Source organism: Salvia hispanica, chromosome 3, assembly GCF_023119035.1.
Source record: "Salvia hispanica cultivar TCC Black 2014 chromosome 3, UniMelb_Shisp_WGS_1.0, whole genome shotgun sequence".
In the NCBI taxonomy this organism is placed as follows: Eukaryota; Viridiplantae; Streptophyta; class Magnoliopsida; order Lamiales; family Lamiaceae; genus Salvia; species Salvia hispanica.
In genome coordinates this window covers 1,823,093-1,893,244 of record NC_062967.1, presented here as the reverse complement: position 1 = coordinate 1,893,244, position 70,152 = coordinate 1,823,093, and the positions used below count along the sequence as shown (strand labels likewise).

At 34.6% G+C, this 70,152-nt stretch overlaps 9 protein-coding genes and 1 pseudogene across 12 annotated transcripts; 4 read left to right on the top strand and 6 right to left on the bottom strand.

Annotated features, from left to right (window-relative positions):
* The first annotated feature begins 4,330 nt into the window (after positions 1–4,330).
* LOC125211851 (pathogen-associated molecular patterns-induced protein A70) lies at positions 4,331–5,621 on the top strand. The gene has a single exon (XM_048111793.1). It carries the CDS (start codon positions 4,445–4,447, stop codon positions 5,282–5,284), a length of 840 nt encoding a protein of 279 aa, XP_047967750.1. The 5' UTR covers positions 4,331–4,444; the 3' UTR covers positions 5,285–5,621.
* A 475-nt stretch (positions 5,622–6,096) lies between these two features.
* On the bottom strand, positions 6,097–10,457 carry LOC125211850 (ATP-dependent zinc metalloprotease FTSH 4, mitochondrial). Of its 2 annotated transcripts, none has more exons than XM_048111791.1 (7): positions 10,182–10,457; positions 9,563–9,647; positions 8,761–9,033; positions 8,359–8,595; positions 8,137–8,264; positions 7,323–7,799; positions 6,097–7,041 (listed from the first exon to the last, which is right to left on the bottom strand). In XM_048111791.1, exons 1-7 carry the CDS (start codon positions 10,206–10,208, stop codon positions 6,130–6,132), a joined length of 2,139 nt encoding a protein of 712 aa, XP_047967748.1. In that variant the 5' UTR covers positions 10,209–10,457; the 3' UTR covers positions 6,097–6,129. The 2 variants fall into 2 exon arrangements, with proteins under 2 accessions (XP_047967748.1, XP_047967749.1); XM_048111792.1 differs by having other exon boundaries at positions 8,137–8,261; positions 10,182–10,456.
* Positions 10,458–14,632: 4,175 nt separating this feature from the next.
* On the bottom strand, positions 14,633–17,560 carry LOC125215227 (protein indeterminate-domain 7-like). The gene is made up of 4 exons (XM_048116587.1): positions 17,384–17,560; positions 16,773–17,249; positions 16,281–16,680; positions 14,633–15,473 (listed from the first exon to the last, which is right to left on the bottom strand). The coding sequence occupies exons 2-4, from the start codon at positions 16,948–16,950 to the stop codon at positions 14,768–14,770; spliced, it is 1,284 nt and encodes a 427-aa protein (XP_047972544.1). The 5' UTR covers positions 16,951–17,249; positions 17,384–17,560; the 3' UTR covers positions 14,633–14,767.
* Positions 17,561–26,428: 8,868 nt separating this feature from the next.
* LOC125215839 (glutaredoxin-C6-like) lies at positions 26,429–27,084 on the bottom strand. The gene has a single exon (XM_048117406.1). The coding sequence runs from the start codon at positions 27,036–27,038 to the stop codon at positions 26,637–26,639; it is 402 nt and encodes a 133-aa protein (XP_047973363.1). The 5' UTR covers positions 27,039–27,084; the 3' UTR covers positions 26,429–26,636.
* Positions 27,085–42,952: 15,868 nt separating this feature from the next.
* Positions 42,953–44,670, top strand: LOC125213875 (heat shock factor protein HSF30-like). The gene is made up of 2 exons (XM_048114647.1): positions 42,953–43,297; positions 43,780–44,670. The coding sequence occupies exons 1-2, from the start codon at positions 43,034–43,036 to the stop codon at positions 44,476–44,478; spliced, it is 963 nt and encodes a 320-aa protein (XP_047970604.1). The 5' UTR covers positions 42,953–43,033; the 3' UTR covers positions 44,479–44,670.
* On the top strand, positions 44,566–48,186 carry LOC125213874 (cytochrome P450 711A1-like). 3 transcript variants are annotated; one of them, XM_048114646.1, is made up of 8 exons: positions 44,566–44,627; positions 44,785–44,863; positions 45,045–45,095; positions 45,744–45,954; positions 46,528–46,680; positions 46,765–47,521; positions 47,614–47,709; positions 47,793–48,186. In XM_048114646.1, exons 4-8 carry the CDS (start codon positions 45,746–45,748, stop codon positions 48,123–48,125), a joined length of 1,548 nt encoding a protein of 515 aa, XP_047970603.1. In that variant the 5' UTR covers positions 44,566–44,627; positions 44,785–44,863; positions 45,045–45,095; positions 45,744–45,745; the 3' UTR covers positions 48,126–48,186. The 3 variants fall into 3 exon arrangements, with proteins under 3 accessions (XP_047970603.1, XP_047970602.1, XP_047970601.1); XM_048114645.1 differs by lacking the exons at positions 44,566–44,627; positions 44,785–44,863 and having other exon boundaries at positions 44,956–45,095; XM_048114644.1 differs by lacking the exons at positions 44,566–44,627; positions 44,785–44,863; positions 45,045–45,095 and having other exon boundaries at positions 45,726–45,954.
* A 3,575-nt stretch (positions 48,187–51,761) lies between these two features.
* LOC125211352 (cytochrome P450 711A1-like) lies at positions 51,762–54,291 on the top strand. The gene is made up of 5 exons (XM_048111092.1): positions 51,762–52,065; positions 52,590–52,742; positions 52,827–53,580; positions 53,678–53,773; positions 53,849–54,291. The coding sequence occupies exons 1-5, from the start codon at positions 51,836–51,838 to the stop codon at positions 54,179–54,181; spliced, it is 1,566 nt and encodes a 521-aa protein (XP_047967049.1). The 5' UTR covers positions 51,762–51,835; the 3' UTR covers positions 54,182–54,291.
* On the bottom strand, positions 54,243–56,270 carry LOC125211353 (protein IQ-DOMAIN 6-like). The gene is made up of 5 exons (XM_048111093.1): positions 56,050–56,270; positions 55,645–55,869; positions 55,271–55,498; positions 55,051–55,164; positions 54,243–54,974 (listed from the first exon to the last, which is right to left on the bottom strand). The coding sequence occupies exons 1-5, from the start codon at positions 56,113–56,115 to the stop codon at positions 54,393–54,395; spliced, it is 1,215 nt and encodes a 404-aa protein (XP_047967050.1). The 5' UTR covers positions 56,116–56,270; the 3' UTR covers positions 54,243–54,392.
* Positions 56,271–61,834: 5,564 nt separating this feature from the next.
* LOC125212272 (probable magnesium transporter NIPA9) lies at positions 61,835–64,912 on the bottom strand. The gene is made up of 9 exons (XM_048112386.1): positions 64,591–64,912; positions 63,686–63,784; positions 63,468–63,597; positions 63,300–63,388; positions 62,861–62,917; positions 62,716–62,774; positions 62,502–62,622; positions 62,269–62,417; positions 61,835–62,196 (listed from the first exon to the last, which is right to left on the bottom strand). Exons 1-9 carry the CDS (start codon positions 64,699–64,701, stop codon positions 61,977–61,979), a joined length of 1,035 nt encoding a protein of 344 aa, XP_047968343.1. The 5' UTR covers positions 64,702–64,912; the 3' UTR covers positions 61,835–61,976.
* Positions 64,913–68,036: 3,124 nt separating this feature from the next.
* Positions 68,037–69,926, bottom strand: LOC125216540 (annotated as a pseudogene).
* Between the last annotated feature and the right edge of the window lie 226 nt (positions 69,927–70,152).

Sequence of the window (70,152 nt, the reverse complement as noted above, 5' to 3'; positions counted from 1 at the left end):
GGTCACCCTCAACATAAATTACAGGGCCTAGAATAATTCATACTTTTATAAACGATAATGAGATCCTGAATGATAATCCGAATAAATATACCGTATGATGGAGTAATACAGAGTACTAAATATCATTTTAAAATCTAATACGAATATGATTTATAAAATTTGTTTTGAATCATAGTAGTAAATATTTAATTAAACCTTAAATTTGACTTTATATTTAAAATACCATTTCTCCATTATTTTAACCTCGTTTGTAACAAACAAAACAACAAAGGGACAACAAAAACAATAAAAAAACCAGCCAAAAAGTCAAGTTAAATGTACGCTGCAGTAAAATTCGATAACTTTAATTTCTTGAAAAGAGTATGCATAGTTATCGTTATTTACCAAAAATTTGGACTATTATTGCTTTGTCCAGTATATAGATAATACTTCAAAATTGTTTCCTATGTCAAAATGTTGTCAATTTGCGGGGAAAGCAAACGGCTATTGTACAATGATTAAAAACAATAAAAATAATTACGAGTATATATAAAATTCAGTAGAAAAATACTGAAATAATAATTTCTCTCTTAAATCAATAAAAGCCAATGAGGGTGTTTTCTAACAAAAACAACTCAAATCAAATAAATTTCAGTTCCATTAATACATCTAGTAATTATCATTATTTCATTATTATTTGCGTGGCTTATTGCTTTTTCACAGCGCTCATAATACTTTCAAATTATTCCTTTATGTCAAAATATTGTTAACCCTTAAATAAAGGGTAAAGTAAACGGCAGGTGTATTATTGTACACTGAGTAAAAACAAAAAAAATATATTTATCGATATTTAAAAATTTAGTAGAAATATAAAGAAATCATAATCTCTCACTTATACTCCGTCCCAAAAATATAGACAATTTTTTTCATTTTGGTTCATCTTATGAAAATAGTCAATTTAGTTTTTCTATTTTGGTCCGTATAGAGAAATAGTAAATCTTTAATTTACTAAGTTTTTCTATTTAATAAGGTGAGCAAATTCTTAATTAACAATACTCCAATCATTTTTCTTATATATATCTCCTATTTTACAGTTGGATTATCATTTTTCTTCTATATGTCTCCTACTTTACAATTTGATTAAAACATGTGTCGTCCAAAAATATACTTATATTTTTATGGAGTAGGGCAATATCAAACTGAAGTGAAGAAGAAGCAGGATAGTGGAATAAAGTCTTTTGTATCGAAATTGGGAGGGGAAGAAGATAGCGATACTCTATCCATAGCAACGATCACATTGTTGATGATAGCGAGGAATCATTAGACTCTGGATTTGGGTATCAAAAGGAGATTACACCATTACCATCAAACTCATCAAGCAAGATAAGAGGTCACCTAAATAACTCAAATTGAATAAAATTTAATATATTTACTTAATTTTAGTATTTCATAATGCTTACACAATCAATGAAATGCGACCGAAGTTTACATGATAGTTAGTAAATAAGTGTACACAATAGTTAGTACATAATGAACGTAAAGTCTCAATTACAAGCGACTACTATAATACCCATAAAAAAAAAAAAAAAAAAAAGAGCAACCAACAATATGATGCTTTTCAGACTTCGGAAATTTCTTACGCTTTTTCAGACTTCGGAAATTTCTTCTGCCTCCAGGATGGACGGACGGACAAGGTAGGTTAGTCATTTCTATTTCACCCGCCTGGGCAGAATGGAGGGTGAATATTAGTCATTTCTAATTCACCCGCCTCAGGAGTGCGCGGACATAATGAAAGATCACTCGGCCAAGACTGTAACATGAGCATAGACAGAATTTTATTTTCCGATTAGAAAATTTGTGAATTATAAATTTTCAAGCCTTTTGGGCAACTATTACTTTGCTCTTCTTGACCGTTGTTACTTTGTTGTTTTTTAAAGTTGTTGAATCTCTTTTGTAGGTTGTTGAATTCTTTTGTAGGTTTTGATTGCCATTTCCGTTTGGGCCTCGAAAAAAACAACATTGCAAATGTTGCGTCAAGACTTAGCAATGTAAGTTATTCAATAAACTTATAAATCGACATATTTATGCACGATTGATAGCAAAAATAAATTCTATTAAAATAATAGTTCACTTGGATAGAATGGACTATTTAGCGAAAAATTCATTTATTTTATTTCTTATTAATTAAAACTTCACACATATTTATAATATGGGGTGATGATATAAAAGGACAGATAAATGAATCAAAACAGATTAAATCATATCAAATCCAAATCTAAACAATATATTCTAGATTTATACAGAATTATATGAGAAAATAATCTAGCAACATATTTTAGATTTGTGTAGAATTATAATATGGTATTTTACATTTTCACATAGTTATATGCACAAGAAAACACGTATATTCAATATTTCACAATATGGTTATTCTTTTTATTTTATCTTATTGTAGTGGAATTTGTAAAATATTGGTGATAGAAAAGAAGTCACTTTGATCGGTCATTACGAAACAAAAAATATTCTTTTTTTGATTACCAAACAAAATAAAGATAGGAGATACCTTGCCTTATAAAAAAGAAGTGACATTGATTTCAAGTAAAAAGTTCCACAACAGAATCATTTTGTCCAACTTTATGTTAGTGATATTTATTCTCTTCATCTATTTTTAATTATCAATACTACGCCCTGCAATAAAATAAAAGAACACTTCAATTGACTATTGAAAAAGGAAAAAAACAATATTATGGCTATTTAACAACATTTGGTATTTTTCTTCTAAAGAGAAGGTCTCATTTTGAAATGTTTATATCATTGTGCTCGCACTCTAGTAGGAGTACTAGTGGAAGCTCTACTTCTAAATTTCAAGTTTGAAATTTTAAACAATTAGGATTTGATTAAGTGAATTAAATTATATTGCACAATAATATACATTAAAATTCGATAATTTAATGATCATATAATTTAATTCACACGATAATTAAATCTGAAATATCATATGCATATTTCCATCATCGGATCTAGTCTTTCACAAAGATTCTCACTTTCAATACTTCACTGAAAATACATTCGATTATTGTCTACTTTTTGCCACAAATCAAATAATACGAATAAGATCACTCAAATAAATGTAAAACATTAATAAAAATAAACTACTACTGTACCCCACGCATTTATTTTTAATCCTCTCATTTTTCTTTTTCTATAGAAATCAACATATTTAATATTAATATCTTATTTTAACCTTTTTTTTACTTTATCTTTTTTCCATTATATATTTTTTTATTTTCTTATATTTCTACTTTAATCATTATTCACTCACATAATTCAGTAAATAATACCCCACTTTATTAATTACTCTCTCCGTCCCAACTTAATTGTCACTCTTTTCCATTTCGATTCATCCCAAATTAATTGTCACACTTCATTTTGATCATAAAGGGTAAGTAGGTCCTACATCCACTAACTCACTTCATTTACATTTTATTATAAACCAATATAAAAAAAGTGTCTCTCATATTCCATTAATTTTTTCAATCAACTTTTCTTTATATTTCTTAAAATTCGTGCTCACTCTAAGAGTGATAATTAAGTTGGGACGGAGGGAGTATCGTTACTTAACAGAAATTAAATACTTCCCCCGTCCACAAAAAACATGACACATTTACCATTTTTGACCGTCCAAAAAAAATAGAGCACATTCATTTATGGAAAGTTTTCAACAAATAATAATCATGCACATCATTCCACTAACACTATTTATCACTTACTTTTTCTCCTTTTCCCTTACATTTTTCTCTTCTCTCTTACTTTACCAATTCTACAATAAAATTCGTGTCATTCACCAATTATCCTATTTTTTGTGGAAAGAGGTAGAGGCCCACGGTTCGGAACTGCCGATTTCGGTTTTGAAAATTGTTGAACCGGAACCGAACCGCGAGGGTGTTTCGCGGTTACGGTTCCGGTTCCAAAACTGCGGGTTTCGGTTCCGAACTGATGGTTTTCCGACGGTTTTTCACAGTTCCGAACCGCCGATTTTTTTCGGTTCCGGCTTGGTTTCACGGTTTTCTGGCGGTTTTTCACGGTTCCGATTTGGAAACGCTAGGAACCGACGGTTCCGGCAAGATTTCGGTTCGAAATTTTTTTAACCTGAACCGAACCACGGTTCAAAAATCTACGATTTCGGTTCGGATAAATTCTCACGGTTTCGGTTCGAACCGTAATCGGCAGTTACGGTTTCGATTTTAACCGCCGGTTTGATAAACCTTGGGCAGGTCTAGACGGAGGGAGTATGATGAAAGGATATCTTTTTTTTCTTTAATTTATTTAACCACCCACTGCTATACACCATTTCACCATCCAATCCATCTCCCCTATTCCCACAAACAAAAATCTCACAACCCCTCTCCCCCAATCAACCTCAAACACAGTCTTTCTTCTCTCTCCACCAATTGAAGCAGCCACAATGCTGGAAGATTCAGCAGCATCTGCAATCCAATCCTCATCCCTCTGGGCCTCCATGAACAGCTGGCTCACTCCCACAGTCCTCTTCCTCCTCCTCAACCTCATGATCGCCACCATTGCCTTCACCTCCTCCACCTTCTCCCACCCCTCAAATCCCCAAAATTCCCAAAATACCCCTCCCTCCTCCACTGCCAGATCCCCCTCCCTCCTCCACCGCCTCAAATCCATCAACCTCCTCTCCTCCCCTCCCCCCCAAGACTCCTCCCTCCTCCACAAACACATCCCCGATTCCGACACCACCCACTTCGCCTCCCACTACTTCTTCCCCAACCCCCAAGAATCCCAAGAATCCGCTGCACACGAATCGCCGCCGCCCCACCTCGCCGCCGCCGCCCAAACCGGCCGGGAAACCGAGGCCCACTTCGATTTCGAGGAAAAAGCTCCGATCTTTGCCGATTTCGAGGCGGCCCACGAGGCGGAGAGTGAGAGTCTTGAAATGAGCATGGATGAGGTTTACAGCCAGCTCAATAAAGACGGCAGCAGCCACTTCAACAGAACGAAATCCGACACGAAGCCCGCCGGCGGCGAGATTCCGGCGAAATTGGCGGCGAAGATGCGGAAGTCGGCGAGCGTGAAGTCGCCGTTCAACCACTTCGAGGAGGGGGACATCGTGGAGGCGCGGCGGCCGGCGACGGCGAGGGAGGGCCGCGCCGCCGCGGCGGACGAGGGCGGCGTCGATGCGAAGGCCGACGACTTCATCAATCGGTTCAAGCAGCAGCTGAAGCTGCAGCGGCTGGATTCGATTATCAGGTACAAGGACATGATTGAAAGAGGGAGGTAAATTTGATTTACCAAAAATGGAAAAAAAAAAAGTTAAAAAAAATTATTTTGAGGGGTTGTTCTGGGATTTATGTTAAGTTGTGGGGTTCTTTTGTAATTTTTGGATTTGTTGGAGTAAATTGTGATGGTGGAATTTGGATCTTGATGGTGTCTTATTACCATGTGGTTGGATAGTTGGAGCTTTGTGTTGTGGTGGTGGCTTGAATTTGGGATGGGTATTTTGGTAATTTCAGTTGGTGTTTTTTGCATTCAATTTGTAGTGATCATGTGGTTAGGTGAATGGACGGCTAATTATTCTTAATTACTATAGTATAATTGTATTTGCTCTTTTAGTGATAGAGAACATGTTTTCATTTCGAAATGGGAAAAAAATTGAATCAGTTTAAGTAAAAGTGTAAAACAAAGGAACTCCATGAATTTTCTTTTGTAGCTTGATCTTGAATTGAATGAGTTTTTTATTTCAAATTTTACAAGAAATTGATACTTAAAAGAGTAAATTTACTTGTTCTTTATGCATAGGGTTTGTTCAGCAATGGGGAAAGCATATTTTAATTGAATTAGATGTAGTTTGATTGTCATTAGTCATTACTATGATTATTTCTTTAAGATTAAATCATGAGATTATTTTAATGGGAGAGATATTGCTATAATTATGGTATAGATGTGTTGATGCTATATCGAGTGAAATATAACATGATTGTCGGTGCATATGATGAGGGTAAAATACCGTTTGGAGAATAAATAATTCTACTATGATAATTTTTGAAATTGGATAAAGTGGGCATGTGCAATATAAATGTTGCTATAAGTCTTACCAACGTCCTTAGGTCGAGCAAAAAGGCCCAATTAAGGTGCCACCGGGGCGGGACCTTTTGCTTGGGCTGCGGCAGTTGCAGCAACAGCTGCTGCGGCGGCTGGATTGGGAAGTAACGGTGGAGAGGGCTTTGGCGGGGGACTACTCGTACTCGTGACAATCTGCTGCTGCTTCTGCTGCTGCGTATTTTGAGCTTTAACGTTCTCGAGTAGCGCTTTAATCTGAGCACCTGAGAGTGTCTCCTTATCGAGCAATTCATTGGCAAGTGCGTGGAGTTCCTTGCTGTGTGTCGTGAGGATGGTCTTGGCATTGTTGTAAGCATTTTCGAGCAAGTCTTTCACTTCCTGCTCGATGAGGAGTCGGGTCTCGGTACTCATACTCCTGCCGTTGTCGTTGTAGTCGTGGGAGACAAAGCCCACCTGTTTGCTCATGCCGTAACGGGTCACCATTGCTCTTGCAATTCTGGTTGCACCTTCCAGATCGCTTGATGCACCCGAGGTCACTTCACTTTCCCCGAAAATCAGCTCCTCAGCAACTCTACCGCCCATGCTGACGTCAAGACGGGCAAGCATCTGCTTTCTTGATACGCTGGTCTCGTCTTTATCCGGTAGTTGAGAGACCATCCCAAGAGCATTTCCCCGTGGAACAATAGTAGCTTTGTGCACTGGTAACGCCCCATCGGTGAACATAGCTACAAGGGCGTGACCGCCCTCGTGGTAGGCTGTCATCCTGCGTGATTCATCAGATATAACTGCAGATTTGCGCTCGCTTCCCATCAGGATTTTATCCTTGGCATGCTCAAGATCAGCCATACTCACTGCTTTGGCGCCATCCATAGCAGCCTTAATGGCAGCGACATTCACCAAGTTCGCAAGCTCCGCACCAGAAAAACCTGGGGTACCTCTCGCGATGATCTCTAGATCGACATCCTCTCCCTTGAGAACCTGTGAGATGCATAAACAATCTGCATTAGTTTAACAAGAGAAACTAGATAATCAAATTATACAACTACTCTTTTCAAATTCATGATGCATTTATCATCACCTGCATATGCATCACAGCAAATCAATTAGTAACTCTTAACATTGGCGGGGTATTACAGATTATTACCATATAGAAGCTACGGTTGATTTTAGATGCCGCAACAACATATTCCAAATTAGCAAAATAAGATACAAAGAACATTTCAAAAACATCAAGAAAATTCCAGCCGGAACCTTGTTACCTTTGACATGTGTGACTCCAAGATCTGCCTCCGCCCTTCAATATCAGGATTTGGCACAACAATATTGCGATCAAATCTTCCTGGTCTCACCAGTGCCTTATCCAAGGACTCTGGGAAATTGGTTGCACCTATCACAATAATCCCTTCGTTCTGCTTGAAGCCGTCCAGCTCAACCAGCAACTGGTTTAACGTCATCTTCATGTACTGCTGATCCTTCGCATTACGCTTCCCCCCTATGGCATCTATCTCATCTATGAAAATAATGCATGGCGACCTCTTTTTTGCAGCAGCAAACAGGTCCCTCACTCTACGTGCTCCAACACCAACAAACATTTCCTCAAATTCACTGCCACTGCTAGAAAAGAATGGAACTCCAGCTTCACCGGCTATGGCTCTTGCCAACATAGTTTTCCCAGTGCCAGGAGGGCCAACTAACAGAACACCTTTTGGAAGCTTGCCGCCAAGTCTCGTGAAACGCTGCAATGAACAAGATAATCACCATGAAATCAACAAACCTTTCATAACCTAGCAAAAGGATGTCCCTAAACCAACCCTTCTCCCGATAAAGGGTGAATACTAAGCATCATTCTGTAGATTAAGAGAGAATGGGGTAAAAGCCAACATAATGTAAATAAAATTCAAAGTAACAAGTCATCTTAACTTGAGACAGCTATCTACCATACTTCAGGGTGGATATCAGGCTATAAACATATAACAAGCTGATAAAACACTAGATGTAAGGATTACTTTTCCAGGTATCTACACATCTCGGTCTGTGTACTGCACATCCATAATAGGCTCATGATGCAGTTACCTTGGGATCACGGAGGTAATGAACAATTTCTTCCAGCTCAGATTTTGCCTCATCAACTCCCTTCACGTCACTAAACTTTGTATTTGATTCCATAATGGGTTGCACCTCTTCATGTAAACCAAGTCCTGCTAAGGCCAACCAATTATGAGAGCTCGGACACACATAAATCAGTCAGAAAAGTAGTAGTACAAACAAGCACTTCTTAACATGATATATTAGTACCTTTACCAATTCCTCTATCCTCGATGAGCGCACCAAGTCCTGACATAAGGAGGAAGGCCAAACCTAAAGCACGGATAGTACGCCATATCTGCTCTTTGAACTGCCCTCCTTCAGCAGTCACCATATGTATTGGAGCACTTGAAGTACCAAGAATCCCATCTTTTGTAGATTTCCCTACATTTCTGAAAGCTGAAAGAGTGCCACTGGTTTCTTCATCTGCCAATGTGTTAGCAGCTCCTGAGATCAAGGATATAAGAAAGGTGCATTAAAACAAAAGGTAGGTCTTTTAGATTAATTTGAAGTCATATGTGGAAAGAGCTCAATTGGTAGTGCCTATTCAAATGGGAATGTCCATAAAGCTGATTTAGAAAGTTGTGGAGGATGAAGTTCTTTGGAGCTCACCTCTGCGCAATGTCCTAAACAACTCACTTTCATCAAGTCTATCAAGCCTAACAAGCGCTTTGACATATTCAGCAAGAGCAGATGGATTAGAATGTAATGATGGTGTGTTCTCAAACAGCCTTATGACTTCTTCTGAATCATTTCGACGAGCGAGCTCTTTAAGATATGCAGCATCACTTGATCCCTCTGTATCACGCAATCTACGAGCTAGACTACCAAAGAGACTTGGCTTTCCTAAGGTACTTGTTCCCATTTGCCTCGAAAGGCTGTGCACTGGAAAAGAAAAATAAAGCATTAAAGCTTCACAAACATGGGTATGCAATGGCAGATGGAGTTATATAAGTGACCAACACCACTATTAAAATTGTCCTTTAATACACACATCTAGACTCTGCAATAATGGTTCAACCTTGAGATGCCTTGTAGTACTAAATTGCAAGCTGTAGATGGAAGAAAGGAATAGGAAAGCCTCAAATAAAGAAATTCAACATTTGTAAGCTGAAAGATAGATGATTATCGTTGATTCATGTACCAATAGCCTAGTATATTAAAAAGAAAATAGGAAGTCCCTATCAAATAATCTCATTGGATCATTATGGAGCTTAAACACCTCATACGAATAATGACGAAGCAAGCACTCCATGATTGTGAAAACTATGCCAGTACGAACCAATTCCAAACCTATGCCACTGAACCAACCCAATCATATATGCTCAAAATTAAAAAAATCAGCCTAAATGGAATCAGATGCATCACGATCCATTTCATCTAATAATACTAGCAACAAAGGACCGGTGCATACCTCCTCCCTTAGCATAAGGAGAAGCTTGATACGGTCGAGCAGCCAAACTTCCCAGCTGCCTCAACTGTGACTCATGTCCTCTGACCTGAAGCCACAAATGCATTTGTCATGTAAGTACAGACGAGTGAAGCGACTCATTCTAAAACAAAACAAATACCACAACAAATCCCACACAAAGACGATTGCTTCTAGAATAACAAAGCACCGATAACACTACATCAAAATAGAACTTTGTAAGGACAAATAATCATCAAAATCCTAAACTTGTGTGAAAGTAAATCATCGATATTGGCTTATAAAATTTCATTCTTTGTTCTGCAACCTAATTAAAGAACATCTTTTCAAAGATTAACTCGATCGCAATATATGCATATTCATTAATTCATCTAAAACCGCACAATCGAGATATTCTTCTGGAAGTCAACAAGGATTTCACGATTTCATTCGCCTATCACAGAAATCCACCCAAACGGTAGTAAAACCAATCACGCGGCATAACCCTAAAATTAGGGTTTTCGATTTCACAGTGCAACGAATTACAACAGAGCTAAAAACTCACACCGAAATACATAATCCATGGAAATACATAAAAATATGAACACAAATAAATCCAATTGACCTGATTGATGAGGCGTCTCAGTACCATCTTTCCCCAACAGTGACAACAGACTCAGAAATAAAAAACGGTGAAAACAGGAAAATGTTAAATGAATAAAACACACACACTCTTCAAACAGCTATATAATCGGTAACCGAGCACGAATTGGAGGGCAAATGGATTGATCTAAAAATGAGAAGTAGAGAGAGCGTGACGGAGAAGAGAGAGAGAGAGGGCGAGGACAATATCGCTATATTCTCCGAAATTAGTTATTGCTCGTTGCTAAAATGGGCATCGTGTTAAAATGCGCACCTTGGACTTTTCTCTCCTTCTTTTATTTAGTGAAATATGGTCTTCATCTTAAAATGAAGTGAAATATTCAAAGATATTTCTTAAAAATTTAAAATTTCTTGATTGGGTCTATTCATTACAAATGCAAATGAAAATAAGTTTCATTAACAAAGTGACCTCAGGATTCTATCTTTGAAAAGATATAAGACGCTAAAACATTTCATCGTGTTATCCATCAACATCATTACTATTATATTATATTTGAACATACTCCACGATATGTTTACGATCTACGAAGTGTATACTAGTAGGACCTATTGACTAGTCATACCTAAATTTGATGAAACATATACAAAGCCGCTTCATATACGTCCGATAAAAACACAAAAAAACAAAAAAACATGGCAGAACAAACATATTCCACATCTTTTTCATGTCAAAACATATGGCATAACAAACATATTCCACACCTTTTTCATGTCAAAACATACTTAGAATATAGTCATTATTTAAAAAGAAAATCCTCAATTTGTATTTCAGTTCCGTTCTCAAATAGCTCGCAAAAATCATTTAAAACAATGCATGTATTACAAGTTATGTTCATATTACCCTTCGATACTCTTAGAAAATTCTGAAATTTTCCACAGACTCTAAAATGTAGTGTTCATCCCTTGTTTAATTCTTTTCACAGCAGCCCGAGCTTCCTATCTCCTTTTATAGTACTCCCTCCATTCCTGAAAATTTGTTACCGTCCGTCCCTAAAAAAAATTTCACCTTTTCTCTTTTACCATTTTGGTAATGGATCTCACATTCCAGTAATTCATTCTCACTCACATTTTATTTTAAAACTAATATATAAAGGACCCACGTGACACCAACTTTTTCAACTTACTCTCTATTACATTTATTAAAACCCGTGCCGGGTCAAATGGTGACCAATTTTGGGGGACGGAGGAGTATATCTTAGCCCAACATGAATAATTTCATCCCAAACTCTTGGATAAACTTTCACAGCCCAACACTTTAATAAAAAGCCCAAAATCGAAGAAGAGACACTCACCCTCTCGGCCCCAAATCGGCTTCATCTCTCTCGGCCTCTCCTCTTTGTATTACCCAAATTCGATTTTCCCCAAATTCGAACCTCTCCATCTTTCTCTCTTCAAAATTCACCATAGCCGCTGCTGGAATCGGAAACATTCTCTTAATCATCATCATCTATTGCTCTCTCTCTCTCTCTCACATACAATTTGTTCCCAATTTCAGAAACAACTCGTCGCCTACATTCTATTATATCTCTCTCTGTTCGAGATATGTGGTTTATTTCAAGTTTTGTGGAGATTTAGCCGACATTTGCTCTTACCGTTGAATACTGTTTCTCTTCAATTGTGGTAACTGAAATACAAGTGGTGATTGGGCTGTAAATGAAATAAAAAAGCTGACTTTGTCTTCTCCAACAAATACGCAAGCTCATCCCAAAACATACTCCCAATCAAGCCCTAGTCTATATTTTAAACCTTACTTGAAATAAAAATATACCTTCTTTCGACTGATTAAAAAAAGTCAGCGAAAAGTAGGGGTGTTACGCGAGTTGTATAATAAAAATTTATAAATATATATCTATCGAAGCCGTCTTTGGCAGCATTTTGATTATTTTAAATCTTACTTGAAATAAAAATATACGGTCTTTCAACTAATTAAAAAAAGTCAGCGAAACGTTGGGGTGTTACATGAGTTGTATAATAAAAATTTATAAATATATATGTATCGAACATTTGATTAATCCTGCTCGATCGGGTTTGAGCTTAAAACTTCAAGATTCTTTGGCGGCATTTGATTGATCCTGCTCGATCGAGTTTGAGCTTAAGACTTCAAGGTCGACTAATCCTACTCGACCGAGTTTGTTGATTGAGGCCGAAAGTCTCCTAGCGGGTGGCGGCGTTTGAACTTAAGACCTCAAGGTCTTTTTTTTTTTTTTACTTAAGACCTCAAGGTCATCTCAGCTTCGCGCTGCCGATTGCACTACAAACCGTTGGTACGTACTGTGGTTTGAACTTAAAACATCAAGGTCACCACAGCTCCACGATGTCAGCTGCACTATAACCCGTTGATACGTACTACAGTGTTTTTTTATAATGTTTATATGTGGGCAAATGGATCAAGACTAAGGACAAAAAATAAGCCTTGTCCATAATTACTAGTAATACTCCTCTGTTATTCTGGCCCAGTTATTAAAATCATGTGTCCATAAGTAGTAAATTATTTCGTTGTAATGTAACTCACACAATATGGGTTTGGGTTGATTGTCAACTCATATGAAGCTTCGTGGAACATGTTAAATCTTAAAATGGGGTAAGACAGTTAGTATGTTACTTAGTGATACCAGTATGGAACTCGTATGAAGCTTCGTGAAACAATGTCTATCTAAAAAAAATGTCTCAAAACAAACTTTTTGCTCAATAATTTCCCGATTCTTTAAATTTTACAAGCATTCAACATTTATCAATAATTAATGTCACAAGCTAAAATTTTCTATTCGTGATATGTTGTTGATTTGGTGTACACGTTTTTAACTGATGACCTGGTTGGGTTATTTGTTAATTGTGTTGAAGAAATGATAATATTCACGGGTGTTGTTAATTTCGTTGATTTTTTCGGAAGTCACATTATATACAATTTCATCCGAATCAGACCTCGACAAAATTAAGAGAAATGTCAAAATTCATTGATTTTATCATTGAATATTAAAATTTTGTCAGAATTTTATCTGAATTTATGATTTTTCCGCCAATTTATCCAATTTAAAGTACATAATACCTAACAAAACAAATTTTTGGGGCATGTGTACGAAATATGAGACCCCAAAGAACCTGTGAACCTTAGGGCATGAAAGTGGTACAAATGTTAGAAGAATCTTACTCAATAGGATAGTCCAGAATGTGATGGTTACAACAGCTGTGACTCTTTATCTTGTTTCTTCTACAAATTAATAAATGGTGGATATCTTTTTATTTTATTTTATTTTTACCTTCGTCCATGGACCATGTTATGTAACTTGTGTTATATTTCAAATAATTTACTTCATCTTTCAGGTAATCGTTTCCTTTCCCAGGAGTATTTTTAATTTAGAGAAGCAAAATAATGGAGCTTTCAAACGTCTAATACATAGAAGAGATTGTATCGTTTGTCACTAAAATAACAAGATATTGCATTCAATTCTATAATAAATAAATAATGAATATATTCATGATTCTGTGTATTATTATTTGGTGTTATATTACCAAATCGAAATAGTGAAATTCGAGTTCTACAAAAGAACACAAAAACTATAATGTCCAATATTTCTATATGCACATAAGTATATTATGCATATACAGTTTATGTACAAGTGCGATCCACGCATAATAAAATCATTATGATTGTTTATTGTCCTGTCTCTGTGTCGTGTTATAAAACATAATTACTGTATATAATAATTTTTAAAATTATTTATATAATACAGGGACTATCTTGCATAAGCTCGACACGTTTGTAGTAATATATAAATACATATGCTTCAGCTCAAATAGAATCTTTGATAAATGGCCAGAGCAGAATAAAAATATGCCAATATAATATATATATTCAATAAATTAATCAGCTTTATTGAAGTTCTTCAAATAATTCATCAACTTGCCTCTATTATTTTTATTTCCATATCTATGTATAATGCATGATCACATACAATTATAGATCGCATGCTGATTAAACTTGTTTTTAATTAAATAATAATATCAAATTTTTAGTGTGTTCTTATAAAGTTATAATTATCTCTATAAATTATAAAAAATAGTTGTAGCCATTTTAACTTCATTAACCTTACAAAAAATTGATGATTGTACGAAAATTCGTGTGACACTAAAAAGGTATAATTAAAAATAAAAAGGTTCAATCATATGGAATGCAACTATATATTTAATATTCTCTCTATGTATATAGATCAAGAAATAAGGGTGTGAGAGAATTAGATTAATACCAAATTCATATTACATACAATTTCAACTTGAAGATTGAAAAACAACTAAGCTTAAATAAGATTTTCAAGCGCACACACAAAATACTATACTAGTACTACTAATTAACAAATATGTATCGTCGATCAAAACAAGTTCATATAGATTGCAATTAACAAAAAACAAAGATGTTTTAACTATCTCTTCTTAGAGTTATTTCCAAAATTCAAACAAATTAACACAACAAAAACATCAAAACTAAACCAACCAAAATCCCTCCCTAAATAGGGACACACGAAAACAATAGTACAAAATCCAAACCATTGTTCAACTTTGCCATGGCCCTTGATTTTGATGATCAAACGACGTCGTCGAACTCCCCATTTGATCAAGCCCAGCCATATTGCTAAAATCCCTATGCGGGAACGCCCTCAACCCTAAAAAATCCCTCGTCATCCCGTCTTCGCCGCCTCGTCCGCCACTGCCTTGTTGAAAGCTCTCCAAATTCCTCTTCCCATTGAACATCCCATTGAAACTATCCTCAAACCCTTGGAACCCGCTCGTCGAGGCGGCCGCCATCGCCATATTCTCGTACGCGGCCGCAAACTCGTCCCGAGGCGCCAGGGCCGCGGACGAGGCCGCACTGAAGCCCTGTCCGCCGCCCATCTGATGATGGGGCCGGGCCGCGAGGATATTAGTCTGGTCCTCGTGGTCCGGCCCCAAGTAGGGCATTTTCCCCCTCATTGCAACCCCCATCTGCGCCGCCTTCTGGAGCAGGGCCGTCGCTGACATCAGCGACGGCGCTGCGGCTGAGAAGGCGAGGCTGGGGGTCTCGGGGAAGGGGTTTTCCGGGACGGAGAGCCACGGAGGGAGGGTGAAATTTAGGGTTTCTTGCTTGAGTTGGGGGAAATTAGGGTTTTGGAAGGGGTGGATTTGGGGGTTATGATGGTTAGGGCCTGTTTGGGGGATGGCTCTGGAGCTCTCTTCGGCTAAGGCGTCGCAGAAGGCTCTGTGCGTGATGAAACTGTCGCGCCTGTGAAGCATACAAACAAATGAAAACAAACAAGGCGCTAAACAACAAAGGGAACAAAACGAGAGCTAGAGAGAGAAAGAGAGAATAGTAGTAATAACAATATATGTATCTCTCTCTCTCTCTCCAAATACAAATAGTACTATAACACTGTTTGGATGTCATCATAAATTATCTCCAACAAAAGAGAAAACAACTCTGCTTGCTTTCTTGCTTCTTGCTGCTATGTGCATGTGTGTTTTCTCTCTCTAACTTTCTCTCTCACACACAACACGCATTGATTCAGTAAAATCGTCAACTCCTTTGTGTTTCAGCTATCATTTTTTAGCAGCAATTTGCTTTTGTAGCAGAAAAGTAGCCATGGATTAGTTTTGCTTTACTCTCCCTACCCCCCACACCCCACTCTATCAAAAAATTCTTTTTTTTTTTTATTTCAAAACATAAAAATTAGCCAAATTTAAAAAATTACTACCTCCGTCCCGCATTATCTCTCACATTTACTTCTCTGCACTCGTTTTGTAAAAATGATACTAATAAATAAATAAAATCGAGAATAAGGTAGAGAATAATTTTCTTTACATTATTCTCTATCTTATTTTAGTACTATTTTTCCACTTTAACTATTTATTAACATTTGCAGAAAAGTAAATGTGACAGTTAATGCGAGACGGAGGCAATAGTATATAATAATTAAATAAATTTGAGAATTAATTATAATTATTAATTTGCAATTTGTTTAAAAAGTGTGGTGCGAGGTAAGTCATAATGTGGCTGCATAGAATTATCGAAATAATAATGAATCTAGATTACCTGGAAAAGAGGGTACCGCAGTCGCATCGGTACTCACGGGTGCCGCATATCTTGGAATGGGCCTTCCAATCGGACTGGACAGCGTACCGCTTCGAGCATTTCTCGCACTTCCACTTCTTCTCGCCGTGCTTCCTAAAGAAATGCTTCTTTATCCCAGTCAAGTCCCCCAGGGCCCGAGCCGCGTCATGATGGACGCAGCTCGGCTCGGGGCAGACATACACCTTTTTCCTCACCACATCTTTACTGCTCCTCTGCTTGAGCTTCCAAGGCAGGTTGTGGCCCCGCCGGTGCAGCTGCAGGTTCTGCTCCCGCTGGAAGCCCTTGTTGCAGATCTCGCACACGAACCGGTTCGTCGCCATCAGCGCGTGTGGCGACAGCGCCACCACCTCCGCGTCCGGATCTAAAATTTTTCGATCCGGATGCTAAATTCACTATAATTATTCTAAATAAAAATTACTAAAAAAAGTTATGAGAGATTTAATTTTATTGTACCTGGATTGCCAGGTAGGTTTCTTCTCCTCTTGTTGGGAGGAGGCTGTGAGGGGTTGTACATATGCTGCTGTGGGATTGTACCTCCAACCATTTCATTACCATTTGAGCTCGAATTGATGCTTGCTTCATTCGATATCGCCGAAGTTAAATTCGACATAGAATCATTGCCTTGTAACATTTTTTTTCCCTTCCTAAATAATTTTTTTTAAAAATTTTTGTGGTGTATGTGAATCTAAAAGGCCTACTACTACTACCTCTACCTTTTAAAGAGTCAAGAAAATTCAGCTTTTCTTTTTCAATGATTTCTAAAGTGGCAATGATCAAATATTATTTGGAGATTAAAGAAAACCCTAAATTGGGAAAAAGAAGTTTCACAAAAAGTGATGAAACCTATTACACAAAGGTCAATCAAAAAGCTTTCTTCACTCCAAATTCATCATGCCTCTCTTCTTCTTCTTTTTCTTCAATTCCCAAACCCTAGAAAGAGAGAAAAAAAATCATCAAATTAATCAACACACACACACATGTATGTGTGTATATATACGTTTTCGTGTGTGTAATTGTGTATATATATATTAGAAATGATAGAAAAAGGGTAAAAAAAATAGTACTATGAAATTGGTAGAGCTCCAAAAATCCAAAAGCTTTTACAATAAAAACATCGACTGTTGCTGAGAACAACAAGATTCGAAAGAAGCCATACATATGAAAACAGTAGAGAGAGAGAGAGAAAGAGAGAGAGAGAGGGTGTGGATGAGAAGGTATCTTTTATTTCTTCATCTCTACATCGAAAAAAACCATAGGCCAATTAAGACAACAGGCATTTCATACGTTTCACTTTGTCTTATCCTTTGTTTTCTTTTCCTCCTTCAATAATTGTAAGCAATTAACTAAAAATGACTTTAATTATTTTACTGCTGATGGTATTACAAAAAGTGGCTGTTTTTTTTTCAGTGACAGTGTATATTTTTGTTGTAATAATTAGTGAATTTGACCCTCTTGATTTGATAGAATTCATTAGCAATTAATTATGTTTTCTATGTAGAATTAATGGGTGGATTAACTAATTATTCCAACTAGGATCTGAGGGGACATGTACTCACGGAAATGTGTAATAAATATTCTTTCCTACCCATAGAAAATCAATTTAATAAAAATGAGATAATTAATATCACACACAAACATAAATTTATAAGATATGAGTTAAATAATTAAACTATATGTAACAATAAAAACAAACTTTACTGTTATCGGGGTATAAAGTGAACCAAACCACCCGATAGTAGCGAACACAAAAACAAAAAATCTTTGCCGGGTGCTAGTGACCAAACACTTCTCAATGTTCGGCACTGCCACTCGATATTGAGTTTAGGCCAAAAGTAGTAAAAAAATAAATGTGGATAATAAAGGTTATCTACATAATTGTTAATCACGCTCGATTGAATCGGCTAATATTCGAACAAATCCAGACTTAATTTTGGATAACTACATTAAATTTGAATGAATCTGTAACAGTAGGCATCATCATTTTTCAAAATGTATTGCAAAATCCTATTTAAGAGAGTTTGTCAGGTTACTTTCATTTTAGGATGTTGTCACATTCTTGTTTCAGTAAAAATAATTCTCCTAAATTTATGATTCCGTTTTTATAGGTTTATTTTCGTACAATTTGTGTTTTGTTGGAGCTAATGATTGAGAGTTAGTGCACGTCGTTATTATATGGACTGAAACTTTTCATAATTGAAAATTTATTACATATGGTTGGAAGTTAAATTTATTTTCCACTTTTTCATCATGAAATAGTAGTACTAGTAAATAAGGAGAAGTAATTTTGGACGCCAATATTATATATTCCCCTTTTTTATGATAAGGTATATATATATATATATATATATTTTTTGGAGTTTAGAGGCATGTGATAACATGGAAGAATTTGTGGCAATATTTATCTCTGTACACGCATACACATGTACAAACGCATAACCATATAAAACATAAAATAAGTAAAATTATTATATATTTTATTTTTAAATTTTCTTTTCTTATATATCTCATGAATTACAATTATAATTATTAAATTTACGAATTGCATAAAAATACTGTTTTTTTTAATTATAAGAGTACACACTATTGAAAGTTTATGTTATTAGCAAATTATATTCTTAATATTGTTCATGACTTTATAAGTAGATATATTTAATTAGATAAACAATCACTTCCGACGTGTGATATTTAGGTAGACATATCAAATTAAATTAAAGGTGATAAAAAAATAAAGGGGAGTGGGTTTGATGAAAATGCCAATTTAAGTACCAAACAAAAGAACGTGACTTGCTATGGAGCGATGCTGCCTCTGCTAAATCATGTTCTCAATAACTTGAAAATATGAATATATTCTCTTAGGATTAAATATATTATAGATTTATGTAAGTTTTCATTTGTCATTTTACTTGCAGCAATCCACGCCTTATTATTTTATTTTATTTTACGCCTTTTCCAACTACTAGTATTTGTTACGCGTGTGGGCCATAATTATAATTTAATCACCAATTTGTAATATTTGGCTAATCGTTATATAGTTTTTTATTTATTCATAAAATCTTATAAGATTAGAAGTAGAGTCCATCAACACATTGAAGTTTATAATACATAGTAGCGCTCATAAAATTTAAGGTGTGCATAAATTTCATTTTTTTTGGTTGCACACGTAAAAAGAATAAACATTATAATATTTTAATAAATACAAGTGTTTTGAGCTTAAAATAGTACGGTGTGGTAGTAGTTCTAGGGATGTCAATTCAACCCGAATTAACTTGTGGGTCGATCTAAATAGTCCTGTAAAATGAGCAGGTTAGGACTGTAATTTTATAACGCGAATACAAAACAGGCTAAATGGGTTGGCCCGAATGGATTGACGGGTTAAACGGGTTGGTCCGAACGGTTGTGGGTTGACCCGACGGGTTGCAACTTTCAATTAAAAAATATTGCGTTTTAGGGACTTATTGAATTCCATGTGGCACAATCATTTAGTCTTTTTCAATCTACATTCTACCATTTTCCACTCAATCTAATACTATTAACTTTCAAGTTCCACGTCAACTCATTATTGCATCATCCCATCATCTGTCACTACTGTCTTACTACCACCAACATAAATCAATACAAAATTAAGAATTAACAATCAAAATTTTAATATATTTATCATTTTAATAATGATTCATGTAAGATATGATTTTTATTTTTCATAAAGAATTAATTATATACAGTGCCAAAATAATGACACGAGCACAAGCTTTAATTGATATAAATTGATTTAATATTGATTTATCTTTGTTTAGATTGTAGTTGATCGAGATGAAAGGCTTCTATCCAACTATTATTGATGAAAACTATAAAACAATTGAAGATTTTATATGATTCTATCACTAAGATAAAAAAAAATTTAATTTAAAAATCATTTTACTGAGAAAAATTTGATTACATGAGATTATTTTCGAAAGTTTTTAGGTCCGAATAGCCCGATGGGTTAGCCCATAACCCGGCGGGTTAGGGTTGAAAATTTTTTACTCGAAAAATTTATAACCCGAATAGCTCGTACCCAAATAGCCCGGCAATCCGAGTGGGTTGGCCCGAACCCAAACGGGTTGGCCTGAACCCAAACAGATTGGCCTGATTCACATCCCTAAGTAACTTATTTGATCTTTTGTATCATGAATTGCTAAACTAACGAAGCTCTTACATAGCTTATATCAAAAAGCATTTGTTCAAATATCCAATTACACCCAATGAAGAACTTGTACCACAAAAACTAGTTAGAGTCGACCTATAGCTAGCATAAACTACACTTTTCTCCTCAATTTGCATCGTAAAAATTCACCACGAACAGAAATTAAAATTGAACCAAAGTTCTAAATTGTACCCAGACAAAACGGGCTCTAATTAACAATTAGATAATTTTAAAATCAAAAGGATTTAGCCAATTTACTCCGTGATTTAAGGTATCTAAGCGACATTCACATAGCAAACAATACAATTTTCTCAAATCAAGATATGACAATTGGTATCTAAGCGATATTCACATAGCAAACAATACAATTTTCTCAAATCAAGATATGACAATTGAAAGTAGAAAAAAAAAAAAAAAAGAAGAAGAAGAAATTTATGAAGGTAAGCATTATAGTCTAAAAAAGAAGAAGATATTTATGAAGGTATCCGAACATAAAAGCACTTACTATAAAAATAATCAACGGAGACAAAAAAAAACGAAAGACAAATTTTGACCCTCACGGTTTAATCATGCCTGAAAAGAAAAATCAATTTGAAGGCATTAAAATACATCATCGATGAAAATTAGAAATACATTTTTTTTAGGAGCCAAAAAATCTTAACCCTTAAAAAAGACTTGATTTAAATGATAGGAATTAAATTGAGATAACCCGAATCGAAAATGCCAAATACTTCTCAATCCATCCATCCTAATCAGTTTTGGGCTTGGACCACTATGTCATGGACCACAACCCTTATAAATCACCAGAATAATAATAATAATAATAATAATAATAATAATAATAATAATAATAATAATAATAATAATAATAATAAAATTTAGTATGTGAATTAATTCAATAATATTCAAAATAGGCGGAATTTTGTTAGATCCGGTTTTAATCCAAAACCCGAAATTAATTGATGATAAACATACTACGGGTGTGTGTATTTATTGAAGGGAAAATAATTAATACTATTATACTTGCTCAGAAATTGAAAATGTATTGTAGTATTTTATTTATTTTTTTGTAAATCAACACAAGATTTCAATTGGGCCATTTTGGCCCAGCAAATGAAGTTATACTTTCATTTAAAAACTTTAATTCAAGGCCCAAATAAGCTGCAACGGGTTCAGTTATTTTCCTTAGTATATTTTTCGCAACTTTAATTATAATCATTTTCATTTTTCATTTTTCGCAACTAAATTTTTCATATAAAATTTGACCATTTTTCATATAATTAAAGTTATATGAAAATTTTATATCAACTAAATTTTCCTTAGTATATAATAATTAAATAATAATTATAATCATTTTTCACTTTTCGCAACGGGTTCAAACTTTAATTCAAGGCCCAAATAACTCCTACAAATTCATTTTCCTTAGTATATTTTTCGCAACTTATTTCATGTGTTTACAGATTATTTCAGTTGAAGGTTTGTTTATATATATTGTATATTCTTTAAAATAAAAGCGTGACTCATCTATTCAAAAATATTTTGTTGACCAAAATAAAACTAAAATTTAACGTGGATTTATTTTGGAAATAATAAAAATTTGTACAATATCTTATTGCCAACTTTAATTAGCCTTATTTGATATGATACCCAATATTCATAAGTAGGGTACAAATTAAATTATTCTAGATCTCTTCCAATTTAGTTTACATTTTAAAATAATATATATATACATACATATGGAATCCAAACCCAAGGTCACTATGTTGTACAACTTATATACGTGTGAGGTACAAATGTACAATCTCCTCGTGCATATGATTAATGATATCATCTCTGAGAAAATGGAATGACTTTTTAAATTAAAGTCCTTTACAATCACAGACCTTAAAAGCATAGAATAATTATAATAATTATAAACATGGGAGTATTTATGGAATTCATCATTTTTCACCGTGAATAAAATGTGAAGTTCATGGTTAATTACTTCTGTTTAAAATCCTAAAAAAGTGTGTGTGAAAAGGAAAAATAACATGTAACATATTAGAAGAAATTATAGGAGGTGTATGATTGCAAAATAAATAATTCAAGAGAGGGAGGTCCTAGCTGGTGAAGCTTTTATGTGATGCATCATTATATCATAGAACACTTTTTTCAATAAAATTACTATGCTAAAAAGCATGCTTTTATAATATATTTAATTTGCCCCCAAAACATTTCAATTTTGTGTGAAGAATTCACAGCCATAAGATGGCTAGTGCAGCATTAAAGAAATGTGGTTAATGAGTTCATGATGAAATAGTTGCAAGTTAACATGGACCAATTAGACAAAGCTTAGGAGGGAAAATAAATATATAAATAATGGAATACATAATTGTAAAGATAGATAAAAGCAAGCATGACTTCAGCTCTAACAAAGAAGCTTTTTTAGGACTTTAGACTTGGTTGGAGACAAAGAGTGTGCCAAACACCAAATATAAGAAATGCCCTTTTGTTAGGGGGGATGCATTACCTCATTTTAGAGTTTAGAATTTTAAGATAAATAATTTTCGTATATTTCGTTGTGACGATATGATTTTTTGTAACGATGTTAATTATGCTAGTGATTTTTTTTGATATAGTGGATTAAACCATTTTGTGCGTCTATGTGTGTGTATCTACTAGTGAAATATTTGTATACCAATTTAATTACGATATTATAAACATCGATTATTTGTTTGTAACTTAATTCATGCCTCTACGAATATAAGAAAAGTTGAAGTAGAATATTGCATTGCATGAGGGAGTGTTACAATATGGAAAAAAAAGAATGGTCTTTTTTAAAGTTATCTTGGTTTCGGATATTTTAAAAGAATATACGGAGTACTTTAAATTTAAAGAGTCAATATTAATTTTTCCACTCAATATCTTCCAAAACCAAACATATTGAACTTTAAAAAAAATATTACTATTAAGAATATTTCCATTAACTGATATTTATCCGGTTTAATTTACTTATCCAGTTAAAAGCTATCATATATTTTTTATATTTGTGTTTATAGGGGTGTGATCAATTGCTAACTTTCTTAAGTTGTTAACTTGTTAACTCATCAGTGCAGTGTATTAAAAATGTCAACACGATGACATTAAAATGTCAACAAATAATTTTGTTCAACTTCAATATAATGTGTTGATATTATGTGTTGACATTTTGATTTGATCGTGTTGACATTTTTAATACATTGTATTGATGAGTTAGCAAGTTAAATAATTAGCAATATGACGCACCTTTGTGTTTATAATTATCAAAGTAAATTATATGTAGGTGGATTTTAAGACAAATTAAATCAATTGAATGTCTATTTATCACTTCTAGCTACGCCTACTAAATTCCTCTATAGTGACACACGACTGTCCTATTACACACAAATGATCAAATGTGTGAAAGTTAGTCATTTAAAAGAAGTTATTTATATTTAATAAGTATATTGCATGATTTTGAGATTAAGATTCTCTTGACTCTTGAGGGGTGCACAGTGAAAGATTCTAAATGGGCCCTTTTTAATATTTGTGCTTTGGTGCCCACAAATGGTAGCCATGTGTGATTCCATTTCCATAAAAATAAACACCATATAATTATTAATTCATTTGCCTTTTTATTATAGTACTTTGTTTTTTGGATTCTAAGCCTGTGGGCTGGCCGGGTTCATACAACATCAACTGTATACAAACAGTATTAATGATGGTTTTTGCTATTGCAATTCCACAATCACTTGTCTTCTCCAACCCCAGTGGAAAAAGGGCAACTTCAAATAAATATAATAGTAGTATTATAAAAAAAATTGGAGTCTTTAATCATACTAATTGGTCGCTCTCTTAAAAATAGTTTTTTTTTAAAAAAAAAAAATTGTGGGTTAACAAAAAATAATCTATTTCTCTACTAACAATACATATTTTTTTAGTTATTAATTACTAATTAAACTATGCTATACTTTGCAATATGGAGTATTACCTTTCATTAATTATAATTTATTTTAGTTACAAATATTTATGTAATTGCAAAACATTCTCCGTGTGAGGCATCCTCTCTCATAATTAGTCAGAATGTATAAATCAATTAGTTTATTGTAAAATATTGATTTAATTTGCTTTTATTATAAAAAATACAGTGGGTTCATCTCTTCCTTCCATAATGGAACAGCAAACCTTCTTTTTTCCTAATTTGGGAAAGATATTTTAAAGTGGGTTTGGCCTTCATGACCTTGATTACTTCCATTTCTGAATTAGATACACTTAATTTGATTAGTGTAATGAGTACTTAATTAGTCATTAAGTGGGAGGTGAAGACTATAATTTAGATTTCATTATCAATCGACCATACATGATTCTTGTTAAAGAAAAATAAATAAATAAAGTATATTAGCATCACCTCGATGTCATACAGGAATAAATTCAACTTTATTCACCACCACATATTGAGAATATTCAACAATTTGGATTTCTATTTCAACTCTAGTTGTTAACATATTGCAAAATGGAACATCACTTTGATTAATGACCGAAGAAAATGCTGACAAAATATTTTTATATAAATAAATGTCCCAATTAATGATTAATCTTTGTGAAGTAGTAGTACAATTTACATCCATACATATGAAAATATAAAATAGAAAATATAAATAAATTGTTTTATTATGCCCCAACTTATATTACGCAATCAACTCGACCAAAAATATCAATCAAACTTTATATTAAAGAATGGACATTTCAAGCAAAATAATTGTTCAATAAGACAAGACATCCCATGATGAGGAGGAAAAAGATCAAGCATCAAAGGTCATTTCATGTATATAGAAAGACCCATAATTATTTCATTAGTTTCTTTATTGTTTCAATTTTTCTCTTTTAAAATGTATGGACCCATTATTTCTGAATAAATTCATATATAGTGCAAATGTTGTAAAACACATAGTAACATTAAAATTTATAATTTCCTATGACGACAATATTCATGTCTCAGGCAAGAAAACACCAACTTATAATGAGAGTATTTGTCACATATATCGTGGTCGTGTAGTAGCTTTCGTATTTTTACTAAAGCTCATGGAATCATTTTTTTATAGTAATTCAAAAATAGTTCTTTATTTTCTACCTATCTAATTTCCCTTTCATTGTTCACCGTTGTCAAGATTCTATTTGAGTTTGCTTCATTTGTTGTATTCTTAATTCTTTCCTTTTTTAATTTTTTTTCCTCCTCTTATTCACATCGCATTTATGTTTGGCATTTGCCACATTCCAAATCAAGAAATATTTAGCAATTTTTCATTTCTAAACTATACAAATAAACATATAAAAAAAATGCAACAAATCAACATTTCCATATTTTTAAACACAATTAACTTAAAATGGTACTCCAAAATTTTGATATTTCTAAAAATCTAACGATTGTAAATATAAAAATAATCGAAAAAGCGAGAGAAGTAGACAAGCATAATAAATCAGTGATTGAGGGTAAGAGTAGCAAAGAAAGATCCAGTGGATGCCAACCATTTGTAGGGCAAAATAAAAACTCTTTAAAAAAAATCTTATACAAATATAATAATAATCGTTTGCTAGTCAAAAGTGGTTTAATTGCAATGGAGCACAAACATAGTGAATCTATGAAGAAAATTCCGTTCCCAAATTCGTCCAAGAATAATTTCCAAGAACTACAATAAACAACACTAGAGAATATTCCTCCACAATAATTGGGATATTCATGAGTCTACACACTATAATACTAGCAAATAATCATTTCCCACACCAATACTATTTTATTTCATCTAATAATAATACAAATAATAAGTAATGTTTACACAAAATCACATTCATGTGTATATATAATATGATTCCATGTCAATTTCTTTAATCTTGATTCTTTGACCAATGCAACATCGAATAATAACAACAAACCTTGCAAATCAATTTCTCCATTGAAAGTAGATAGTCATAATCACAATTACCAACACTAATTCACAAGCTTACAACTCAAAACCCCAAATCACAATACACTCTTATTTCCCCTAATCACCATCTAGTAGTAGTAGTAAATAATGATATGATTCTTCTTCTTCTTCTTATAATTAAAAAAAAAAAAAAAGCAAAAATTAATTAATTAATAATTAATTAATTAGGGGGTGATGATTTTGGAGGGCACCAACTTGGACGAGGCGAGGGACGAGGGTGTTGCTGAGGTGGAGGGCGACGAGGCTCTCGAGGCCGCCGACGGGGGCGGAGCCGATGTAGAGGTCGGGGGCGGGGCGGGGGGAGAGGGCGGCGATCTCGTCGTCGTCGAGCTCGATGACGGTGGGGTGGACGCCGACGGTGGAGAGGAGGCGCTTCATGACGTGGCACATGCAGCAGGCGGGGCGGCTGAAGATGATCACCGGATTCTCGGCGATCAGGCGCTGGATTCGGGTCTCGGCCGACTCGGCGACGTCGATGGCGAGCGGGGAGGCGGCGGAGGGGGTCAGCTCGAGGCGGACGCCGCCGTCGGAGAGGAGGCCGTACCGGAGGCCTTGCATCGTCGATGTAGAATTGAATTGTTTTTGAGAGAGAGAATGAGAGAGGTGTGTTGATGAGAGAGAGAGAGGGATTTGGGGGTTACTATATACCCAAAATATTGAGTGGGGTGGGGTGGGGTGGGGGGTGATAAAATTGTGTAAATTAATTTGAGTTTTGGATTTTGAAATTTATTTTATAGTAATAGTTCTAAAAAATATAGTAGTCTGCGTTTTAAGGACGGTACGGGTTTTAATGTATAGTATTCCCTCCGTTTCATAGTAATGGAGGCGTTTCTTTTCAGCACGGAGATTAAGAAAAGTTGTGTTAGGTAAGTTAAATAAAGGGGGAGTAAAGTGGAAAATGAAAAAGATAGAGAGATGGAGAGAGAATAAAGTAGGTGTAGAAAAATGTGTTGACTTTTACTAAAAATGGAAATGACTCTATTACTATGGAACGTACCAAAATAGTAAAATAACTCTTGTACTATGGAACGGAGGGAGTACTAATTTGTAAAGTATTTCATAAAAGATACAAAAGGATAAATGAATAAAGTATTAAAGATAAGAGAAAAGATTGAATAATTTTGGTGGATGAGTTGAAAATTATAAATGTGACTATTTTTCACGATTTCTTTTTTCTTTTATTGTAGTGTAATTTTTAAGTGAACGAGAAAAGTATGTGATGTTTTTTTGTATTTACATTTATTACTAATGTATATTTACTCAATTTTGGTGTATAAGTGTTATTGATGGAACATGAATAGTGAAGGAGTAGGGTATGGGTCAAAATTATTTGGGATAGAGGATAAATCAGGGAAATATAGATGTCGTACCGACCATATCTACTTATTACTTTTGAATTATATACTGCGTGATTGTTATCCGTAAGAAGATAAGGTCGGTGCGGTCAAATATACTGATAGTGGGCGACAAAAATTCAAAATATGTTATCTGTAACGACCGTACAATTAATACGAAAACAAAAGGAAAGACTGTTCAAACATCTCAACGTAAAGAATAAAGTGTCGGTGCAGTCAACGCTATAGAAAGAATGGAAAAGATCAAAATATATTATAAGTTACACAATAAAAACAAAAAATAAAAAAAAGTTTGGAGGGTGAATGCTAAATTTTACAAAGTACTAAAGTGATTGATTTATTGTAATTTTAACACATTAAATCGCTTCTACATTGTGGAAATAAGAATTTATTGATGAGTACACACATTAATTACCAAATTAACTTTGGAAAACTCATCAAATAAAACCCTCTTTTAAAATTGACAAGAAACTGCATAAGTACGCCACCGGTTTATATAAAAACCATGGGGTAGTTATTAAACTTTAGGAAAAAAAGTTTTTTAGAATATTGTAAAATGAAATAAAATTATAAATGATAGTAATAATATTTTGATTGGTTGTCGTGGTATGGGGAGACGTAAGAAAGATAATATGAAGCGCAGGTGTAGGGAGTAATTGTGGGGTTACATACACTAGATGACAAAACAGAAAGATCCTACTGATCTGTTTCTTGGTGGTCTCTTATTAATTAATTAATTAATTAATTAATTAACTAATTAACCAATTTTAATTAGTCTCAATTGCTAGACCGACGTAACTTCAGTTAATTAATGCCAAGTGTGGAACATCATACTTGAAATTGCAACAAGTTACGTGGGAAAAAGGTATTCTTTTAGGGAAAAAGCTTTACTAAAAGTCTATATGAAAATGACATATTTGTAAGTTATTTCAATAAAATAAATGACATGTTCACTCTACATATATTGACTTAAAGTTGATGCTCTCAAACTATTATGTGCAATTCAGAATCAACAAGTTAATAAAATAAATATCCTAAAGTAATTTTTAGTAGACAAGTAAAGTTTAGATGTCATAGAGGAAAAAACAATTAACATAGGAGTAGCTTTATTCTCAACTTTTTAAAAATAAATTTTCCATCTAGTATTTTTTTAGTGTGAGCATATAAATGTACCTTTAATCTTCTAGGAGTGATTTTTATGAATTGTTAGAAAAAATCAATAGACAGAAGTGATGTTTCCGACATCTAAATCCACTGAAAAGGAAAAGAAAATTATTTTGTTTAGTGAAAAATAAGTAAATTAGTGTAATTATTCAGTCCTACTAAAAACAAAATTACTGTGATTCCCAACTTCCAAGGAGAATTAAAAATTGAAGGTTTTAAAATATTGTCCAATCTTTTTGGCCAATGTTAGTAGTAGTAAAATATGGAGTACTACTATTATGTGGAGTATTTTATTGAAGTAATATTAATCTATTTTTAAGAGATGACTCATATGAAAGTGGGTTGACCTACCGCAAACTAGTTGCAATTTTCATATACACATACAGATAATAAACAGTCACAAAACGACAGCATCATTTAAGGATACACTTAACCTTAATATGAGGGGTATCATTTTTAATAATCACAGGTGTAGTAATTAAGAGTAGTAATCCAAATCACATAATATTACTCCCTCCGTTCTGTGGTAGTTGAGTCATTTCATTTTCTGCACTAGTAAATTAAGAAAGAGAATAATGTAGTACTGTATCATTTTCACAAAAAAAGTGCAGAAAATGAAATGACTCAACTACCGGAGGGAGTATCAAATTCTGGTTAGATATTAAGGTTTTAAAAATTAAATATGTAAATTATGATATTTAACTTTTATAATTAACAAATTCTCGTATGAAAACGTCTTTAGTGATGCATAAAACATTTAAGGAGTATTAAACAGTAGTAGTATCATTTTCGACATTATTAAAAGAATAATTTTGTCCACGTACAAGGTAACTCGGAAGTTTTTTTTTTTTGATAATTTTATATTTTATATACACATATTTTTAAATTAATTAGTAACAATAAATCAATAATATTGATTTCGGTTCAAGTAGTTACAAGCTAGTGTGAGCTTGACACAGAAAAATACATCAAATTTTTAATAAGTTTAGTTATAGTTGGAGTTGAACTCAATCACGTTAGAATTTACAAAGAGAAGCTCCATTTTTATACTTACAACTTATAGTTGAAGTTGAACTCAATCATGTTATAGTAATTTACAAGGAAAAGCTCCAATTTTGAATCGTTCAACATGAAATTGACCCTTAATTAATCCAACAAATTTAATAATCATTCCACGACAATTAAAGATTTTCAAAAGACAAAATAACAAATAGAATCGACCCAGGTCAAAACCTTTAATTGATCCATCAATTTCAAATAAATATCTTGCCTACAATTCATCAAAAATAAATCCGATCCATCATAATCAACAGTTCAACACCTTGAACGGACTTATCAATCGAGACACATTATATAATACTATCATAATTATTTTCACAGAACATTGTCTGAAAAATTATTCAAGTTTAGTCAGCAACTTCAAAAATTCAAATGAAAACCATAAAATTTTATTATAGTCCAACTTCCATATTAGATCCAATTTAATAAGAATTAATATGAGATTAATTCTTACTTATTAGAGTATTTGAAAAGAAAGTACACGGAGATGAGAGTTGGCATGACTTTGATTTCTCCAAGAGGGAGAAATCATAAAGAGAATGATAATAAATATTTTTATTTAATTATTAACAATAATAAAATATGTTATATTTATATGTGTGATATAAAAAGATCTTCTACAAATTATGAAATAAATCAAATTTTAGTACACTTAATGAAAAATAAATCAAATGCTAACAATTTAGGAAAATAAATAAAATTCTAACAACTAAATAATAAATCATAAAATAACTAAATAATTATACAGAGAGATTATAAGCTCACTTTCGAATCGTAGTAAAAGTTTAGCACAATCTCACCCTATAGTTTTTGGCACACAATAATTAGAAATATATTTAATTTTCATAAAATTTCAATTAATTTTTAAAATTGAAGAACATAAGATTTAGATACTACTCCCTCGTCCACTATAAGAAGTTCCATTTATGAGAATCACGATTTTAAGAAATGTTAAGAAAAATGGATAGAAAAAAGTTAGTGGAATAGAGGTCTCATCTATATATATTCGTTTTAAATGAAATGTGAATGAAATGAGCTAGTTAAAGATGAGATTCTATTACCATATATAGTAAGAGTGAACCGTGACTCTTATTTATGAATAGACTAAAATAAAAAAATGAGACTTTTATTTGCTGACAGTGGGAGTAAAGTATATAATGATATTTGAGGAATTTATCTTTGCGTTAAATCATTTTCATGTAATAGTAGTACATATTTAATGCAGTAAAAATATTTAATTACGTCAGAATTGGGTGTGGTTGGTCAGAACGTGGGGAGTGGTGGCAAAAGCGTAATTATAACGCGAAGGTGGGTCCCGCGATGAAGTCACCGTGCATATCTGAAACATGGAATCAATGAAAGGGGGTTGATGATGAAGGGCGTTCCGGTGGGCCCCATGTGACGTCATGATCGGGTGTACACGTCATCATTACGTCGAGGCGCCGACAGGTGGCAGCAGATCCTGCTCCTCGAACGATGGGGAGAGAGAGAGGGTTGCGTTATGGTGTCACTGTAGGCAAGCACGTCACCGTAACGGGGCAGGTCCCACACCACGTGGGATGTTCACACAATAATCCAAATGTTACTCCATCTGTCTGTGAAATATTGTTCAATTTTTTCGATGGAGGGGCCTAATCCAGTTGATCCGCTCGTTGAAAAGGGCGAGGTCAGGACGTTGAGGTCGTTGTTCGACCGGCTATGCTACTCTCAAATGTGGCATTGTATGCAAATCAAGCAGATGGGTTTGCAAACGCAGCTTCACAGAAGTGATAGTGAGATCACAGCTGCCTGTAACCGGTAGTAAGCCCAGCCTCGCCACGCGGTTGGGCGGTTCTTCCCTTGCCCGGTGCGTACGGTCGATCTTTGCCCGAGCATCCCGGAAAAGCCGTGGGTCCTCCAGTGCCAATCCAGTAACGGAAGCTGCAGTCCATTTGCGTCCGTAGCGAGCGAAGGTGAGTGCTCCCCAAATATCTACCGCACGCCACGACGAAATTCTTGAGGCACTCGTTGCCTGGTCGTCTAGCCGCATTACGAGATACTCATCGAACATGTCCGGCGGACCCTCCACTATCTGGCTATGCCGGATGGCAGCGATTGCGTGTACGGCAGGGCGATAGTCACGGAAAGCTTCTCTTTGCGTCTCGGCAGGCCGGAACTTCGGTACGCGCGGATATAGCGCACTTGTGCTGTGCGCGCGGGAGAAAGAGGAGAGACGGCGCGGTATTCCCGAACCTGACGAAATACATACGCACCGGATACGTGGTTCCTCCAGCGAAATAATCGAGCGAACGGCCGATCGTGCGCACCGGTGTGGTTGCGAGGGATGTATCGGCGCCGCCGGCGGCTTGGCCGTTGGGGGGGTGGCTGCTGCATTCGAGCGATCTCGCTTTGTATGCGGCGGGAGATATAGTTGTTGATTGGGTTGTTGGCGAAACCCGCTACATCCCATCCGGTGGGAGCGGGAGGTACCTCTTCTTCGGAAGAAGAATGTGATATTTCCTCGTCGGACTGAGCACGAGACGATGAATCAGAACTCATTTAATAAAGATGGAGAGAAAAAAGATTGAAAATTTGTGTGAATGAAGTTTGTGGGTGATGAATGGAGGAAGATAGTACGTCCTTCATTTTTTTTTTCTACTTTTAGTAAATGAACTCGATTATCAACTAAATCATTACATTCAGGTTATATCATAAAAACAATATATATAAATGTAAAATCTACATTCTACTAATTTTTTCCATCCACTTTTGATGTTTCTTAAAATTCAGTATCAAATTATAATTCTATTAGTACTATTATTTCTCATTTTCGTGTGAATAAAAAATTAATTTATACACCTGTTTATAGATGATGATCACATTTTATAATTCAATTACTATTACTTTATTATATTTGAATTAAACCCACTATATTGACTATTTTTGGTGAACTAGCACTACTTCTAATCTAGCAGTAGTATTTTGTCCCGTTCACTCTCCTTTTTATTTATTTAACTTGGACTATTTATTATTTTTTCCTATTTACTAATTTTAAATTTAGTTTGCTATCTAAAACGGATAATAAAGTAAGTAGTGCGAAGTTAGTAAATTAATTTCAGTAGATAATAGTAATCCCTCCGTCCTAAGAAAGATGGTTCATTTTTTGGATGACTCGAGAATTTATGCAATTTTATTTTGTGTAAAATAAAGAGAGTAAAGTAAGAAAAATAAAATAAAATAGAAATATATGTATTTTCGTTTTAAATAATGATCATTTTGATTAAAAAAAATTAAAAAGAAAAGTGGATCATGTTCAATACCACGAAGAAGTATAACAAAAACATTTACATAGTATAAAATTTGTACGTATCTCTTTATCTTTTTATCTATGCTTTTTCAGTTTTTTTTACAAAAACATTTACATATATGCTTTTGTGTATACTGTATACAAACTCCTTGACGCCGCCACCGTCTCAATAGACACCAAGAGAAAAGTTATTAACAAAGCACTTAAATACTCTATTAATTAGATTCGTATATTTTTTAATTAAAGAATCCGAGTGGAGGTTGTTTTATTTTTTTATCAACTTAAGGACTGCTAAACAATTTCCACTAGATTTAAATAACACAAAGTGGAACAACCAGCTCGTGCCACAAAAAATATTTAATTCAAAATTAATGCGAAACTATGTATAAATGCATGACACTATTAATTACCACTTGTAATTTTTCAGTCACCAAATCGACAGAAAAATCACCAATTTGTTTATTTATAATTAAGTAATTTAACATTTCAAAGTTAAGCTGAAAAATCATAATTTTTTTGGATTTGTTTGCAATTAATAATTAACCTATGCTGAGAAATCGGTTTACAATGTGTAATATATCATTGACGTTGTTAACTACATGATGTCATTTTCTGTACAAATATACAATATCGTTTAACTCATCTATAATATCTACTACTAGTATTTATGATTTTTCAGTTGCTATATCCGATATAATTTCACCCAAAAAAAATTGTCCTTCAATAGTTCCAAAATCCATCAAAGGATGGAAGACTCCAAGATACCCGAGCAAAGGGCTGGTGCTGGAACTCCCCTAAAAAGAGGTCTCTTGACTAATTGCGTGGATGAAACTTCAAATCATTGTGACCACAGAAGATGCAAAGAGGTGCTTGCTTGCTTTTTTGGGCTTGTCTTGAGCATGTGTTACGGTTCGTTTTCCTTGCCTTTTCTCTGCTTGTATGCTGCTCTTTCCTCTCTTTTGGGTGTACTGCGTGGAGTGCGTTTTCAGGGATCTCTTTGTTTGGTAGCGCACTTTGGCTCGCCATTTTTTTGGCTTGAGCATTTTAGCTTATAAAAAAAAAAGTTGGATCGAAAGACATTAAAATTAGACAATCCATAGAGTTTAAGATATTTCTTCTTTTTTAAAATTAGATGGATCAAATATTTGAAACCAAGTTCATAATTAACTACACATAAGGTTATTTCTTGGTGCAAATATCTTATGTCTTTGAAAGAAAAGGTTGCACAAATTCAAGTACATTCATTAACAATAGTATAATCTTTTGATTAATTATGTTTCCCCCACCTAACTACATGAAACAGAGTGGGAGGTCCTTCAAAAGGTTTAAATTAGTAATTTCCTAATCAAAAGCTTTTCTCTTTACATGATTTTAATACTACTATATAGTACTCCATGTCTGCGTAATAGTAGTACTTCTTACATCTTATGTCATGACGTACGTATATAACCACTTTTTCTTAGTTATTTAGACGTACCTAACTTTGAGATTCCTTCGTATTTTTATTTTATTGAGGTTTTAGTTTATATAATGGCGTACATTAGAAGGCTTCTATCTCGTCACGACATTAAAATATGAGATTATTACAAAGTTCGTGGAATCGTATAGTACATATTACTCATTGTATAGTTTATATACCAACGCATCAGAAGCAAGCGTAGCTCATTGTACGTGTCTATGTACTAACGATCACTTTCTACTTTTTCCAAGGTGCTAGCTACACTTTTTTATAGTATGATATACTAAATTCGAGACAATCACAGAGAATACATTCAAAATGTATAATAACTAGTCCTGCTATAGTCATATTGAAATTGTATAAAAAAAATGGTTCACCATTACTGCTATGTTATAGTCCTCGATGCACGTACTTTTTCGGTCATACTATAGGTGAGTCGCTAAGTCCCCGATATAATTGAGTCATTACTTATATATATATATATATTTAAACATGGGAGTATTATATTACTAACTCAATACTTAATTGCTAACTACAACTAAATAATAGCCATTAAATATTCAAATTAAGGGCTTAGATCATCAATCAAGAAATATCAATACGATCAACAAAAAACGTCAATAAAGGCCATAGAATTTAATTCCATAAAATATCAATAGGGGTATTAATGTCAATTAACTACATGTTTAGTTATAACTAACTTTTAAAAGAAATTCCAAAACTTTAAATTCATATAACATATATCAAATTAAAGATAATTTTATAAGGATTCCAACGATATCATATATGCATATGTTCCGACGTCAAAATTTGAAAAAAAAATCGAAAATTTTTCAATTTTTTCGTAAAGCAGAAATGTCAACATACTATATAAAATATGTCAATATAATACATGTAGAATGTCAATATAAGCAATGGGTTAGCATTCTTATAGCATCGTGTTGACATTCTCAAAGCATTGTGTTGATATTTTCGAAACATTATATTGACATTTTCATCTAAAACCCTAATTTGGCGTTTTTTTATAATCTTTTTTGATTTTATTAATAAAAATGAAAATTACACGTGGCAAATTGTAGACCACACGTTTTCTAAAATCCTATGGCCTTAAATTAGTTGTAGTTAGCAATTAAATGATGAGTTAGCAATTGATCACTCCCCTACTTTTTATATATATATATATATATATATATATATATATAAATTCATCTTATTAATTTAATCTACTTTATTTTAGTTATGATCGCTTCTACTTTACTCATTTTTCAAATCATAATTTTATTCTTTTTTAGGTTAAAGGTGAGCCGTTGATGGTGCAATATTTGGTGTCTGCCACGTTGGAATATAATTTTTGCAATTTTTGGAATATAATTTTGATCACGTCAGATTTTGAACGTGGGTCCCACTCACCCACATAAAAATATTTTTTACTTGAGCATCCGAATTTAAATTTTGCATTGCAATTATTGGTTGCACATTCTGTCTATATAATTAATGTTTTCATTAATTTTCAGAGTTATTTACAAAGACCTGTCGTTGTAAAACTTAGTTACTTAACCAATAAAATCGATGAACATTTAGGGCAAAAAAATAATAAAAGATTTTTTTAATATTTTTATTTAATGGGTGTTGTCGTGTTGCAAATGATGTGGACAAATGACTATGTAACAGATTTGAAGACAGGAGATGGCAGAAATTATTATTTTACTTATATCGAAATTTGACAATTCGAGAAGCATAGGTAGAATTAATGGGAGCATAAAATTATTGCTCGAATTAATTGAGCTACGTACAATAATAATTCATGAAATTATGAAATATTTTATTAGCTAGACAAGTGAATAAATTAGTGACACAACACATTGGAATTTTGAGAAAATTAAAGTGGTAGCTTTAGCCTTTGTAACTCATGTATTAGGGAATATGCTTATTTGTTGTCATGATGACTACATTATTAGTTTTGGTTCATTCTCACCAAATCATACTCCTACTTTTACTTTATTTTCCTCTTTTAATTTTTAACTTTTAGTTACCAATGGAGTGTGACGTATATTATACTATAGTGTTCTATTGACACCTATAAATTGTAAATATATTTTTATTAAAAGTTTATTCAAATAACAGTTACTAATAATTGCAGATATATGATGAGGTTATTCATATTAGTTTTAAGAGTATAAACTATTTATTTACCGATATACGGTGAGGTTATTGATATTAGTTTTAAGAGTATAAACTATTTATATAAACTTTAATTGAGTATTGATAAAATGCCAGCTTATATATTTTATAAACTCAAAACTCTTCAACACAGCTTCAACACAGTTTCAATACAATATCAATAGTGTAAAATTTCAAGATTTTAATGTCAACACAGTATCAACACAACATCAATCATTGACTACCGTTGAAATTCTGTTGACATTTTCCTGTTGATGTTTTTTTTTGATCTGTTGATATTTTTTAATGATCAAGATCATAGTTTTAAGTTTGTACAATATTTAGAATTTTTATTTAATCACACCCCCTTTATATCATCAATTTCTAATTAACCTTGTTGGGGACATTCCAACCCACCATCGTATGATTGTTTGTAGTAATAAAAAAAAAATGTTAGTATCATCAATGAGCACAACCATACTAAGTGACGTTTATAATTATGCTTAAGTTTTTGTAATTAATTATTGCGCATTATCAGTCTAATAAAAATTTGTTTGGATTTTTAAAAAATGTCTTTACTTTTTGGATGTCTTCGAATTGCTTATATTTAAATTGAGATTTTTGAACTTCAACTTTGGACTCAATACATTTTTAACCGTTTTAGCTGTCCATTAAAAAATAGTAACAATTTCATCTTTTACCTTTTCTTTTTCTGTATAAGAATGATTAATAATGTTTTTCCATCTATCACTAAAATCAGGGATGAATCTATATGCACTCTACAGGGGTGAATGCTCCACTTCAAAAAAATTTATTTGTGCTATTTTAATCACTATTTTTAAATTTTTTTGAAATACCTTTATAATGCCTCTTCTCAAAATCTTAAAATCTCTTTGTATAGAATTTTACCCCACCTAAAAAGAATTTTTGACGCCGTTCGTGCCTGAAATGACTCAAAACCCCGATCTATTGGACAGAGGTAAGCGTCTTACCAATTAAACTGTTCTTCAACATCGATACAACCTTTTATCTTCTAAATTAATGGTTTGGGGATTAAACCCATTCCCATCCAATAACTTAGTTACTTAACATGTCACTTTTCGCCAATCTCTATTAATTAATCTTGAACGTTTTCTTCGTTGGAATATTCTCTTTTTTAGTTATTCCTCAAAAACTCTTTCTCTATTCATGATTGATTGTTGATGGCACCCTTAGAATATGTAGTTAATTAAGTTTTAAAATTTAAGTAGTAACTTTAATTGTTGACCATAGGTTTACACAAAAAAAACCATCATTTTTCACAGTGCCTATCGACCGAAAGCTCAAATGTGTGACTAAATATTTTTCAAATAAAACATCATTAAAATTGATGTGGCTATTTGCATTATATTTTTTTGTCACCATGCAAAGCAAAGTCTAATAATCTACGTCAAATCATAATGCTTTTATCTCTAATTACATCACCTCATCAAATCAAAAGAAAGATTTATGCCACCATCACTATATACTAAGTAGCAAAATACAATTTTGTTATGCATTTGTAATAAAAAAAAGTTAATTGTTATAGTATAACGTAGGGATGGGGGAATCTTAATTGTTGGGAGTGGTGGGGATCGAAGAAATTATGAGTGGTAGTTGAATTTTATTTTTAATTTTCGAATTTAGTTAAGCCATAGTATTTTCTATGATTCGACTTGGTTATGACTTATGAAGGATTTTTGCAAATCAATTAAAAACTAATACAACCAATATTAGATTTATAAGAACAAAAAAGTTTTAAAAATTTGGTCGGTGGTAACTTTACGAAATTAAGTAAATCGAACAAAATTGTTGGCTAAAAATATGTACTCTATGTTAATTGACTGGTCTTATTCCTAGCAAGAATAATTATTGCTTAAACTTAATTATTGTAGTATATTTAAAATATTATCATAGACAATATTGAATAATTATTTTAAAAAAAACTAGTAATATTCATTTATAAGATTATTCTCTATAATTAAACTATAATCAAACTACGAAAATTGCATTTTAATATACTCCTATATACTCCCTCCGTCCCTGAATAAGAGTTACTGATTTCCATTTTGGTCCGTCCCCAATTAAGAGTAACATTTTATTTTTACCATAAATAGTAAGTAGGTCCCACGTTCCACTGATTCATTTCATTTATATTTTATTATAAAACTAATATAAAAAAATGGATCTCACATTTAACTAACTTTTTCAACTAACTTTTCTTTACATTTCTTAAAATCCATGCTCGGTCAAGGTGTTATTCCTAACAGGGGATTGAGGGAGTACATATTCCTACCATCTTTATTCAAATAAACATTTGTCAGAAAAGTATCTGACGTGTACACACATGGGTGACGCAAAGGCGAATGACACATCATATTTTTCCAAATGTTGCAAAATATGTAAATCCTTATCTAATGTAAAAAATGGGGTGAATTTTAGTTACTACTCCTTATAATTTTATATTTGTATATAGAAATTAATTTTGTCGGAATATTGCGTGCACGTCTTCCAATTCTTCTTGTCTATTCCTTTTCTAGCATTCAAATTTATTGCACAGATTTATCGCATGCGAATTTATTTCCCAATTTATTGCGTTTTCATTAAATTAGCCAAGTGCACGAAAATACCAGCCTTTTCACTCGTGTACGTACACAAAGTTGTCAACAATATTATGCAATGATAGTTTGTGACGTTTATACATCCAATTATTCCTCACTTTATACGTATTCTTATTTTTGTGTACATTGTATCCGATTACTTAATTTGTATCGGCTCGGTTTCATAAGAAACAACAAATCTACGTGACCAAATTTTGTATAACCAAACACTAATTTATTTAACAAAAAATAGATTTATTTATGTTTTTAATTAAAATATATGGATGCATATATAGTACATGGAAAGTGCATAAAATTGTGGCCATATATTTATGATTTGTGTATAAACTTTTTTTTATTTTTTTGAAACTATAAATGTAATCATACTAAATTCAAATTTCAAAAACAATAAAAAGAAAATTCAAATATAAAAATAAAAAATGAGGTTAAAGGCTAATAAGACTTTTTAACTTGTCCACTTACTGTATTTATTATTTTAATATATAATTAATACATCAAATTATTAATATAACCTTATTTTGATCGTGCAAAATTTGATTGTTTATCATCACTCTTTGAGAAGTATGAAAAATATTGCTAAAAGAATAGTTAAATGTGTTATATTTTTTATTATATTACTTTTATAATCAAATATGAGTGAAATGAGAAAAATGACAAACACATAAAAATGACAAAATGAGATACTACCTCCGTCCCGCATTAGGAGTCATATTTGTTTTTCTGCACTAATTTTATAAAATGATAATAAATTGTTAAAGTGAAGAAATAACAAAATAACTGAGAGAAGGAAATAACTTGAGATTAATTCTAGCTCCACATCAAATAAAGAATTTCTTCCTATTTCTATTGATGATCTTATATCTTTTCCAGACACTACATCAGTAAAGGGTTAAAGAGACTCTCATTGTATCAATATGAAAACATGAATCCAAATTTTGTACATATAATATACGTAAAAGTGACTTATTTTCACAACCAAATATCCAATTATTTTCATTTTTTTTTAAATTTATCACCTACTTTATTCTTTTTCTTAAAATTTTCTATTTTATTCTCCTTTTTTACTTTTTAATATATAATTTCTTAATCTCAATTTAGTTGGAAAGAGTGAGTAAAAAAGAAACAAGCTACCAAACGTGACAAGCCACATACATGCTGTATAATAAAAAATACCTTACAATAAACATATATACTTGGACGACACAAAAATCGCTAATCCTAAGCAAAATACAAATCCTTGAAAGTGGAGGAAATCTTATGTCAACAAATGTAATGAGAACCACGATTTGTGGAGTGACTTTATGATGATGAAATATGCATATAAGTGCAATATTTTTGTATACTTTTGAATCTTTTTAGAGCACAATGTAACCCACCATTTGTACATAACATTATTATTGTTTAGGATTCCTATTTCTTGGTTTTGAATCTTTGACCAACTGAATCTGATTCTAGCCTTGACTATACAACTATTATGAACTATTAGTGTGCTGTTACTTTTTTTATTGTTTGTACATTTAATTTCGTTCAAAATATACACATTCATGCGTGAGTTTAATTTATTTGCACTTATATATACGTGACAAGAAAAAATTAATGTTGTCCAATAATTCTTCTTCAATTAATGACATACTACAAAGTTTAATAAAGCTTGTTATTGTTGTTTTTATGTCAGTTAATCAATAAATAGTTGGGCGTAGTTTCTGTAAATAGATGTGTCTCATGAGGGTAAACTATGATGAAAAAAAAGTAAAAGTTATTGACAATTGTTAATTACAATATATGCACTACTGTATTTTATAAGACAAAATATGCCAAGATATGAATTGGACCACATGTGACGAAATAGAATGGGCTTAATTTAGTGTGGTTATTTATTACATACAGGCCCATTAAATTTATTGCTCAAAATATGTCCTATGATTCTTTTATGGGTTAACCATTGTTTTATACTATTATTATATCCCAAAAGTCGAGATAAATTTGAAAACAAAATACTCTTTCCATATAATTGACTAATAAAGGAATTTTAAAATTTTTTCTTTTATTAAGAAATTTTGAAATTACGAACAATATCCTCATCTCATCGTCTCAGAGCCTCCAATCCTTCTCTCTCTTTACACATTCTTCCATCCTATATTCCATACATAATTCATCTATCTTTCATTGGAGCGGAGCTCTGCAGATCTAGACAAGAGAAACTGAAGATTGAAGATTCAATCTTAGGTTTTATCAAATTCTTTCAAGTCTAGTACTTTTATTTATTGTTTTTACTTGTCCATGAATAGAACATCATTTGTGGAATTTTTGATGAAGATATTCAATTGATTTTCTTTGTAAGCTCTTGCAGTTATTTGATTTATCCTTGTGTCTTCTATATTCAATTGATTAGCTAACTCTTGAATACATATTAGAGTTGATTAGAGTACTCGAGAGATGAAATAATTGACTTGGAAAAAGGATAATTCACACTTTAATTCAATAGAACTCGGGAGAGTTGGGGTTTCACGTGAGGTCATTGGTCTTAACGATCTTTTAGGAGTTAGTTGTTAGAGATTTGAAGGGGACTTTGGTTTCAACACCTAATCTACGGATTTCTCACCTCAGGAGAGTATTCTAGTTAAGTGACCGACTTAATAACTCTAAAGACCGTAATTCAAGGAGGTCACTTATAGTGGGACACCCTAAAAAGGAATACAAGTCACTTATCTTGGGACGGAGAGAGTATGTTTTTATGGTTCCTTTTATTTGTTTATTTATTTCTGTCTAGTTTAATAAATCAACTTAAAATCTCCGTGTCTCTAGATAATATGTGATGCTTAGTATATGATAGTCAATTATAATTCCCTATGTTCGATATCTCGGTAATGATCTTTAGCTATAATAGATCTACCATATATACTTGCATATATTTTTAATACGAATAAATAGTGCATCAACTTCGCAACCACGTTATCAACTTCGCAACCACTCTATAACAAATTTTTGTGGTAAAATTGGCAGCAAAAAATCATAAGTGAATGTCTATACCTATAAGTTAAACAAGCTAGTACTACTAGTCTGTTTGTTAAAGAAAAATTATAAAGCTGACCAGCTTTCACAATATTTTATTAAACTTGACTCTACTATATTAAAATATCTAACCTCCACATCTTTCTCATCTCAGCCCAAAATATCTGAGAAGCTTCTAGATTCTTCCTCCAAATCACATCCTCCCACGTGGCCAACGCTGACCAATGCCGACATGCCACGCCTCAACTAAAGATATTTAAATATCCACTCCGAACTTTCCATATGTTCTAGAACCTTCCCCTCACTTATACAAAATCTCAATCCAAAACACCCGCGATTTCAATTTTCAACAATTTCACTAAAAATAGAAAGTTAGTTCCATTTTTTCCCCAACGAACTTCAGCAGCAACTAACCCAAAATGGAAGGTGCGACGGTGAAGGTGGAAGAAGCCGCCGCCGACGAGCCGAGGCCGATCGAGAGCTTGCTCGACGTGGGCACGCCGCCGTTCCTGACGAAGACGTTCGAGATGGTGGAGGATTCGTCGACGGATTCGGTGATCTCGTGGAGCAAGGCGAGGAACAGCTTCATCGTGTGGGACCCACACCGATTGTCCGCCGCATTGCTTCCCAAATTCTTCAAGCACAATAATTTCTCCAGCTTCGTTCGACAGCTTAATACCTACGTAAGTTTTCCGGAAATTCGAGGTCAATTTCTTACCCCCCCTTTTCTCCTGTGGTATGTTTTGAATCATTGATCGGTGGAATGAGTTGGGTTGATCCCAATTTCTCCATTTATGTTAATTTTGATATGAAAAAAGTGATCTTTTTTTGCTACATTGTGTGTTTGATGAGGTTTGTAAGGTTAAATTCGAGTGTTTTTCGACTACTTATGTTCGTAATTTAGTGATTTAAGTAATTTATTGAGTATGAAATTTGTCCCAATACATAAACAGTTGATGAATTTGCAACAAATTGGGTAATGAGAAGGTTTGTGATGTGATTGTGTGGTTGACTGATGTTTTATTGATAACATTCTACATTTGATCTTAACAGTTGATGCACCTCTGCAAATTCATGAAACGGACTCTACTATAGGTAGTAGATAGTTTGCTACAAATCGAATTTGAGTTTCTGAGACTGTTCTAGGGATGAAACTGGAATGCAGGGCTTTAGAAAGGTGGATGCGGATCGATGGGAGTTTGCGAACGAGGCGTTTCTAAGTGGGAAGAAGCATCTGTTGAAGACGATCAAGAGGAGGCGAAACGTGATGATGCAGGGCACGAGCCAGCAAGGAGGAGGAGGGGCTTCTTGTATTGAGTTGGGGCTGTTTGGGAAGGAAGAGGAGGTGGAGAGGCTGAAGAGAGATCGAGACGTGTTGAGGGCCGAGGTCTTGAAGCTCAAGCAGCAGCAGCAGAGCTCGAGGGAGCGTCTCATGGTGATTGAGGAGCGTATCCGTGGCTCTGAGAGGAAGCAGCAGCAGATGACTAGCTTTGTTGCGAAGGCCTTTAGCAATCCGTTGTTTGCTGAGAGGGTCGCAAATGGTCAGAGACGCGTTGAATTAGGGCTGAAGAGGCAGCTGACTATGACCCCGGATGAGGTGCTTGTGGAGTCATTGATCTCAGCTGCGAATGTTGGTGGGACGAGCTCGAATCCTATCACAGATGAGGTGTTGGAGAATCAGCTCGATCTGGCTCCAGATCAAAGTGAGGTTGAAGCTGAGATTGAGACATTGGTTTCGGCTGCAAATGTTGGTGGCACGAGCTCAGATCTGTTGGAGAGGCTTTTAAGTGAAGACGAGGAAGTGGGAGCCGGAGATTGGGATGAGGAACTTCAAGAACTTGTTGATGAATTAGACTTTATGTAGTTTGATTGCTATAATGATTTGGAGCTGAATTTGGTTGTGTTTTAGGTTCTTGAGTGTGTTAGATGCTTGAGATGGATGGATTTGTTGTGGCTGAGACGAAGAACAGAGAATCGCGGTGGTGATGATGACTGATGAGATTCAGTCTGATTGTATGGAACAATCTTTTGAAGTTCTTGTTCATTGCTTAATCAATTAGTATCTCCTTCACAAATCAGCTTGTTTGATTGGGGATTATATGATGTTTTGTGTTTTTTCTTAATCTGTTTGTCCATTTTTAATATGTTTTTTCTTGATATGTTTGTGCAGAAGGCGGGGAGTTTTGTGCAGCAGCTGTGAGGAGGGTTTCACCAGAGGCCTCGTTGCTCTGTATCTGCGCCTGATTCGGGTGCGCTCTGGCTTCACTGTCCGTACATATCTGTGGATCTCGTACGAGATCATCTATGTATAAGACGAGTTTCATTAGATGTAGCATCTATGAGATAAGTTTCAGTCTGAAGTTCTGGTGAGGACGACGTTGCCCGTTATCCGGCTAGAACTCTTATAACAAAGATTGATGGTATTTTCAGATGATCAAGAAACAGGACATATTCAAAGATGAGACAAAACATATCTTCAAGGTACAAAGAATTTTTGTAATATGCTTATGATCAAGAATTCAAGATGCAATTTTTTTAAGTAATATGATGCCCTATGTCTAGATGCTTGTAGCTACTCTCTCATGATTGAGACTTGCATATATGCTGCATTGAATTGTCAAAAATAGGAAAGTGTATTGTGTACTAATTTGTGATATTGAGCAAATCTTATTCTTGAACAAGTGAAAGAACACAAACACTCACACAGTCACAGAATCAGATTGTTGAGTACAGAAAACCACTTCATGCTCAAGTTGATGTACATTGTATTGGGACTTGTCGACCCTCTATTGGTCGATGCTCGTGTGGGCGATCATGGCATCTGATGTGACAGCCGATTAGGGTCCAATCGGCCATGATCCCTGGGTGATGATCATTTGTCCATTAGTCCAATTTGGAATAAATATTATGAATTGTGTGTGTGATTATCATGAGACCCCACAGGCTATAACTGGAAAACACACAGTGAAAGTTGCAGCATTATGTGTTTGTAACAGAAAACCCACCATCATAATATCACCATTCAGTACAGACAAAAAACCCTATACCATCCCATAGAACCCTTTTTTTATTCTATAAATTAGTGCAATTTCACTTTCTTTTTTCTCATTATGGAGTTTGTAACTACAGAGATGGTAGAGCCTTTTCTGGTGCTTGAAATCGCTTCTGCGATCCTAGCAGCCGTGGTTGGGGCTTTGGTGTACCTTTATGCACCGTATTGGGGTGTTAGGCACGTCCCCGGCCCTCCAGCAATGCCTGTGGTCGGACACCTTCCGTTGCTCACTGAATATGGCCCGGACGTGTTCTCTATTCTTGCCAAGCGCCACGGCCCTATATTCCGGTATATTTCATCAAACTACTCTGCTGAGAAACTTCTTTTGTGATCATTTCTTGCAGAACATATGATTGTTAGGCAACTTTTTATGCAGTTCTTGTTTTCATTAGAAGCATATAAAGTAATGGCTCAAAAATTTTCTAGCTGTAAAGGGATGCAGGTTCAATTGATTTGTAGTAGTATCATTTTTTTGTGGCGAATTTTTCATTATTCATTGTATGTTTCCAAACTTTGTATTTTAGTGCAAGATTGCTATTTGTGGGCCAATCTTTAGTCAAAGATAACTATGTATCATTATTACTCAATATGTCACTAAACAAAGTGACAACAGATGGTCATTCTCAACTTCTTGTTGGAGGCCGCATTACTTTTTAGGGTAATTTCAATTTTATTTTATTTATTTTTGAAAAAATGTAATCATATGTTTCCAAGAATCATGGCTATGATGCAGATGGTAGTATCAAAAAATGGAATTTGCAGTTGAAAACGATTGCATCAATAAATATAGTACTACTTGTTTGGTTTTTGATCATTTCAAGTATTTCTAAATAAGTTTTTTATTTTTGGGTGCAAAAACAGATTTCATATGGGAAGACAACCACTAGTAATAGTAGCAAATGCAGATCTTTGCAGAGAAGTTGGGATAAAAAAATTCAAGTATTTCTCCAACAGAAGCATCCCTTCTCCCATTGCAGCTTCTCCTCTGCATCAAAAAGGCCTATTCTTCACAAGGTCCCAAAATTTGATGTCTTTATGAATGTTTTGTTGTTGTTGTTTTGTCGTAGTCTTTGTAACTCTTGTGCCACGGACCCACAGGGACGCGAGGTGGTCGACCATGCGCAATACGATCCTCTCCCTCTACCAGCCGTCCCATCTAGCCACGCTTATCCCAACGATGCAAGACTTGATTGCATCTGCCACGGAGGATCTCGGGTCCAATGAATTAACCTTCTCCGATCTCTCCCTCAAACTGGCCACAGATGTTATTGGGAAGGCTGCGTTTGGCGTTGATTTCGGCCTCTCCAAGCCAAGATCGCGCAGGCATGAAGATGGCCGTGTTCAAGAATTCATCAACCAGCACGTCTACTCCACGAGCCAGCTCAAGATGGACCTGTCCGGATCATTGTCCATCATTTTAGGAGTGCTCATCCCGATTCTTCAAGAACCCTTTCGCCAGATCCTCAAGAGGATCCCGGGCACCATGGACTGGAAAGTGGAGCGTACAAACATGGACTTGAGCAGGCGTCTGGACGAGATCGTGCAGAGCAGGATGAAGGAGGAGGCGAACGATGATCCGGGCTCGAAGGATTTCTTGTCACTTATACTTGGGGCAAGGGAGACAGAGAGAGGTGCCAACAAGGCCTTCACTTCTGATTATGTCAGTGCTGTTACCTATGAGCATCTCTTGGCAGGATCAGCAACTACCTCGTTTACACTCTCTAGTGTTGTCTACCTTGTCGCTGGCCATCCAGACGTCGAGAAGAAGGTTCTAGAGGAGATCGATGGATTCGGCCCTCATGAGCTAATGCCTACTGCCCATGATCTTCAACACAAGTTCCCTTATCTTGATATGGTAAAATTTTGGTAGCACTATTCTTAAATTCTTGAAATGTGATGAATGTAACTAATCTCATTGCATTTTCTTGATTACTATCTAAAAATTAGGTCATCAAAGAAGCAATGAGATTCTACACAGTTTCTCCGTTGGTTGCTAGAGAAACATCAGCAGAAGTTAGCATAGGAGGCTATCTACTACCTAAGGTATATCATGTGACTCATGTCTTGCTTCACACACACATGGCGCGTATTCATTGGCTGATAAACTCGTTCGCCATTTGGTTTAGGGCACGTGGGTGTGGCTGGCACTCGGGGTTCTCACAAAAGATCCAGTGAACTTCCCAGAGCCGGAGAAGTTCAGGCCAGAGAGGTTCGATCCAGAAGGCGAAGAGGAGAAGCAAAGGCATCCTTACGCCTACATTCCATTTGGGATTGGCCCTCGGGCTTGCATTGGACAGAAATTCTCATTGCAAGAGATCAAGCTATCCATAATTCATCTATATAGGAAATATGTGTTCAGGCATTCTCCACTCATGGAGAATCCCCTGCAGCTTGATTATGGCTTAGTACTTAACTTTAGACACGGAGTTAAGGTTCGTGCCATCAAACGTGATGTATGAACGATCCCAGAATAGAATAAACTTGAATAAAATTATCAAAAAGTACAGTCTTTTTTTCTCATGGCATGAGTCATAAGACATAGTAACTACTAGTTTCTTTAGTTTGTTTGTTGCTTGAGTAGTGAATGAGTGGTTCGAGATGGAAGGATTGTCATGGTTGAGACGAAGAAATGCGGTCAAGAACACCGTGATGATGACTGATAATATTTAGTCAGATTGTATGAAAACAATCTTTGAAGATCTTGTTCATTGCACAATCAATTAGTTCATTTTTCTTGATCTGTTTGTGCATAAGGTGGGTAGTTTTAGGCCTCGTTGCTATGTGTTCGTGTCTAATTCTTCCATCCGAGCATCTCTGGATCTCGTACAAGATCATCTACGAAAAGGTCTAGTGAAGACGACATCCACCCGTTGTAAAATTAATGGTATTTTCAGATGATCAAGAAACTGGAAAATAAGATGTGACAAAACTAAATCTAAAAGGGACAAAGAATAATTTTCATAGGATCATAGCTAATATACTTGATGCTCTATGTCTTGATGCTTGAAAATCAAATATAATGGTAATGTCTATATTCTTATGTTTTGATTGAAAAGACAGAGATTATAGATAGTGATTTACATGTCTTCCTTGATTGCAGGCTATTCTTCTTGATTATGGGGATTTAATTTATCATTATTTACACTCCCTTTCAATATATGCCATTTGTATATTTGTGTACCTCGTAAAATTTAGTACTATCATCATAGATACCTAGTGAAAGTGTTTATTACATGTAATGTATTTTACCCTGTAATTTTTATTACACGTAATTTTACTATTTGGGTCGTCCCCTAAAATTAGATAAAGTATATATATGGAATGTTTTTTACAAATAATAATCCTACACATAATTTATAATATGGATTCCACAATCTATTAATACTCATTCTATTATATTATTTTTCTTGATTTTTCTCTATCTCTCTTATTTTGCCAATTGTACGTTAAAACAATATATTCAAATTATTCATTTCCGCACGTCTAGACTTCTTTAATCATTTCTCTATATTCTCTACTCTTTTTTTTTTTTTTTTTTTTTTTCCTAATTTCTCTCTCTTCTCTCACTTGTTTGTCTTCCTCAATTTATAGCCGTGTTTTATGCTAAAAAAGTCAGCTTATGCTTACGCATGAATTTGGAGCCATGTTTTTAATTTGACAGCAAAGATATTGATGTTGGGGAATTTTTCATCAGCTTTTCACTAGCGGATGCTTATAAAAATAAATTTATCTTATTTTGATAAATATAAACTTAATCGTTTGAATTATATTTTAAACTTTCAAATCTTATTTGCATCTCCATATATTTAATTTTATCACTATGCATGCGGTACATATATGATGCCACTGACAAAAAAAAAAGTGATTATATTAAGATACATTATTTATTTATCTCCATATTTTAATAAAGAAATTTTCATTGGTTAGTATGCATTTCTTTGCATTGCAGCTTATTTGACATAAATATAAATACTAATATTAAAAGTAAAGTAAATATCTATGCTAAGTAAGGAAAGCACAATCATTAGCTTAGAATTTTGACTTGGAATATAATTATAAGTTGCATATTACTAGTTCTTTATTAGGCATCTCATTTGTGGTAATAATTTTTCACATAGGCTTGAATGAACCAAGCTTCTCTTGAGCTATAGTAGTACTATCATTTAGCTAAGATTTACACATTTTAAATCTCCAAATTTTAAAGAACTACTAAGATTTACGTGTTTTAAATCTTCGAAATTTAAAGAATATCACCACATGTCTCTGGGATATTATTTATCACATTTCATATATTTCTTAATATTTTTTTTTACTTTTCTCGTGAACTCATTAAGAATATAATTAATCTAAATTTATTAGTACTTTTTGAATTCGAATCATAAGTTTAAAGTTTAAATTTGCTATTTTTTAATAATTTTTCAAAGACACGTGGTGATATTCTTTCAACTTTAAGGACCTAATATATGGTGAGCAAAATATTTGAAATCCAAACATCCGATTCGAACCAAATCAAATTTTAAAATTAAGTTCTTTTTTATAATTTCAAATCCTATTGGATATGTTATAGGGGTACTAGTAATTAAACCTAACAAATGGTATAATGTATTTGGTATTGGATTTTCAATTTTTGGTGTTGAATATTGAAATTTTCGATTTTTATATTATAATTTTATATAATTTCTGATTTTTTGGATCAGATCGAATCTTATAATACAAACTTTGGATTTTCTGATAGAGCAAAATTTTGATTTGAAATCTAAATACTCACCTCTAACAATAACATCAGTAGCTTAGTTGTAGAGTTGACATTCTCAAAAATAGTAGTAGTAGTGGAGTATTAATTTTCCGTTGCAACCGATTGTGCAGTGACATATTATAGTTGACCATTTTTGTTATTTTAAAGATACTCCTCCTCCTCTTTAATAATTTGCCATCATTTGATTTTAAGAAATTTTAAAAATATACTCCATAGAAAGTAAGTTGAAAAAGTTAGTGGCACGTAGATTCTACTTTTATATACTCCTATTAATTTTATTATAAAATGTGAGTGAGAATTAGTTAGTGAAGGGAGTAGTAAGTAGTACTAACTCTCTGTTCCAAAGTAGTTGAGCATTTATTCGGGCACATAATTAAGAAATTGATGTGTTAAAGATGTTAAATGTTAAAGTAAAGAGAATAAAGTAAAAGAAATAAAGAGAAAGTAAAATATGAAAAAAGATAAAGTTTTTGTTAAAAAATGAAATAACTCAATTACCTTGAGACAACACAAAAAAAGGAATATGACTCAACTATATGGGGACAGAGGGAGTGTTAATTGTGGCCTTATGGGTTACAAAATGATACTCCCTCATCCTAAAGAAATAAGGATATTTGCGGCGGCACGAGAATTAATGTAATAATTGTTAAATTAAAAGAGATGAGGAGAAGGTCAGTTAAAATAATGTTAGTGGATAGTGAGACCCAGATCAGTCAGTATAAGTGTTTAATGGTGGATGGCCATAATAGTATAAACGATAAATAAATTGATATATATATATATATGTAATGAGTTTGAGAGAACTTTTCATAGATGGAAATGAAATATTTTTATGAGACATACGAAAAAGATAAATATCTTTATTTTTATATGATGGAGGGAGTATCATACTAGTAAAAAAAGTCAAATAAATTTAATAATTAATAAAATCTTAAATGGCAAATTGTCTTAAATATCCATTTTATTAATCATTTATACTTGGGTATCTATGTGATATTATCTCATTACCTCATATCAAACCAAATTGCTTTATAGGAGTAGTATATAACTTGGAAAAAGCTTCTTATAGATTTGATACTCTCAGATTGAGAGAACTTTTCATAGATGGAAATGAAATATTTTTATGAGACATACGATAAAGATAAATGTCTTTATTTTTATATGATGGAAGGAGTATCATACTATATAAAAAAAGTCAAATAAATTTAATAATTAATAAAATCTTCCATGGCAAATTGTCATAAATATCCATCTTATTAATCATTTATACTTGGGTATCTCCTATGTGCTATTATCTCATTACCTCATATCAAACCAAATTGCTTTATAGGAGTAGTATATAACTTGGAACAAGCTTCTTATAGATTTGATAGTCTCAGTTAACATTTTTTGCTTAGTGTTTCATTTTTCATCATGATGGAGTTTGTAGCAAACCTGGTGGAGCCTTTGCTGGTGCTGAAAATCGCCTTGTCGATCCTAGTAGCCGCGGCCGGGGCTTTGGTGTACCTTTATTCCCCGTATTGGGGCGTTAGGCGCATCCCCGGCCCTCCGGCATTGCCTCTGGTCGGACACCTTCCGTTGCTAGCTGAGCATGGCCCTGAAATCTTCACTACTCTTGCCAAGCGCTACGGCCCCATATTTAGGTAATTTCGCGTCTCAAAATAAGTAGAGTTGCAAGTAATATATAAGTGCTAGAGAAACTTCAGTTAATTTTTTTCTGATCATTTCTTGCAAAACATATGATTTTTATGCAACTTTTTTTAATAGAATTGAGAATTTGAGACAAAAAAGTAATGACTCAAAAATTTTCTAGCTTTTTTCAATCATGATCAAAATGATATTCTGTATTTTGGTGCAAGATTGGTATTTGTGGGCCAATCTTTAGTCAAAGATAACAATGCTTTAGTATTACTCAATGCTAAGATCATTAAATCAAGTGATTCTCAAATTCTTGTTTGTGGGTGATTTCAATTATTGTATGTAATTTATATTTTTTAAAAGGTACTCTTATTTTTTCACTAATCATGGCTATGATAATGATGGTACCCAAAAAATGGAATTTGTACATGAAAATGAATGTAAGCCTTGTTTGGCTTTTTAATTTTCAGCTTCACTTATTTCATCATTTCAAGTATTTCTAATAGTATATTTTTTGGTGCAAAAACAGATTTCATTTGGGAAGGCAGCCACTAGTAATAGTAGCAAATGCAGATCTTTGCAGAGAAGTTGGGATCAAAAAATTCAAGTATTTCTCCAACAGAAGCATCCCTTCTCCCATTGCAGCTTCTCCTGTTCATCAAAAAGGCCTCTTCTTCACAAGGTCCTAATTTGATCTTTTTATGAATGTTTTGTTGTTGTTTTTGTTGTTGTTGTTGTTTTTGAATCTCGTGCCGCGGACCCTCAGGGGCGCGAGGTGGTCGACCATGCGCAACGCGATCGTCTCCATCTACCAGCCGTCCCATCTAGCCACGCTTATCCCGACGATGCAAGACTTTATTGCATCGGCCACTGAGGATCTCGGGTCCAACGACATAGCCCTGTCTGATCTCTCCCTCAAACTGGCCACGGATGTGATCGGGAAGGCTGCGTTTGGCGTTGATTTCGGCCTCTCCAAGCCAAGTTCGCAGAGGCACGAAGACGGCCATGTCCAAGAATTCATCAACCAGCACGTCTACTCGACGAGCCAGGTCAAGATGGACCTCACCGGCTCGTTCTCCATCATCCTTGGCGCGCTCATCCCGTTCCTTCAAGAACCCTTCCGCCAGATCCTCAAGAGGATCCCGGGCACCATGGACTGGAAACTGGACCGTACGAACAAGGAGCTGAGCACGCGCCTGGATAACATCGTGCAGAGCAGGATTAAGCAGGCGAACGCTGACCCTGGCTCGAAGGATTTCGTGTCTCTTATACTCGGGGCAAGAGATGGAGAGAAAGGTCCAAACAAGGCCTTCACTGCTGATTATATCAGTGCTCTTGCCTATGAGCATCTCTTGGCAGGATCAACAACTACCTCGTTTACGCTCTCTACCATCGTCTATCTTGTCGCTGGCCATCCAGACGTCGAGAAGAAGGTTCTAGAAGAGATCGATGGATTCGGCCCTCATGACCTAATGCCTACTGCCCATGATCTTCAACACAAGTTCCCTTATCTTGATATGGTAAAATTTTGGTAACACTATTCTTGAATTCTTGAAATATGATGAATGTAATGTAACTAATCTAATTGCATTTTCTTGATTACTATCTAAAAAATAGGTCATCAAAGAAGCAATGAGATTCTACACAGTTTCTCCATTGGTTGCTAGAGAAACATCAGCTGAAGTTAACATAGGAGGCTATGTCCTACCAAAGGTATGTCATGTCTTGCTTCAAACACACAAACGCGCCACGGATTCATTGGATTAACGCGTTCGTTGTTTGGTTTAGGGCACGTGGGTGTGGCTGGCACTCGGGGTTCTAGCAAAAGACCCGGAGAACTTCCCAGATCCAGAGAAGTTCAAGCCAGAGAGGTTCGACCCTGAGGGCGAAGAGGAGAAGCGAAGGCACCCTTACGCCCACATTCCCTTTGGGCTCGGCCCTCGGGCTTGCATTGGGCAGAAATTCTCCTTGCAAGAGCTCAGGCTGTCTCTGATTCATCTGTATAGGAAGTATGTGTTCACATATTCCCCACTGATGGAGAAACCCCTGCAGATTGATTACGGCGTGGTGCTTAACTTCAGGCACGGAGTTAAGGTTCGTGCCATCAAACGTGATGTCTGAATGATCCCATAATCAAGAACTTGTTCGTGCCATCAAACGAGATGTATTGATGACCCGAGGATCGAATAAACTTGAATTAGATGATCAATAAATACAGTCTTGTTTTCTCATTGCAAAACTCATAAACAGGTACTACTATGTTACAAAATGCAGAAGTGAATATCAAACAATCAAGCTGTTGTAAGTTTCAAATCCACATTTTCCCCTCCACCTAGAAAAAGCCCTTGTCCATTCGTGTCGGGAGTCGAGGCAGGGCACTACAATCCGAGCTCTTCGGATCAGCCATGGACTTGTTGAGAAACTGAAACTCATCCATGGACTGCTGCCTCAGAGCTCCGTGCCTCCTCTGCTTCGCCCTCGTTGCCTCTGTCAAGTTCATGTAGTTCGGCCTGTTGATGCTGCCATCCTCCGTCCTGTCAGAGGCAGTCTTGCCCGAGATGGGAGTCGTGGTTGTGAAGATCGAGGACGAGGCCGAGCTCTCGTCGTAGCTAGGGCTAGACGACGAATGTGCAAAGAGTGGAGGCTTTGCTGATATCCTCTTAGTCATGTTGTTCTTCCTCACTTTCACCATACTTGGCTCAGACACCCTAGACAGATTGCTCTTGTTGCATTCTTTGATCAGCGGCGTCGTCTCTAGAAACCGTTCCTCCGTGCTCGATTTCTCCATGAGCCGATTCTCCCACGGCTTCGCCACCATCCACCTCTCCAGCCAGCTCCATCCACAGCTGCTCTTGTCCAATTCTTGGCATTTTGGCACAGTGATGCAAGAATCACAACTCTGGCTTGATTTCCACTGCCAAAGAATGAACCAAATTAGCGAACACAAATTTAAAGGTCGCGCCACGATGGAATCAAACCCGAGATCTTACCTTTTGAGCAAGAGAGTAAGCAAGGGCTCTCTCTCTCTTGACAGCTCCCTCTTGCCTCATTTGTATCTTGGCCTTAACCTCTTCAAGAGTCCCTCTACTATCACACCACCCTTCCTACAAAAAATTCAAAACACGTCCTTTTTCAATCACGAGATCGTCACTCCACCAACCAAACCAACGAAAAATCAAACAATGTGACTAGTGCTTGATTAGTGAATACCTCAGCTTCCTTCAAGGCCTCATTCTCACGATGGCGCTCGTCGAGGAGGCGCTGCACGGCCTGCCCCTCGACCGACATCCGGACGCGGCGGGCCCGGACCCGGGCCTGAACCCTAACAAGAGCCTGCATACACCTCAATGTCACAGCAGCCTGCTTCCTAACCTGCCTCCCTCTAACAATTGCTTGAAGCCTCACCAATCCCTTCAAAGCCCTCAAAGCCCTTCTTGCCTAAAACCACAAATCATCACCATATTTTTTTTTGTCAAATTTCAATATTATTAAACCACTAGATACAAATGCTCATATGATCATTTCAGTCAATTTTCAAGATTATTTAATTAAATTAAATACCAAAAAAAAGAAAAAATGCTGACCAAGAATCCTCTGAAGGCGGTTTGGATTCTGATGGCGGCCCATTCTTGGCGCACGGCGCGGAAGTCGCTCGGCGGCGCGCGGACCACGGCGGCGACGGCGGCGGTGAAGGCGTCGTTGTTCACCGGTGAGGGTTCCGACGAGAAATCCGGCCCGGCATTGATTCCTGCTGGCCTTTTCACACCTTTCCAAAGCTTCCATTTTTTGCTCTTTCCACTAATCTTTTCCTATTTTTTTCAATATTGAAAATGGGAATTAGGAAGCAGATTAAACAGAGATAAAAAACACAAAAATATACTTCAAGAACTGCAGCTCAAGCACATAAACAGAGTTAAAAATTGAATCTTTTTAGTTGGGAATGAAAAAGATTGGATTTTTATTGGATTGAACTAATCTTTGGAGCTTACATTGTCTTCTTTGTCTGGTTTCTTCATCCCTATCAATGCTTTAACCCATTTTCCAGAAGTCCCCATTTCTTGAAGACTCAATAATCTTTCAAATTGAAACTAGAGAGAGAGAGGGAGCGAGGATCAATGCGTGTTTGAAGTAACTGAGTGAAGCAACTGATGGAAAACGAATTATACAGAGGTGAAACAGAGCTATTAAAGCTGCCCAAAATAGTTGCTTTTTCACTTTTTTTTGCTTGAAAAGAATACAAATTTAAATAAGGGACAGTGGAAGAAAGAGTGAAAATTGGGGGGTGTTCAAACATGAGACATCTGAATTTTCTGAACTAGTAACTCATTAATAAATCATTAATTATGTTTTTCCCATGGAGAAATTAATCATCGAGTCAACTAAATAAATGCATTTTTTCTAGTATTTTTTGGAAAAAATGGAATGATAGTAGGTTGAGGCATGGCATCAATATTTTTCCTAAAGTGCAAATAAAAATACAGTATGACACAGTGATATCCAAAGACAGTATTTTATTATTGTACTTAACATCACTAAATATGATTAAATTTTGAGACGTCTCGTCCCTTTTAAATTTGAATGATAAATCAAGGTGTTTTAAAAAATCCGATTGTCCCACGATGATTTTAGGCAAAGGCGATGTTGAATTTACTGTACAAGTATTAATTTTTTGTTAAGAGATTAATAGTTATGTGAAGTACTATATTAATGTAACAACGTGAATGACTAGCGATCACATTTTGAGATTAATAAGCTAAAAGATAAAATAAAAATAAATTTGATACAAATGAAAAAAATTGTAAACTTTATCACTCAATATTTGGAAAGTTAAGCACGAACATAAATTACTTATCCTTCATAATTTTGGAGTAAATCAACTCAAACTAAAAAGCAATTTTTGCCTAATTCTTGAAAGTTATACTATAAGCTTTCTCCTTTTGGTTTGTGAAAAATTGAAATATTGAAGAAAAATATAAACTTTGTGTAGTGATAAAAGAGGGGCATTGAAAAGTATATCCTAAAATTGCCTTTTAAACTAATCTAATTAGCTAAATTCTACTCCCTCCGTCCCGGATAATTCGGGTCACTTTGACTAAGCACGGGTTTTAAGAATTGTAATAAAAAATGAGTTGAAAAAGTTAGTGGAATGTGGGTACTACCTTTATATACTAATTTTATAATAAAATGTGAGTAGGAATGAGTTAGTGGAATATGAGGTCCACTACCAAAAGTGGTAAAAGTGAAATAGGACAAATTATGTGGGACGGAACGATATGAAAAACTGGGACGAATTATCTGGGACGGAGGGAGTATTAACCAACTTAATAAAAATATAAAATATTACAAAAATAAAACCACAACTGTGTGTAGTGTGTTTTTTTATGGTTGTAATTATCCAATGAGTGAGAGCCGTTGGATTGGGATTAAATGGCATTTGAATTTCGAAAGAGGAGGAGGTGGGGGCCCACGCCCTTCCCGCTCGTGTATTATTGGGACGAAATTGCCCTCCAACATTGAAGGTAATTACGATATTGCTCAGATTCGGACATGGATCCTAAAAAGGCACGACCCGTTTGTAGTGGACCATGAAAAGGTACAAAAAAGATTGGTATCACTTATTTTATTAATTACTGTTTATTTTATTATATTATGCTATTAGTGAGAATAAGAACAAGAGTGTTGTAATTTGCAATGTTGAGTAGACACAGAAAATCACTAAAGTCAGTGTAAAAGTAGTGAAGATCTATGTTGTCTTTGCATATAAATCCACAACATTTGCTTTGGATCCCTCTTTGGAGCTCCCATTGTTTAGCTCGTATAATCGAACTCTCTCGTCTCACGTTAATTGAGTCGTATTCATATCTGATATGTTATAAAATATGAGAATTGAGTATTCCTTCTTGCATAAAGCATATTTTTTTATCTCTTCAATTATCTATACAGTTTTATTACATTTTTGGAGTTTGTGGCTGATTTTAAAATTTGTGGGATAAATCTGAATTTGACCGAAATTTATAATTTTTCTGCCAATTTATCCTTTATTTCTTGGCGAAAAGAAATATCTTACTTAACATGAGACCGAAGAAAGTGATACTTTATCATTGAATCCATCAATTTATTTGTTTTGTTCATAATGAAGGAAAATTTTCTTTTGAAGCTTAGAGTTTAATTGATTTAAGAGGGGGAAAGGGGGCAATGATGTATAAGAGGGGGAAAGGGGGCAATGATGTATAATGAAGTACCTCATAACCAAAAAATTTATAGTAATTGTTTTGTATGAAGGAAAATTTTCTTTTGAAGCTTAGAGTTTAATTGATTTAAGAGGGGGAAAGGGGGCAATGATGTATAATTGACTACACATGAAAAAAATACTCCGATGTATAAAGTTTTGACTTCGATTTATTGCAATAATGAAAAATGATATTGAAAATCTGAAAAAATATGTAAGGTATTTCACTTTCAAAAATGGGGACCTCTTTTCTAGTGTACTTGAACTGCCAAAATCAACCAAAATTATTGATGTAACATTACAAGAAGCCCCAATAATTCAAAATTAATAGAACATGATTGTTTATAATATCCGTGATCGATTGTACGATGTGTTTTTGGTGAGTTGCTGTCAATTTCATTGCATTAATAAATTTGAATTCATAACATTTTAATTAATTTATTCAATAAATAATTGGTAAAATACAATAAAAAAAAATAAAAATAATTTGGGGTGTGTCGTTAATATAAAATGAGACTCACCCCAACAGATAGAGATAAACTTATAAATATAATTAAAATGAGAAAAAATAGAACCATATTGACTGTGGACGGATGAATGGAGTATAATGTAACTAATTTATTTTTTAACTCTTTTAGGAAACATTACTACAAACTTATATATCTTGAAAATAGTTAATGTTATTAGAAAAAGTTAAGTATCTAAAAAAAAGTTAAAACTAGGGGCTGTTATTATAATAATGTTATTGGAATATTATTGGACTTAGCTAATTCTAAGTAGAGTTTCAATAGAGTTTAGGCCCAATCAAGTTTTCTAGTAGACATTTAAAAGTAAATAGGGGACCATCTTTTTTTATTAATAAAACAATTTTATGGAATAAAAGAATAACAAATAAAAAACTACTTTCCTCATGTGCATTTAATTAAATTGTTCGATTTGAACTAAAACATAGAATTAAATTGAAAATTGGTAGCACAGATGTTGAGACGCAGAGAACTTCCTGTCACTTTTGTCTTTAACCATTTCTTTTATTATTAGTCACTATTTTTTCCACACTTTACCTTATTATATAATTAAAAAATAATTTGATTGGTGTGTCAGAATCCCAATTTGGTCAACACCATGTCTTCTTCCTATATCAAATTCCATAACATATCTAAAGCACTGATATCTACACAATATAATTATTTATTATGTGGAGTATTGAATAATAAGACAATTAACACTATAAATACATCATTATTTATAATAAAGATACTTTGTTTCTTTTCCCGTGTAGGAAAATTATTTATAATATTTGAAGAGAGATAAAACAAAGTTAAGTAGTAATTAACTTTCTATAACATTTTTGTGATTAGTTCAACATCAAAGACAAAATTATAAGATACTCCAATTAACTGCAATTAATTAATTAATATATTAATTGCTTTTCTTTTTAGTACTACTACAATGATAAAATTCAAAAAGTGATAAATACTGTATTTATTGTTTTTGAAGATAGCAACAGTCAATGATTCTTTGGCAGAATAATAAACAATGTAATGCCTACATCCCAACAGATTCCATGGAATAATTATTTTTATCATATTCATTGTTCAAATCTATTATTGTTGGTGGTTTTATATATAATACTGTTTCCACTATGAAAATCGATAGAAAAATCGATAAAAATAAGGATGAATAGGTAAGAAAGAATATCAAAAGTATTGTACATACCTAATTTACATTAATATGCAAAAAAACCAAAGAAATTATAATATAATTGAGGTTTGTGTTAAAATGACAACGCATCTTAAAATGGCATTGTGACACCACATATACAACAATATTATAAACGCTACACAACAATCTATAGATTGCTGTATAGCGTGTTGGATATTGCTGGACGAGAAAAATTATTGTATACAGAACAACATATTGCTGGCCGAGATTTTTACCTTTTTTTTTGCCACATGACAGCTTATTATTCGTCTACGTGTACAAATAATTGGCTAGAAATGATGGTGTGGTGTTATTTTAAGAGGTGATGACACCTAACATTCCCATATCATTGAAGAATCATAAACGATAAATAATTTACATAAAATATAAAATTAAAGCAGGCAACACAGCTAGAAAAAAGACATAGATCACTATGGATGTAAATATATCATTTCAAAAAATTTACCAACCAAAATTCCAAATACAAAAAAATTATCAAAAAATTTATGAACATATCAAATGTTAATATAGTTTTTACTAACGAATGTAGCTACTAATTCATTTGTAAATCTTCGTCTTTGTCCGAATCGATCGATGATGTGCTTTGCCTCGAATATTGTATTAAGCCGCTATGCGACTTGGGATGGTACGTCATAATCTTATGGCCCTTCTCGTCGTACAATTTAAGGTCGTCGTCCTCCTCCTCTCTCGGAACCCTACATCGTTCCCCTAAGATTATCGTCTTTTTCCACACCGAATCCTCCTGATGTTTAAAATACTTTATCCCTAGCTTCTCCGTGGCCGCGGCGCCCGTGCTCATCACGCGGAGGCTCATGCTCGACACGAGCTTCGCCACGCCGGAGTTTGACCGGTGGTGGTGGGGGGGGGCCACGTTGCGGTCGATTGAAGAGGTCCGCATGGGGTGGCTGTCGGCGGCGGACGTGTGGTGGTTTCCGGCGCCGGCGCCGGCGGGTGACGCCGGCGGCGAGTGGTGGTGGCGGCGGCGGTCGGGGGAGCATGGCTTCTCCTCGTCTTCGTCGTCGTCGTCGTCATCCGGGAAGAAATTGATGTCGGATATTATGTCTTGGAAGAAATCGTCATCGTCGGCCGGCGGCGGCCGTTTCTTGCGGAACAAAGCGCCGCAGATGTGTGAAACTGTTTGGAATAATATTGGCATGAGAAAAAATGATTTTTTAAAAAATTTAATATCTGTTTGCACTTTGCAGGGAAAATATTAATATGGGAAAGGGAGATTAATTTGAAGAACTTAAGGATTTTTTTCTCCCCATTTGTTTTGAGGGAAAATGGATGAAAAGTTTAAAGAATTTGCAGTGTGGACAGAATTTTGATTGGATTAAATGTGTGTGAGATAGAGAAATGATTTGAATTATTTTTAGAGGTTTGGAAATTGTATTTTTTTTTTTTTTTGGTTTTTAATTACCGAAGAGGATTGCTTTAATTCAGGTGAAAGCAGTGGCCCAAATGGGGTGGCCTTTATTTCTGCTACAACATTAAATTTTGATGGCTAAATTTAGTCATTGTCAATGAAAATATATTACTCCTTATTATATGCAATAAATGCATATTTTGTTAATTGCTCTAGTTTATTAACTTTTTTTTTTTTTTTGTAAATGGTAATACTATTGTTTAGTTTTTTAGACTAACAACTCCTTTTGAATTGAACACATAACAAAAAATACTGTAAATTGAAATATTTTGGACTATAAATAATGGTGGATTAACATGTTATATGCTCCATATAGGGTTGGTTTAAAGTGAAATAGTTTTTATTTAATATAATTAACAGTAGTATGTTATAAATAATCAAATAACAACACCAACACTAATCCAAATGATGAATTCAATAGAAAAGGGATTGTCTTTCACATCTTTGAACAGTTAAGCAAACAAAGCAAACATACACAGAAACAGTAATGAAACTGTACACTCTTTAAAGGTATTGAACCGAATTGTAATAGCTCAAGCTTAAGGTTTTGCTTTCGCAGGGGGCGGTATCAAATGGTGCAGCGTGTTCGCTTGGATCACGGTGCTTGGGTTCGTGTCCCTTCCACGGGTTGAGCTCGACTGCCTGAGGCCGAAGCTCCTTTCGACCCCGCTTCGTGCAAAGCGTCTCCAAGGCCTTGGGAGGTGTCGCATCAGCCTCGATGAAGATACAAGCAGGATCACTCCGAGAATGATGAAGAGCCTGTATGAGACGAAGTTAACTAAAGAGTCCGAATGAGAGATAAAGAGATGAAAAAAATGTGGATTTGGCTACCATCCGAGGAGAAGCATCAGGCGAGACGTTGGGGCCGAAGGCAGCTGCTCGCCAAGAGCAAACATGCCGGCAAGCACGCCAGTCACGATCGAGGCAACGGCTGCACAAGTGGACACGACGATTGCCCTTCCGTGCTTCAAACCACGTGTCTGTTTAGAACAACAGAAATGAAGAATATGTTGTACAGTTGCAACGGACGTACAAGATCAAATATGAGTGGTGTTTCACGTTACCTGGCAGACAAATCCGGAGCCACTGCACATTATGCTGATTGAGACACAAATGGGAAGCAACAACTTCGAAGATCCTTGCTCCAAGAACAGGAATCCCATCTTTGATATCACAGATGCAATCCTGCAATTGCGTTTCGTGGATTTCTTTTTTCGTAAGATGACGAAGATTAGAAGAATCCGATGTAATATATATTGGTTGAGTTCAAGAAAATACCCAAATAGAATGCCGGACTCCAAGCCATAAATGATCTCCTCGACCACTTCGTATTGCATCTGCAAGGTCGAAAAGCAGGCTATTGAGATCCATAAGACTAAATAGTAAAACACTTCATTAAGACGATCAGAATGTTTAAATATACCAACTCCTGTTCTCTTCTTTGTCGTCTATACACACGCAGCCATCCATTAAGCAGAACCTACAATGAACAAACAATGTAAGGTCAGTGGTCTGCACTTGATGATGGAGACAAGGAATAATCTTTTGAAGATCAGCATAAGATTTTCAGTAACAAAGAAACAAGTAATCTTTTAATTATGTAGGGTGGCTATTTTAGAAATTTGGACAGTCAAAATAAGCAATTTGAACATATCACAAATTGGAATCAATGAAAAAAGGAACAACCATATGATGATAGTGGAACCAGAATCATACAAGTTACAGGTGCCTACGAAAAATTGAGCAAATTCTATAATATTCAATTATGGAACAAATGGTAGCATATGTGTTACTACAAGTTTATCAAAATTATCTGACATGAACTAATGATAATTAGAAGCTGAATAAGGTAAGATACCTACAAACACGAGCGCAACAAGAAATACCAGCCATGGTAAATAGATAATCGAGATGGACGGTGCCTTTTGCTCTTCTCCTCCAGCACCAACACCTGGATGCAGAGAACGCAACAAATTAGAGATAAGATCGTAAAACATAAGAGATATGAATCTTACATCAACTTACATTACCTATGGTACCAATACCAGCCAAAGCAATTCCAATCCAGTCAATGGCATTCATGATCTCCTTCAGATAAAAATGAGAAAATACCGAGAGGATAGCAAGCCCACAGCCAGAAACAGGTTGAATCACCGATACCTACATAGACAAAATTTAAGTATATTGAGTCACAATCATGATCTGCAAGGCTAAATGAACGAACAAGAGCAAGTTTTATAGGTCTTACAGGAGCCTGAGATAGTGCGAGCAACATCAAGACGGCCCCAAAGATATCCATCAAGAAGCCTATTATCCAAGCACTGTTAGAAGCATATGCTCTTATCACCTGAAAATTCAGATTCCCTTGCCATCACTATTCTGCTTCGTTTGAATTAGATGCGTTGTGATAATATACATATATTGATCTACACACGAAATGACAAAATTACATGCCAAAGAAGAGCATACAGTGGAAATTTCTTCCCATATTTCGAGTAGCTACCAGATTCTTATCAATGAGGACAGCAAGAGCTACAACACAAGTTTATCCAATTCCTTACTTCAAAATCAATGGCTACGAGGGTGTTCCAACCACACCCTTGTTACCAAACTAGTCGCTTATATCCGTAATTGGAACATATGCAGGAAGAATTTCATCAAATACAACCTATGAGCTAATAAATGTGACACTACTAAATTATTACAATTGAGATCATCAATGGTCCCGAATCGTTCATCGAAAGTCTCCCAATAATCGATATACTCGGTTTGTAATCAAGTGATTTGGCAATCACAAATGTATACCAATTACATACAGACATGCATAGCCAAATTAACCAAGGAAAATCCCCCCAAAAACGATAATAAATCGAAAACTTAAAGTCTTCCACATAAATCAGCTCATTTCAACCAATGAAACTACAATTACATACACACACACACACTAACATAGAGAAACGCCTATTACTTAGCACATTGACCAATACAATGCAAATGCAATCGATAAGACTGGATAATTAGATAACATTATTTTCATGCCCAAAAATCAAATTAACCAAAACCGATTATCATCACCCCCAATTTTCACGCGTCCAAAATCAGCTCAGAAATCAATTACACAGAAAACAAACAAAAACAGCTAGAATAGAATACCTTGAGCTTGAAAGAGAGAGGTGGGAGAATTAGGGTGCCCTTTTTCTGAAGCACTTTGCCAATGTTGTTTCCGGCGGTAGCCGCAATCGTTAAGCAAATCGATTCCCACATCTCTCTCTGATTCAATTTTTGTTGCGAATTTGTTCTAGATTTGTGCGTGCAGAGAGATTGATGCAATCGCGCATGAATGAGGGGAAAAGATGTTGTGAATTGCGTGGATTTCGAAGCGCAGCAAAGATCTCTGTCGAATTTTCACAGATCTCTGTTGTTTTCGGCTTTGACAATTTTGATATTCCTTTGATATGGAATATGCGTTTTCTCTTTCGGTTTCTGGGAACCAAAAGCGTTGCTTTAAAGTAACGATTTTTGTAAAGGGATTTAACAGTAGTTGTGGTTACTCAATTGTCAAAGTTTGAGTTTGCCATTTAAATTGGTATAAAAATTACTATAAATTCTTTCGATCCAAAGTAATCAATAAATAGAGCTCAATTTGATTTTATTTTGTTGCACTTAATCCTATAATGTATGGATACATTGGATATAATGGTATAGAAGTACTAGTATATAATAAAGCTATCATTAGGAATTTTCATACCAACCACCAACTATCACAGCACAAAAAAATATCATCGTGCCCGTAGGGGGATCGCAGTTAGTTTGGAGGGGGGAGGGGGGAATTCGCAAGAAAGGCCGAGGAACGATTTCCACTACTAACGTGTAGTTGGCACACCTCTCAGGAACAAGTGTGAGGCCTTGAGAGGTGAACTTTTGGCAGGACAGTGGGTTACGATCATCTCCTTAGCGAGCCACTAGGTACCCTGATTGAACATCCCTCGCAATAATATCGAGCCGGAACGTGAGGAGCCCTTAGGGTTAGAGTTTTCAATCTTTTTGCCAGAGAAAAAAAATATCATAATTTTTATAAAGTTGGTGTGACAACAATCAAATAACTAAATTCAAATCATATTAACACTTGTGTATAAGTGTGCATTTCATCTTTGCAACCGAAAACAAATATTAGTCACATATATACATATTTTGTCAAAATTTATAATCACCTCAATTTGAACAACTCCATAAGAAAGTAGTATTTTCTTATAAAGAATCTCCACCAAGACTCTCATGCAAAGATAAGTCTGAATAATACAAATAGATGAAAACTCATAACGGCCATTATAAATAAAATTGCATAACCATTCATTTTAACTCATGGCTCTTACCAATATGGAGTAGTACTTAATTAGTACCAAAATCATCAAAGATGTGATGAAATTTCACAATAATATTCGTAATACAACTATAAAAATTAAACACAACCACATAAACTTCACCAAGCAAAGTTCTAATTTTCTAAAATTATTATTACAAGCGAAATAAAGACTCACTCACACACTAGCCTTATGATCGACTCGAACTTCAAATCTATTAGTAGTTGAACTTACCAATATGCTTCTCATCGAACCACCAATCTATTTGTCAGAAGAGAAGCGTCTTAACCAATATAGCGTACTTCGTCGCCCCACAACACGAAAAGGGGCAACTATAATCGCAAAAAAAAAAAAAAAAAAAAAAAAAAAAAAAAAAAAAAAAAAAAAAATCACCACCAACAACCATAAACTATCTGAGTGTATCTATTCTTGAACCATCTAACACTCTTTCTAACAGAGCCTTTGAGCTTGCCTTCAACACAATAAACCTTGTAGCTAGCAACCCTTCTCTTCCTCTGAAACTCGGGGTCATTGAAGCTCCAGCATTTCGGCTCTTTCTTGAGCTTCCGCCGTGGCGTAGAGTGGGAAGAAGTGCTGTAAGACCTGAAGTTGGCTGGTGGTCCATCATGATGAGGTTGAGTTTGCATTTGGGCATTGTTGAATGACTTTGATCTGTAGTTTGCCATGCTTTTCTTGAAGTTTTTTTGATGGGTTGGGGAGAAAGGTGGAGTCTTTGATCTGGAAATGTGAGGTTTATGAGTTTTTTTTGGTTGGTTATTGATAGGTGGGAGGAGAGGGAAAATTGGGCCCAGGTTGGTGTGAATATGAACTTTTGTGTGTGTGTGTGTGTGTTTTCTTTGATTTTGAGAGTGTTGAGTGTGGAATTAGAGTCTTTGCTTGGGGTGATCAAATTTTCTTTTACTAATGTTTGTAGCCAAAATATCTAAGAGAAGCTCAATTTAAATACTATTTCCATCGTCCTTATTTAAGAGTGTAATTTAGCTAGGGCACGAGTTTTAAGAAATTGTTGAAGTGTGTAAATAATTCAAGTTAGATAGTGTTTGTTGGAGTATGTAATAATTGAAGTGGGGTAGTTGAAAGTGGGATCCTTTTGACTTTTTGTATGTTTAGGATTTTGTTTGTTTTATTTTTATGAAAGTAATGACATTTGAGTGTAAATTTCATCAACAATTAGATTAAATTTTATGTCCAAATATAGTAAATTCTAAATGAGATTCTTAAACTGGGACGGATGAAAATGACAAAACATGATTCTTAAACTGAAACGGATGCAGCAGTATAAAAATTGTTGGTTGATTTTCGTCGATTAAAATTTAAACCTCTTTATATTAGTTTTTGATCGAATGCCACAAATTTGAATATTATAAATCCCCACTAGATATGATTGTATTGAATGTAGACTTGAAAAATATAACGTCCATTCATTTTATTTATTAGATTGACCATAATAATATGATGGGAGTATGATGTAGTAATTGTTATTGTGAATTTGTGATTACTGATTAGTCACTCTCACAATTTGTGGGTGGGAAAGTCACTTTTGAGGATTGAAATTATGTGTAATAAAAAGTAAATGGGCCCAATCATAATAAGCCTTATTGCTAAAGCAACTCTATAGTCATAATTAATTTTCTCATAATGAAAAGTCATGAAGATAAACATTGTATAAATTGATAACGAGATATAACCAATTTATTGGATAATCAGGGTGGCGTGACATTTGGAAGTTGGTGTAACAAATGCTATAGACCAAAAGTTGTAATTCCAGAACACTGATTTAGGATGAATATAAAAATAAATAAATCTGGGAATATTAAGAAACAGGTCATGTGCAATATGATATGACATTATTTAGTATAGTATATTATTCGATCATGTTTTTATCCTAAAAGTCCGTTAGCTATTTGCATATCATCCAACCAAAAAATCATTGTTTGGTTGGAAAAATCCAGAAATATTGGTACAAAATTTGACAGAAAGCCTAACCAAAGTTATAGGTCTCCAAAATTTATAGTGACTCAACTATAGTATTGTAGGGTCTCACACTAAACTCAATTTTGTCCTGATTTTCCCTAAACCCTAAAGCCGAACAACGGGTTAATCGAGGGAAGGATGGGAAAAGACCCGTTCCCCGGCTCCCAAAGCATCCTTGTTTGTGTTAGTAACTAGAACCGGTATGCAAGTGGACGAGCGGAAAAAAACATGATGACAAGCGAAGATCGTCTCATACTGAATGAGGGAGAGACTAAAATAGCAATTAGCATTGGATGGCCATACAATTCAGAACACAGAATCTCAGAATTCCAACATCAAACAATAAACTGTGAAACAGCAGTTTGAACGTAGCCCCCATCGATGGTTCGTCACACATAAACTAGCCTATGAAATAAGATTGGAACTAAGCTGAAACAAGGGGCAGTAGCCTTAGACCTCATAACTCAATTACAAAAGGTGTGCAATGGTACCTGGAAAATCCTCAATTTCGACATTGTAGAACTTCTTTATGTTGGAAAGTAGGTGTTCGTCATCGTTGGTAACAAAGTTTACGGCCACGCCCTTCCTCCCAAGCTGCCCACTTCGTCCAAGTCGATGCAGGTAGGTCTCAGGTTGAGTCAGCAAATCATAGTTGATGACAAGAGAGACTTGCAGCACAGGCCAGCAGATCAGTGGAGATGAGGACTTTGGAAGAGCCAGATCTGAATTCTTTCATGATGATATCTCTAGTGTTCTGGACCATGTCACTGTTGGTGGAAGAGACTGTATGGTCACGGTCGCGCATTTTGTTAGTGAGCCATTCAACCTTATGCTTCGTGTAAACGAAGACGATACTTTGAGTGGAGGGTTTCGAATTTCCACACCTCCTCGTCAACGTTAACATAGAACTGCTTGATACCCTCAAGTGTTAGCTCGTCACGTTTCACAAGAATACAGATAGGCTTGTTCATATACTTCCTTGTGATTTCAAGGGCTTCTGGTGGCATGGTGGCAGAGAACACACCAACTTGAATCTTAGGTGGAAGCAACTTGAAGATATTTTTTATCTGGATGACCACAGTCCACTTGTTAGAAACAAAGCAATTAACTTAATAAAGCATAGATATATCAGCCATAAGGAAGCAGGAAAAGTTAGACAGTCGAAAAACGAAATGGAGTGCACTTATATTCTAATGCTAATGTATCTGCTTGGTAGAATCGTCGAATACGAAGCAGACCTGATCCTTGAACCCCAGGGAAAGCATTTCATCTGCTACATCCAAAACATAACATTTTGATGTGATCAGGGCACAGTCACTGTCTTCTCCTCATGTCAAAAACACGACCCCAGGAGTACCGACAACAACATGAACTCCACCAGAGAGAATACGCTTTATCCACGGTGCCTCCAACGCAAACGTGAACCTCAACATCAACATATTCACCTAGTGCTCTAATGACCTTCTCAATCTGCCAAGCCAGCTCGCGAGTGGGAGCCAGAACCAGCGCCTGGCACTTAACCACATCGTAGTCCAGCTGCTGCAGAATTCCACAGCAGAAAGTTGCCATTTTCCCAGTAGCAGAGTGAGCTTGCTGAATCACATCAAGCCCCTTGCAGAAAGGAACAATCCATTGATGCACACACAATTGAATTATGTATAGGATGTATATTGAATTCAATTGTTTATGTACCAACAAATCACCTGCACTATTTCATTCAAAACCAATCAACAAAAGAAGCCAATTACTCACAGCTCAATACAACCGTCAAATTGAGAACCTTCCCGTTCCAGCCATGGCTGCGAAAACCACAGAAAAATTCATAAAACAAGCACATTAATATCATATGTATACAGTACACCACTCAGCAAACTATTCACCAATTGAATAACATATAACTGAAGCATCAATGGAGATATCAATCAACTCATCTATATCAACTGCAACCAAAGTAAAATTGCAACATAAAATCATTATTGGTTGAATCACATTCCCAAATTTACCAAATAGCAAAAGCAAACACAGAGGTTAATCAAAATTGACAACAAAATTTCCTTGAAATACAGAATTTTGACAACAAAATTTCCCCAATTCCCATACTCCCTCATCTACTCGTCGTTGTTCATGAAGAGAGAAAACGTTGGCCAGCGACGTCGTTTTAGTGAAAATGTGAATTTCGACGTCGTAGTAATTGGGCCATTGAATGAGCCCATTACTTTCATATAGGTTAGTTAAGGCCCAATTGAGATCCATCAATCATTTCGCGAGAAAAATTTAATAAAGAAAAAAAAATGAACTTACAAATTTTTCTTTATATTTGATTCAATAAATAATGCTCCTAGTAACATTTTTATTTTAT

What these genes read in the sequence shown, in the direction of transcription:
- LOC125211851 (XM_048111793.1), top strand. Translation starts at nt 4,445, where the DNA reads ATGCTGGAAGATTCAGCAGCATCTGCAATCCAATCCTCATCCCTCTGG.
- LOC125211850 (XM_048111791.1), bottom strand. Translation starts at nt 10,208, where the DNA reads ATGGTACTGAGACGCCTCATCAATCAG. An exon ending in GGATAGAGGAATTGGTAAAG is followed by an intron (nt 8,265 to 8,358) that starts GTACTAATATAT and finishes GGTTGGCCTTAG; the next exon opens with CAGGACTTGGTTTACATGAA. An exon ending in TGGAGTCACACATGTCAAAG is followed by an intron (nt 7,042 to 7,322) that starts GTAACAAGGTTC and finishes TGCATCTCACAG; the next exon opens with GTTCTCAAGGGAGAGGATGT.
- LOC125215227 (XM_048116587.1), bottom strand. Translation starts at nt 16,950, where the DNA reads ATGTTACAAGGCAATGATTCTATGTCGAATTTAACTTCGGCGATATCG. An exon ending in AAACCTACCTGGCAATCCAG is followed by an intron (nt 16,681 to 16,772) that starts GTACAATAAAAT and finishes GAAAAATTTTAG; the next exon opens with ATCCGGACGCGGAGGTGGTG. An exon ending in TGCGGTACCCTCTTTTCCAG is followed by an intron (nt 15,474 to 16,280) that starts GTAATCTAGATT and finishes TATGCTTCACAG; the next exon opens with GCGCGACAGTTTCATCACGC.
- LOC125215839 (XM_048117406.1), bottom strand. Translation starts at nt 27,038, where the DNA reads ATGCAAGGCCTCCGGTACGGCCTCCTCTCCGACGGCGGCGTCCGCCTC.
- LOC125213875 (XM_048114647.1), top strand. Translation starts at nt 43,034, where the DNA reads ATGGAAGGTGCGACGGTGAAGGTGGAAGAAGCCGCCGCCGACGAGCCG. An exon ending in TTCGACAGCTTAATACCTAC is followed by an intron (nt 43,298 to 43,779) that starts GTAAGTTTTCCG and finishes ACTGGAATGCAG; the next exon opens with GGCTTTAGAAAGGTGGATGC.
- LOC125213874 (XM_048114646.1), top strand. Translation starts at nt 45,746, where the DNA reads ATGGTAGAGCCTTTTCTGGTGCTTGAAATCGCTTCTGCGATCCTAGCA. An exon ending in CGCCACGGCCCTATATTCCG is followed by an intron (nt 45,955 to 46,527) that starts GTATATTTCATC and finishes GTGCAAAAACAG; the next exon opens with ATTTCATATGGGAAGACAAC. An exon ending in AAAGGCCTATTCTTCACAAG is followed by an intron (nt 46,681 to 46,764) that starts GTCCCAAAATTT and finishes ACGGACCCACAG; the next exon opens with GGACGCGAGGTGGTCGACCA.
- LOC125211352 (XM_048111092.1), top strand. Translation starts at nt 51,836, where the DNA reads ATGATGGAGTTTGTAGCAAACCTGGTGGAGCCTTTGCTGGTGCTGAAA. An exon ending in AAAGGCCTCTTCTTCACAAG is followed by an intron (nt 52,743 to 52,826) that starts GTCCTAATTTGA and finishes GCGGACCCTCAG; the next exon opens with GGGCGCGAGGTGGTCGACCA. An exon ending in GAGGCTATGTCCTACCAAAG is followed by an intron (nt 53,774 to 53,848) that starts GTATGTCATGTC and finishes TGTTTGGTTTAG; the next exon opens with GGCACGTGGGTGTGGCTGGC.
- LOC125211353 (XM_048111093.1), bottom strand. Translation starts at nt 56,115, where the DNA reads ATGGGGACTTCTGGAAAATGGGTTAAAGCATTGATAGGGATGAAGAAA. An exon ending in AACCAGACAAAGAAGACAAT is followed by an intron (nt 55,870 to 56,049) that starts GTAAGCTCCAAA and finishes TGAAAAAAATAG; the next exon opens with GAAAAGATTAGTGGAAAGAG. An exon ending in CCGCCTTCAGAGGATTCTTG is followed by an intron (nt 55,499 to 55,644) that starts GTCAGCATTTTT and finishes TTGTGGTTTTAG; the next exon opens with GCAAGAAGGGCTTTGAGGGC.
- LOC125212272 (XM_048112386.1), bottom strand. Translation starts at nt 64,701, where the DNA reads ATGTGGGAATCGATTTGCTTAACGATTGCGGCTACCGCCGGAAACAAC. An exon ending in AAAGAAGAGAACAGGAGTTG is followed by an intron (nt 62,775 to 62,860) that starts GTATATTTAAAC and finishes TCGACCTTGCAG; the next exon opens with ATGCAATACGAAGTGGTCGA. An exon ending in GAGTCCGGCATTCTATTTGG is followed by an intron (nt 62,623 to 62,715) that starts GTATTTTCTTGA and finishes ACGCAATTGCAG; the next exon opens with GATTGCATCTGTGATATCAA.